Source organism: Hordeum vulgare, chromosome 5H (assembly GCF_904849725.1).
Source record: "Hordeum vulgare subsp. vulgare chromosome 5H, MorexV3_pseudomolecules_assembly, whole genome shotgun sequence".
NCBI classification, from domain to species: domain Eukaryota; kingdom Viridiplantae; phylum Streptophyta; class Magnoliopsida; order Poales; family Poaceae; genus Hordeum; species Hordeum vulgare.
Window position 1 is genome coordinate 793011 of NC_058522.1, and position 72089 is coordinate 865099.

Genomic DNA, 72089 nt, shown 5'->3' on the forward strand with positions numbered 1-72089 from the left:
ATGAAGTTATAAAGGGTCGAAATTTAGGATGTGGTTTTGAATGGTTTATATTGAATGCACAAAATGCATACAATGTCTAAAGTTGAAATAAGTAAAAAATAATATATCTTTCTAGCAGATGGGTTTTCGTCCGAAACCGTGATACTTCGAAGGAGATGGTCCAGTTTGTACACGAAGTGCATCCAGTTTTTGTCGTAACCCTCTCAACTTTTTAACACAAGCTATGTGGATGAAATGATGATACCATGCCAAGTTTCAACATTTTCAGAGTTCATTATAGTTCTTTTCAATTTCAGGGTCATTTGGCTCAACATAGCAAATAAAGTTAGAAAGGGTTAAATCTGGCTTGGTTAACCTTAGTTCTGATTCTGGCGGGGACGGTGCTAGCAAATGTAGTCGACGGGTATGATTGGACTCTTGGCTGAAGGGGATTCTGAAATTTTCAAACTCTACCCTCCCTGGACCGTCTTTTTTAGTTTTGTAGAAAATAAACAAAAATGCTAAAATCTTCAAAAAATAAAATCCTTTGAGATGTAGTTAGGTTTTAGTGCCTAGTTGGTATACAAATTTTGAGATATGAATTTTGACCGTTTTTCAAAAAAGGGAAAAATGTAAAACGGCCATAACTTTTGCATACGACGTAAAAAAAGTTTAATATATAAAAAAAACTAGAGAAAATTGGGAATCGATTTCACCGGGGCTTGCCCGGTGAAGTTTTCTCAGATGCTCAAAATTCCAAATGTAAAAAAAGTTATGGCAAAAAGAAGTTTTTTCCATAAAAATAAGAAAAAATAATTTTATTTAAAATCTTTAGGTTGTTCTCATTGAAATTCACTATTATTATTACTTATTTTGTTTATTTTAATAATTGTTTGAATTCAAAAAATTAAATCATGTGACATGACATCAAACCTAGGTTGTTTAGGATTGATAGCTTACTATTGTCAGGAGAACAACAAGTGCAAACTTGGCAACTAGGGGCGATAGAACTAGGAAGTTAAGCGTGCTCGGGCTGAAGCACTGAAAGGAGGGGTGACCGGCCGAGAAGTTAGACGATTTGAAATGAGTAATCTACGCTAGAGCAGTGAGGATGGGTGATTAGAGATTAAATTGTCAAATAAATCAAAGATTTAAAAATTGAAATAAAACTTAAAAACAAATCAAAGAATATTCAAAAATAAAATTTGAAAAATAAATAAATAAGGTACCTTTTGGGGTCAAACAAACAAAATAAATAGACGGATCCTTTAGTCCCGGTCCGTGTTAAGACCCGGGACACCAACCGGGACTAAAGCCCCTTACGGGCCGGGTCTATAGGCCCTGTCCCCACTAGTGATGTAAGCATTGGGCATGAATGGATTCTTCAAGTACGACGATGGGCTGGCCCACTACGAGAATTTGGGTATGTCCTTAATGTAAAACTGCAGTTGTGTCATTCTTATCTGAATAGTAGCGGTTTTTGTTTTGAATTTTTTATTTATTGAGGGAAAGTATATGAAAAAGGAACCCTTTCTCACAAAACAAACAACTTTTTGTTATTTCCTTTCCCCTATAAAAAAACAATTGCTCTTTGAACCTATAAAACTGAGTTCATATTTGACTATTTATCCAAGTGCATCTGCACTTTTATGATATTGAACTTATGTACTGCTATGGTGAACCTATGGATCTTCTCCTTATGATCTTGAAATTATGTTGAACTTATGGATATTCTCCTTATGCTCTTGAAATTATGTTGAACCTATGGATCTTCTCCATATAATTACTGATACATATAAAATACTGATACTAAGTAAATGCAAAACCTTCGCATTGTGTCATTATATGTGACAAAGTTATCAGGTAAAATAATAAACTTGTAATATAGCAATTATTTTTAAAAAGTGTTCTTAGAAATGACCTATCATGTGTGAAGATTCATTGCTTTCAAACCAAATGATCAATCTTATCGCTAATTTCATGGCATAGTTTGTTCAAATGATCTCATATTGTGCACAGGGGTGCGTATTGGAATGGAAAACAATGTTTGCTAAGGAAGTTCTCATTTTCTTTGGACGCAAAATTCATTTTTCATTTTTCGAGTACCCAAAATGAGTTTTTTGTGAAGAAACTACCATATATTTGTTGCGAAATTGGACCAAATCATTTTTCTAAAATACTAGGACATATTTAATATACAATTGACCAAATGGTTGGGTGTCAAAAGCTTTTATCCACCTCTTGTAAAAAAGACAAATTTTCGCCGGTTCATGTGGAAGCGGATCAAATTTGAACTGCAGCTATCTTATAGTTTGCTCTTTATGTTTTCCAAAATGAATTTTTAGGTATAGAAGTATCTATTTAATCAGAGAAACACCGAAAGTTTTCCATAATTCAACCACTAGGTAGGAACGGTTATACCCGCCGTTTTTACCGCATATTGAAATGGGCATGAAAAATTCAAAACAAATCAAAAAAATGGAAAACTTTCACATTGTGTCATTATATGTGACAATGTTATCAGGTAAAATAATAAACTTGTAATATGACAATTATTTTAAAAAAATATTCTTAGAAATGAGTTATCATGTGTGAAGATTCATGGCTTTCAAGCCAAATGATCAATCTTATGACCACATTCATTGCATAGTTTGTTCAAATAATCTCATATTATGCACAATGGTGCATATTGGAATGGAAAACAATGTTGCCTAAGGAAGTTTTCATTTTCTTTGGACGAAAAATGCATTTTCCATTTTTCTAATGCCCAATTTTTTTGTGAAGGATCTACCATATTTTGTTGCAAAATTGTACAAAATCAGTTTTCTAAAATACTAGTCCATATTTAATGCACAATTGACCTAATTGTTGGGTCTCAAAATCTTTTATCCACCGCTCCTGAAAAAGACAAATTTCCACCGATTGAGATGGAAGCACGTCAAATTTGAACTGCAGCTGCATTATACTTTACTCTTTATTTTTCCCAAAATTCATGTTTAGGTACATAAGTATCCATTTAATCATAGATACATGGTGTGGTGGCAAGACATCGAGGTTTGGATGGTGTCTGAGGGCCCCAACTCTAGAGCGTGTAAACGAGCATGCCAACCGCGTGGTCACCGCGTGACTGTGACATTGTCGCGCGTTCTGGGAAGTCTAGGCATGTCTGGTGGGTTTATCACTCCCCCGTTAGGTGTTAGTAAGTTAGTAAGAATAATACAATAGAAAAATCTCACGAGAAGACTGAAATAAGCTCAAACATGAATTAACAGCCAAGTGTTTGATTAGCGGTGGGGGAAATTCACAAGGCCAATGGGCCTGATTTTTGAGTGAGGATGATCGTCTACTAAGGAGACTGTCTTGGCAAATTTTTAGCTCAAATGAAGGAGTCTAGGTGGCACTTGGTTTGCAAAGTACCACACTTGGCAAAAATACGGATGTTGAATCTGGGCTCAAATGAATGCTTGGATTGATCTACAATTTGGTGGAGGATGGTGATTTGGGCATAGGAAAGTATTGTACGTTTTTATACCATTTGGACATGCCAAAGTGGCACTTCCTTCACAATGCTCTTCTATGGACAGAAACTTGTAAAAATTATTGAGAGGAATTGGATAAATGAAATGAGCTCACATTTGATGTAGATAAGTTACACATATAAGAACATGCCCTAGTAAATTATCAGTAGTATTCTCTGGATGGTGTGTGCATGGAAGGTTCCCATGCCCCCAATGCAAGGCAGCTCTTCAGTTTCATTGGTTGCAGGAGGGTCGGAAGTATTCTTGCTTTGACTTGCATAGACAATTCCTGAATCCTGACCATCAGTTTAGAAAAGACAAGAAGAACTTTACCAAAGGTAAAGTTGTCAAAAACTTGGCACCACCTCCGTTCACAGGCCAACTGATCCTGGATCAGTTAAACGCCCTCGAGCTTGATCCAGAGCGTCCAGGGTATTTCAAGGGGTATAATTCAAAACACGCCTGGACTCACAAGCCATGCTTCTGGGATCTGCCTTACTTTAAACACCTCCTTCTTCCACACAATATCGACATGATGCACACTGAAAAGAATATCGGAGAGGCTATTTTTGGTACATTGTTCGACATAGATGGGAAGACATTAGGTAATTTAGCTCCAACAAGAGGAGAAGAGGAGAAGAAATAGGCAAAATGAAAAGAAACAAGAAGAAGAAGAAGAAGAAGAAGAAGAGAAGAAGGATAAGGAGGAGGAGGAGGAGGAGAAGGCCAAGGACCTTCTTGTCCTTCTCCTCCTCCTCCTTCTCCTTGATTTCTTCTTCTTCTCCTCCTCCTCCTCTTTCTTCTCCTCTTTCATATTATCCTTGCTTTAATTAACCCATTTAGCTCCAAAATGCCATAATAAGCTAAAAATGGCATAAGAACCTTGGTTAGCTCATGAATATTATATTCTTAGCTTGTTTTCCGCTAAAAATGACATAATTAGCTGAAAAACATCATATTTTGTTCTTCTTCTGACTTTCTTATTCACATTTTTGCAGATTGGATATACTACATGCATGGAAGCTGGCATTCATGGAGTTGAACAATGTCGATGGATGAACTTTATATGTATATTATCTTGTTTTTATTTGAGTTGATGAACAATGTCGAACTATATGTATATGTATATATGGATAAACAGTGCAATACTTTGTATGTTGGTTCTTCCGATATATGGGGATGTACATTGATTTATATGTATATCATATATGTGTGGTGAATTATATATATGTGTTGGCAAGTATATGTGTGGTGAACTATATATCATATATGTGTGGTGAATTATATAAATGTGTTGCCAAATATATATATATATATATATATATATATATATATATATATATATATATATATATATATATGTGCTGTGAAATAATATAAAACAAAAAAAACAGGTACTATATGGGCTCTTTGCCGTCTGCCAGCTGATGGCAAAGACTTGTGCCATCAGCTTGCAGATGGCAAAGTTGCCACATGGCACCCAGATGTGCATCCTGGGGTGTGTATATAGGATCTTTGCCGTCAGCCTCCAGGGTGGGCAGACGGCAAAGAAGAGGGCGCAGAGGGGGGGGAGGAGGCAGACGGCAAAGAGTGGAGGGGTGGAGAGGCAGACGGCAAAGAGTGGAGGGGGGAAGAGGCAGACGACAAAGAGTGGAGGGGGGAGGGGAGGAGCAGGCAGACGACAAAGATGGAGGGGAAGGAATACGACAAAGAGTGGAGGGGGGGGGAGGAGGAGGCAGACGGCAAAGATAAAGGGGGAGGCAGACGGCAAAGATAAAGGAAGAGGCAGACGGCAAAGCCTCCGTTAACCCCTAACGGAGGCAACGCCTGTCGGCTGCCGTCTCGAGCACTTTGCCGACTGCTCCTAAGGAAAGCTGACGACAAAGAGCTTTGTCGTCCGCTTTGGGGGGGGGGGGGCAGACGGCAAAGAAGGTCCTATGCCGTCGTAGGCTGACGCAGAAATTTTGCCGGCCGTGAGAATCTTTGTCGTCTGCTGTTTTGTCTTTGCCGTCCAGGATTTTGTCTTTGCCGTCTGTGATGGCAGACGACAAAGAAGCTGATTCCTGTAGTGCCACCCAAAAATTATTATCTCTGTTTTCAAAGCTTGAGCTCTGGCACCTCTGCAAATCAATGCTTCCCTCTGCGAAGGGCCTGTCTATTTATTTTCTTGTTGAGTCATCCTCTTCTTATACAAGCACCAATTAGAGAGCACCTCTGTCATTTCTATGCCTTGCTTTTGATTGATATTGAGTATGACTATGACTGGATCTTCGTTGCTATGAATTACAATGTTTAGTCAGCCCTTGATATTTGAAAGTGCTCTGCATTTATGTTTTGCGGTCTCAGAAAGAGCTAGCGAGGTACCACCTATTCATATTGCTTCATGCTTGTTTTATTGAATTGTTGGTATCTGAAACTCATTATTATTTGCTCGCTAGCTGTTTATGCCATTGATATTAGTTTACCGTGAGACCTTTGTGTCACTTGCTTATGTGGTTAACTTGTGATCTTGCTGAAATTCTGGTTATGAGTTAGACATAGTTGCAACAACAAGATCAAACAGAGTTTGTCAAAGTTTTTCTTTCTCTTTCAGTTTGTCAACTGAGTTGCTTGAGGACAAGCAAGGTTTTAAGCTTGGGGGAGTTGATACGTCTCCATCGTATCTACTTTTCCAAACTCTTTTGCCCTTGTTTTGGACTCTAATTTGCATGATTTGAATGAAACTAACCCGGACTAACGTTGTTTTCAGCAGAATTGTCATGGTGTTGTTTTTGTGCAGAAATGAAAGTTCTCGGAACGTCTTGAAAATTTACGGAGAATATTTCTAGAAAATATGAAAAATACCTGCGCAAAGATTGTTGGAAATATGCCCTAGAGGCAATAATAAATTAGTTATTATTATATTTCTTAGTTCATGATAATGGTTTATTATCCATGCTATAATTCTATTGATTGGAAACACAATACTTGTGTGGATACGTAGACAAAACACTGTCCCTAGTAAGCCTCTAGTTGACTAGCTCGTTGATCAAAGATGGTCAAGGTTTCCTGGCCATAGGCAAGTGTTGTCACTTGATAACGGGATCACATCATTAGGAGAATCATGTGATGGACTAGACCCAAACTAATAGACGTAGCATGTTGATCGTGTCATTTTGTTGCTACTGTTTTCTGCGTGTCAAGTATTTGTTCCTATGACCATGAGATAATATAACTCACGAACACCGGAGGAATGCTTTGTGTGTATCAAACGTCGCAACGTAACTGGGTGACTATAAAGATGCTCTACAGGTATCTCCGAAGGTGTTCGTTGAGTTAGTATGGATCGAGACTGCGATTTGTCACTCCGTGTGACGGAGAGGTATCTCGGGGCCCACTCGGTAATACAACATCACACACAAGCCTTGCAAGCAATGTGACTTAGTGTAAGTTACGGGATCTTGTATTACGAAACGAGTAAAGAGACTTGCCGGTAAACGAGATTGAAATAGGTATGCGGATACTGACGATCGAATCTCGGGCAAGTAACATACCGAAGGACAAAGGGAATGACATACGGGATTATATGAATCCTTGGCACTGAGGTTCAAACGATAAGATCTTCGTAGAATATGTAGGATCCAATATGGGCATCCAGGTCCCGCTATTGGATATTGACCGAGGAGTCTCTCGGCTCAAGTCTACATAGTTCTCGAACCCGCAGGGTCTGCACACTTAAGGTTCGACGTTATTTTATGCGTATTTGAGTTATATGGTTGGTTACCGAATGTTGTTCGGAGTCCCGGATGAGATCACGGACGTCACGAGGGTTTCCGGAATGGTCCGGAAACGAAGATTGATATATAGGATGACCTCATTTGATTACCGGAAGATTTTCGGAGTTACCGGGAATGTACCGGGAATGACGAATGTTTCCCATGCGACGTTCCCCAACAAAGATCCACCAGAGGGGACGGGCCAGTGGGCCACAAGCCCTGTGGCCGCGGCCTCCCCCTGGCCGCGGCGACCAGGCTTGTGGGGCCCACGTGGCTCTGCCGCCCCCAATTCCAGCGCTATTTATTCAATTTCGTCCCGGAAAAAATCAAGAGAGAAGATTTCATCGCGTTTTACGATCCAGAGGCGCCGCCACATCCCGTTCTTGCCCTGGAGGGCAGATCTGGAGTCCGTTTTGGGCTCCAGATCAAGGAGATCGTGGCCATCGTCATCATCAACCTTCTTCCCTCTCCAATTCCATGAAGCTCTTCATCGTTCGTGAGTAATCTATTCGTAGGCTCGCTGGGTGGTGATGAGTAGGATGAGATCTATCATGTAATCGAGTTAGTTTTGACGGGGATTGATCCCTAGTATCCACTATGTTCTGAGATTGATGTTGCTACTACTTTGCCATGCTTAATGCTTGTCACTAGGGCCCGAGTGCCATGATTTCAGATCTGAAATTATTATGTTGTCACCAATATATGTGTGTTTTAGATCCGATCTTGCAAGTTGTAGTTACCTACTATGTGTTATGAACCGGCAACCCCGGAGTGACAATAACCGGAACCACTCCCGGTGATGACCATAGTTTGAGGAGTTCATGTGTTCACCAAGTGCTAATGCGTTGGTCCGGTTCTTTATTAAAAGGAGAACCTTAATGTGTTATCCCGTAGTATCCCTTTGGACCCCGCTGCCACGGGAGGGATGGACAATAGATGTCATGCAAGTTCTTTTCCCTAAGCACGTATGACTACACACGGAATGCATGCCTACATCACATCGACGAACGGGAGCTAGCCACATATCTCTCCGTGTTATAACTGTTGCATGATGAATGTCATCCAGCAAATCACCGATCCATTGCCTACGAGTTTGTCCCACTGCCACTGTTACTTGCTTTGTCCTGCTGCTGCTGCCACTACTGTTGCTTCTTGCTACTGCTGTTAGTCGCTACTGCTGCTACTTGCTACTGCTGTCACTACTGTTGTTCCTTGCCACTGCTGTTACTCATTACACTGCTGCTACCTGCTACAATACTTTTCTGGCGCCATTGATACTTCAGTTAGGAATAGTCTGCCTTGTCAACAGATCGTTTCTGGCACCGTTGCTATCATACTACCTTTGCTGCTTATATCCTGCTTGCAGATACTAATCTTTCAGGTGTGGTTGAGCTGACACCTCAACTGCTAATACTGAAGAATATCCTTTCACTCCCATCGTGTCGAACCAACAAATTTGGGTTGAATACTCTACCCTCGAAAACTGCCGCGATCCCACACGCTGGTGGGCCATTGCAAGACAATTGCTAATTGTTGAGCAACTGGAAGCAGTTCTTTTCTGGTGTCATTGCCGGGGACTGCCAGCACCGCACACAAACTCCATGTCTTTGGTGTGACAATCTTGGTGCCACTTATGTGTTAGCAAATCCTGTTTTTCATGTTAGGACTAAGCATATAGAGATCGACTATCATTTTGTGAGAGAGAGAGTTGCAAGCAAATAATCGGCGATCAAGTCACCGATGGGTTTACAAAGGCTTTTCTACAAAGTTATTTGAAGTGTTTAAACGTAATCTCAACTTAGGAAAGTTTTGATTATGGGAGGGTGTTGAAACACATCTTATCTCTAGAGTCTTATCTCTAGATAGTTATACCCGAAGGCTTGCCTTGCAAGACAAGGTTGTATTCAGGAGGTAGTTTAAACTAGTTGTTATCTTGTTTATCTCGATCTCCCTCCTGTAGTATCTCCAACGGTCTCAAGTAGATCGATCTGTGTAACCTACCGAGAGTTGGCTCTCCTGATCAATATATAACATCGTCGCTCCCATGTATGGGGGTAGAGACGATTCATATACTTTTCACATACCCAACACCATTGTTCCACCCAATGTTGAACAGTACGGTCTGATCTCACTCTGTGCATTTTAAAATTGAACAAAAAAAACGAAACCAAACGAATTTTATATTTTTTTTATGGTTTATGACTTTCGGCATGAAATTTCCTGACTGTTTTGAAGTTCCACTTTTGTTTTTTGCATATACCTAAAACCCGAATGTTTAACCGAATTAACCAAGATATATCAGTGACGTACTAGAGCTACGGAAAGACCACAACATATATGAGATTCCAATGGATACGTAAAGTGAGAAGTAAGGCCGAAATATATAAAAGAGATGGAGCAACACAGAAGCTATATCAAAAGGAGATTCCGAGCTTAATTAATCGCCAAAGAGCATCGAATCAAAGAGCGGCCAAAGTGCCAATGGCAAGACCGTATTGTATTGTACACACTTGGAAACACATGCATGATTCTCATACTGTCTAAAGCAAAGCTATTTCCTATCTTGCATATGCATGTTGCGTTGGAATAAGCCGCGGCGGCGAGCTAGCGCGTCTCGTGCGTGTGTGGGCGCGCACCGGGTAAGTCTGGTGCGTCGGGTCCGCGGAAGTGGCATGCGTGTGTGCGTGCGTCGTGTGCGCGGGCCGCCAGGGTAGGGTGGCGCCGTGTGCGTGCGTGTCTGTTACAGACTAGGTCTAGGGGAGCGTAGCGACCGGGAGGGTTCGGTGCGTCGCGGGAGTTGCGGGCGCGCGCGGAGGACGCGGCCAGAGCGTGCTAGGTCGTGGGCGCGAGCAGGCAGGAGTGCGGAGAGCATGTCCGTCGTGTGCCTGGGTATAAAATCCTAGTGTTGGACATTGTAACAGGTGGGGGTGGAGTACGAGCTCGCCGGAATACACAGGTAGCCGTTCGGGAGGCAAGATGTTCGTGCACCGGGAAAACTTGTGTGTTGTCTCTTCCTCTCTGCCTTCTTGTCTCCGGTGATCGCCGGCGGTAGGGGGTTCCAATTTTTGCACTAACATCTCGTATCAGAGCGAGGTCACATCACGCGCCGGCGGCCATGTCGATAGTCCCGTACGGGGGCGGCGGGGCGGCGGTGCGTCGGGTTCGATGCATCTCCTGCCGCTGGTACCAACGGGCTACACCTCCTGGTCAATCAAGGTGGAGGCTATCCTTGATGTCGGGGGGCTGTGTGGCGTGGTGCAGCAGGCGGATGGAGCAGCAGTGGACACCAGGAAGTGCAAGACGGCGCGGGCGATGTTGCTCACGGCACTGCCGGAAGACTTGCTGATGCAGTTTGCGGCGAACGCGAGGGAGGTATGGGACTCTCTCAAGGTGCGGTTAGTCGGAGCCGATCGCGTGCGGGTGGAGCGGCTGGCCACGCTCCGAGGCGACTTCGAGCGGCTGCGCATGGACGACGGCGAGTCCCTGGACGCATTTGCGGGGAAGATCAGCGGGATGGCGGCGCGTTACGCGGGGCTCGGATCGACCCTGGACGACGCCGCGATGGTAAACAAATTGCTCAACGCCGTGCCGGATCGCATGTACGTGGCGGTGGCCGGAATCGAGCAATTCTGCGATGTCTCGCCCATGGTGTTCGAGGATGCCCTTGGTCGCTTGAAAGCCTTCGACGAGCGGCTGCGTCGGCGCGGGCAGGACGGTGCCGACCATGGCGTGGAGCAGCTGATGCTCACCGCGGAGCGGTGGTGTGCGCGGGAGCGCCGGCGAGGCAGTGTGCGGGACGACGACGACGACGGCAAGAGCGTGGCGTCAAGCGTCCGGTAGAACCGACGCGGGCGCTGCTACCACTACGACGAGCGGGGTCATTTCAAGAAGGATTCTCATCGGAGGAAGGGGCCGACGGCGGAGGAATATGCGTTGATGGGAGACGTCGACGTCGAGAACGCCGCGCTACTCTAAGCCACGGCTTAGGGGGTGAGTGTTGCGTTGGAATAAGCCGCGGCGGCGAGCTAGCGCGCCTCGTGCGTGTGTGGGCGCCCACCAGGTGCGTCTGGTGCGTCGGGTCCGCGGCAGTGGCGTGCGTGTGTGCGTGCACAGTGTGCGCGGGCCGCCAGGGTAGGGTGGCGCCGTGTGCGTGCGTGTCTGTTAGATACTACGTCTAGGGGAGCGTAGCGATCGGGAGGGTTCGGTGCGTCGTGGGCGTTGCAGGCGCGCGCGGAGGACGCCGCCAGAGCGTGCTAGGTCATGGGCGCGAGCAGGCAGGAGCGCGGAGAGCATGTCCTTCGTGTGCGTGGTATAAAATCCTAGTGTTGGACATTGTAACAAGTGGGGGTGAGTACGAGCTCGCCGGAATACACAAATAGCCGTTCGGGCGACAAGGTGTTCGTGCACCGGGAAATCTTGTGTGTTGTCTCTTCCTCTCTCCTTTCTTGTCTCCGATGATCTGTAGCAGGGGGTTCCATTTTTACACTAACAATGCACAGGACGCCACCTGATCCAGGCTAGGTAGGCAAAGGAGGAGACACATGCGCTAACCAGCCCTACAAGCCGTACGTCAGGAATCTGGAATTCCTTTTAAAGATGCTCACATCACATCACAGATACTATGTAACTTCAAATGCAAAGTTGATTTACACCAGCTAGGAGGGACAACATAAATGAAAAAACATGCTGTAAATGTATAGTGGGTGGTTCAAATCCGATCGTGAAATAGACATGTACTCCCCTTGCTTCGAAGCAATCGTTCTTGCTCATAGGTGAAACTTGTCTAATATAAGTTCGTTCTTGCTCCTAGAGAATTAATATGAGCCGGAGAGATCGAGCACCGACGTTTATACAGCACTGAATCAGCTACTACATTAGATGTGTATATGAGACAAAAGAGTGTATATTGTACAAGAGCTTTCCTTTTCAGCAAAGAACAAAGGAATAAAGAACCTGCCTAATAACAAAGTACGTAGTGGAAGACATGAAAGAGGGAAAATGACATGATTTATTAATTACGTCTGGCATGGTAAGGCTGCATCAGCAAATGTCTCCATGACCACTTAGTAGCACGCATGCTTGTACTCCAGCAGTCCGGATTGACGTCTCTAGCAGTCCGAATTGACGTCTCCAGCAGTCCGATTGCTACCCTTGTGTGAGGTAATTTCCTTTACTCCTAAATCTAATCTTGTTAGCACAACAACCAATCTATTTTTTTTGTTTGAGCTGCTAGTACAGCAATTTAGTATGAGCTGATTGTTCTCGTATTGGTGGTCGATTATTAATTTAAATACGTATGATTGCAGTATACTAGTATCATACGTAGCACTGTACATATTATTTTTTTGCATGCATATTTAATTATTTATCAACAAATTCAATATGTGTTGACGTTGGATTTGGCATGTGTGTTAAGCAGATCATGGGCACCGGAAACTGCTCTGATGAAGCAATCCGTGACTTCTCTAATCACATAGATGGGCAATTGGTGCGAGTGAATGCTCTTCTGGTGGCGAGCACCATCGTGATAGGAGTTATGGTCGGGATCGGTGCCTATGGTCAGCGCTTCCGTCACCATCCCCTGACCGGCTTCCTCTTCGTTGGTGCCAACACCTTGTTCCTGCCCATCCTCTCGTATGTTAACTCTACCATTGGTAATCAAGATGTCATCGCCATTTTCTCTGGTCCACACATCATATCAGGGAGTTGTCACACACAGGACCACATCATCTCTGTCTTCGTATGGGCTAGTCTTATTCAGATTGCTGGCCTCAACACCACTGCAATAGTTGCTGGTGATGATAAGGAAGGTCGCAACATCACCCCTCCTGCCACAGTACTGCTTGTTCAAGCAATATGGACTTCCTACCTTGCCGTTAATTTGCTAGGAAAGGATTTTTATTCACCGAGACAATGGTCGCTAAAGAATGTGGAGCCCGGAGAGGTATTGGTCCTTCTTCCATCCTTTGCTCTTATCGTTGCTAAACTCCTTCTCAAATATTATGCATGGTACAGTGCAAGAAGTTCGTTAGCATTTGGGCGCAATCCACATCTCATTGTTGTATACATGGAGCAGCTAAAAGATGAAAAGCAGCATGTCGGGCCAGCAACTGAGCATTCCCTTCCTCCACTCATAGTTGCAGGAGAGGACATAAGATTGATAAATTATAAAAGGGTGCCTTGTGGTTGTTGGAAATATGCCCTAGAGGCAATAATAAATTAGTTATTATTATATTTCTTAGTTCATGATAATCGTTTATTATCCATGCTATAATTGTATTGATTGGAAACACAATACTTGTGTGGATACATAGACAAAACACTGTCCCTAGTAAGCCTCTAGTTGACTAGCTCGTTGATCAAAGATGGTCAAGGTTTCCTGGCCATAGGCAAGTGTTGTCACTTGATAACGGGATCACATCATTAGGAAAATCATGTGATGGACTAGACCCAAACTAATAGACGTATCATGTTGATCGTGTCATTTTGTTGCTACTGTTTTCTGCGTGTCAAGTATTTATTCCTATGACCATGAGATCATATAACTCACGGACACCGGAGGAATGCTTTGTGTGTATCAAACGTCGCAACGTAATTGGGTGACTAGAAAGATGCTCTACAGGTATCTCCGAAGGTGTTCGTTGAGTTAGTATGGATCGAGACTGGGATTTGTCACTCCGTGTGACGGAGAGGTATCTCGGGGCCCACTCGGTAATACAACATCACACACAAGCCTTGCAAGCAATGTAACTTAATGTAAGTTGCGGGATCTTGTATTACGGAACGAGTAAAGAGACTTGCCGGTAAACGAGATTGAAATAGGTACGCGGATACTAACGATCGAATCTCGGGCAAGTAACATACCGAAGGACAAAGGGAATGACATACGGGATTATATGAATCCTTGGCACTGAGGTTCAAACGATAAGATCTTCGTAGAATATGTAGGATCCAATATGGGCATCCAGGTCCCGCTATTGGATATTGACCAAGGAGTCTCTCAGGTCATGTCTACATAGTTCTCGAACCCGCAGGGTCTGCACACTTAAGGTTCGACGTTGTTTTATGCGTATTTGAGTTATATGGTTGGTTACCGAATGTTGTTCGGAGTCCCGGATGAGATCACGGACGTCACGAGGGTTTCCGGAATGGTCCGGAAACGAAGATTGATATATAGGATGACCTCATTTGGTTACCGGAAGGTTTTCGTGCATTACCGGAAAAGTTTCGGGCTCATCGGTAGTGTACCGGGAGTGCCGGCAGGGTTGCCGGGGACCATCGGGAGGGGTGTCACACCCCAAGGGGTCTCATGGGCTATGGGAAGAGATAAACCAGCCCCTCGTGGGCTGGAATAAGTTCCCACTAAGGCCCATAAGGTTTGAGAAGGAAAAAACACAAGGTGGAAAGAGTTTCCAAGTGGGAAGGTGGAATCCTACTCCAAGTAGGATTGGAGTAGGACTCCTCCACCTCCAATTTCGGCCAAACCTTTAGGTTTTGAGGCTGCCTCCTCCCCTCCCTCCCACCTATATATACGGAGGTTTTAGGGCTGATTTGAGACGACTTTTCCACGACAGCCCGACCACATACCTCCACGGTTTTTCCTCTAGATCTCGTTTCTGCGGAGCTCGGGCGGAGCCCTGCTGAGACAAGGTCATCACCAACCTCCGGAGTGCCGTCACGCTGCCGGAGAACTCTTCTACCTCTCCGTCTCTCTTGCTGGATCAAGAAGGCCGAGATCATCGTCGAGCCGTACGTGTGCTGAACGCGGAGGTGCCGTCCGTTCGGTACTAGATCGTGGGACTGATCGCGGGATTGTTCGCGGGGCGGATCGAGGGACGTGAGGACGTTCCACTACATCAACCGCGTTCACTAACGCTTCTGCTGTACGATCTACAAGGGTACGTAGATCACTCATGCCCTCTCGTAGATGGACATCACCATGATAGGTCTTCGTGCGCGTAGGAAATTTTTTGTTTCCCATGCGACGTTCCCCAACAGTGGTATCAGAGCTAGGTTCATGCGTAGATGTCTTCTCGAGTAGAACACAAAAGTTTTTGTGGGCGGTGATGTGCGCTTTGCTGCCCTCCTTAGTCTTTTCTTGATTCCGCGGTATTGTTGGATTGAAGCGGCTTGGACCGACATTACTCGTACGCTTACGAGAGACTGGTTTCATCGCTACGAGTAACCCCGTTGCTCAAAGATGACTGGCAAGTGTCGGTTTCTCCAAGTTTAGTTGAATCGGATTTGACCGAGGAGGTCCTTGGATGAGGTTAAATAGCAACTCATATATCTCCGTTGTGGTGTTTGCATAAGTAAGATGCGATCCTACTAGATACCCATGGTCACCACGTAAAACATGCAACAACAAAATTAGAGGACGTCTAACTTGTTTTTGCAGGGTATGCTTGTGATGTGATATGGCCAACGATGTGATGTGATATACTGGATGTATGAGATGATCATGTTGTAATAGATAATATCGACTTGCACGTCGATGGTACGGCAACCGGCAGGAGCCATAGGGTTGTCTTTATAACTAACGTTTGTGCTTGCAGATGCGTTTACTATTTTGCTAGGACGTAGCTTTAGTAGTAATAGCATGAGTAGCACGACAACCCCGATGGCGACACGTTGATGGAGATCATGATGATGGAGATCATGGTGTGACGCCGGTGACAAGAAGATCGTCCCGGTGCTTTGGTGATGGAGATCAAGAAGCACGTGATGATGGCCATATCATGTCACTTATAAATTGCATGTGATGTTAATCCTTTTATGCACCTTATTTTGCTTAGAACGACGGTAGCATTATGAGGTGATCTCTCACTAAAATTTCAAGATGAAATTGTGTTCTCCCCGACTGTGCACCGTTGCTACAGTTCGTCGTTTCGAGACACCACGTGATGATCGGGTGTGATAGACTCAACGTTCACATACAACGGGTGCAAAACAGTTGCGCACGCGGAACACTCGGGTTAAGCTTGACGAGCCTAGCATGTGCAGACATGGCCTCGGAACACATGAGACCGAAAGGTCGAGCATGAATCATATAGTTGATATGATTAGCATAGAGATGCTTACCACTGAAACTATTCTCGACTCACGTGATGATCGGACTTGAGATAGTGGATTTGGATCATGTACCACTCAAATGACTAGAGAGATGTACTTTTTGAGTGGGAGTTCTTAAGTAATATGATTAATTGAACTAATTGTCATGAACATAGTCTAATGGTCTTTGCGAATTACGATGTAGCTTGCGCTACAGCTCTACTATTTTATATGTTCCTAGAGAAAATTTAGTTGAAAGTTGATAGTAGCAAACTTTGCAGACTGAGTGTGTAAAACCGAGGATTGTCCTCGTTGCTGCACAGAAGGCTTATGTCCTTAATACACCACTCGGTGTGCTGCACCTCGAGCGTCGTCTGTGGATGCTATGAACATTCGACATACACGTTTCTGATGACTACACGATAGTTCAGTGCAAATACTTAATGGCTTAGAAGCAAGGCGCCGAAAACGTTGTAAAACGTCACGGAACATAAGTGATGTTCTAAAGAGATGAAATTGTGATTTCATGCTTGTGCCCTTGTTAAGAGGTACGAGACCTCCGACAAGATTCTTTGTCCACAAAGTAAAGGAGAAAGGCTCAATCGTTGAGCGTGTGCTCAGATTGTCTGAGTACGACAATCGCTTGAATCAAGTGGGAGTTAATCTGCCAGATGAGATAGTGATAGTTCTCCAAAGTCACTGCCACCAAGCTGTGAGAGCTTCGTGATGAACTATAACATATCAAGGATACATACAATGATCCTTGAGTGATTCGTGATGTTTGACACTACGAAAGTAGAAATCAAGAAGGAGCATCAATAGTTGATGGTTTGTAAAACCACTAAGTTTCAAGAAAGGCAAGGGATAGAAGGGATACTTCATGAAACAGCAAAACAGTTGCTGCACTAATGAAGAGACCCAAGATTAAACCCAAACCCGAGACTAAGTGCTTCTGTAATGAGGGGAACAGTCACTGAGGCGGAGCAACTCTAGATACTTGGTAGATAAGAACGCTGGCAAAAGTCAAGAGAAGTATATTAGATATACATGATGTTGATGTGTACTTTACTAGTACTCCTAGTAGCATGAGGGTATTGGATACCGGTTCGGTTGCTAAGTGATTAGTAACACGAAATGAAAGCTACGGCATAAACGGAGACTACCTAAAGGTGAGGTGACGATACGTGTTGGAAGTGTTTCCAAGGTTGATATGATCAAACGTCGCACGCTCCCTCTACCATCGGGATTGGTGTTAAACCTAAATAATTGTTATTTGGTGCTTGCGTTAAGCATGAACATGATTGGATCGTGTTTATTGCAATACGATTATTCATTTAAAGAGAATAATGGTTACTCTATTTTCTTGAATAATCACCTTCAATGGTTTATTGAATCTCGATTGTAGTGTTACACATGTTCATAATATTGGTGCCAAAAAGATACGAGTTAATGATGATAGTACCACTTACTTGTGGCACTGCCGCTTGAGTCATGTTAGTATAAATTGCATGAAGAGGCTCCATGCTGATGGATCTTTGTACTCACCTGATTTCGAATCACTAGTGACATGCAAACCATACCACATGAGAAAGGCCTTGTTTTCATTGAGATGAAATAAGATAGTAACTTGTTGGAAGTGATACATTTTGATGTATGCAGTCCAATGGGTACTGAGGCACGCAGTGGATATCATTATGTTCTTACTTCACTTACGATTTGAGTAGATACAGGAGTATTTACTTAATGAATCACAAGTCTGAAATATTGAAAAGTTCAAATCCGTTTCAGAGTGAAGTTCGTCGTAACAAGAGGATAAACTGTCTACGATATGATCATAGAAATGAATATCTGAGTTACGAGTTTTGGTACGCAGTTAAGACAATGTGGAAATTGTTTCGCAGTTCATGCCACCTGGAACATCATAGTGTGATGATGTGTCTGAACGTCATAGCCACGCACTATTTGGTATGGTGCATACTATGATGTCTCTTATCGAATTACCACTATCGTTTATGGGTTATGCATTAGAGACAACCGCACTCACTTTAAATAGGGCACCGCGTATTTCCGTTGAGATGACACAATATAGACCGAGGTTTAGAGAAATCTAAACTGTCGTTTCTTGAAAGTTTGGGGTTTCGACACTTATGTGAAAAAGTTTCAGTCTGATAAGCTCGAACCCAAAGCGGATAAATGCTTCTTCATAGGGTATCCAAAACAGTTGGGTACATCTCCTATCTCAGATCCGAAAGCAAAGTGTTTGTTTCTAGAAACGGATCCTTTCTTGAGGAAAGGTTTCTCTCGAAAGAATTGAGTGGGAGGGTAGTAGAACTTGATGAGGTTACTGAACCATCACTTCAACCAGTGTGTAGCAGGGCGCAGGAAGTTGTTCCTGTGGCGCCTACACCAATTGAAGTGGAAGCTGATGATGGTGATCATTGAGCTTCGAATCAAGTTACTACAAACCTTGTAGGTCGACAAGGTCGCGTACTGCTGCAGAGTAGTACAGTAACCCTGTCTTGGAGGTCATGTTGTTGAGCAACAGTGAACCTACGAGTTATGGAGAAAGCAATGGTGGGCGCAGATTCCGACGAATGGCTGGAAGCCATGAAATTCGAGAGAGGATCCATGGATGAAAACAAAGTGTACACTTTGGAAGAATTACTTGATGGTCATAGGACTATTGAGTAAAGATGGATCTTTAAAGGAAAACAGACGATGATGGTGATAGGTCACTATTAAGAAAAGCTCGACTTGTCGCAAAGATGTTTTCGACGAGATCAAACAGTTGACTATGATGAGACTTTCTCACTCGTAGCGATGCTAAAGGTATGTTAGAATTATGTTAGTTGTTGATGCATTATTTATGAAATATTGCACGTAGGATGTCAAAACATTGTTTGCTCGACGGTTTCCTTGAGCAAACATTGTATGTGATACAACCAGGAGGTTTTGTCGATCCTAAAGATACTAGCAAGTATGCAAGCTCCAGCGATCCTTCAATGGACTGGTGCAAGCATCTCGGAGTTGGAATATATATACTTTGATGAGATGATCAAAGATTTTGGGTTTGTACAAGGTTTATGAGAAACTTGTATTTCCAAAGAAGTGAGTGGGAGCACTATAGAATTTCTGATAAGTATATGTGGTTGACATATTGTGGATCAGAAGTAATGTAGAATTTCTGTAAAGCATACAAGGTTGTTTGAAAGGAGTTTTTCAAAGGAATACCTAGATTGCGCTACTTGAACGTTGAGCATCAAAGATCTATGGAGATAGATCGAAAGCGCTTAATAGAAGTTTCAACAAGATGCATGCCTTGACAAGTTTTTGAAGGAGTTCAAAAAAGATCAGTAAAGAAGGAGTTCTTGGTTGCGTTGTAAGGTGTGAATTTGAGTAAGACTCAAAACCCGACCACGGCAGAATAAAGAGAATAGACAAAGGTCGTCTTCTATGCCTTAGCCGTAGAATCTAAAGTATGCCATGCTGTGTACCACACCTGATGTGTGCCTTGACTCAAAGTCTATTGAGAGGTACAAAGAGTGATCCATGATTGAATCACTAGCAGCGGTCAAAATTTATCCTTAGTAACAAATGGACTAAGGAATTTTTCTCGATTATGGAGGTGGTTAAAGAGTTCGTCGTAAAGGGTTACGTCGAAGCAAGCTTTGACACTAATCCGAATAACTATGAGTAGTGAAACGGATTCATATAGTAGAGTAGATATTTGGAGCATTTCCGAATAGCACGTAGTAGCAGCATCTATAAGATGACATAAAGATTTGTAAAGAACGCACGGATCTGAAAGTTGCAGAACCGTTGACTAAAACCTCTCTCACGAGCAAGACGTGATCAGACCCCATAACTATATGGGTGTTGGATTCGTTGGAATCACATGGTGATGTGAACTAGATTATTGACTCTAGTGCAAGTGGGAGACTGTTGGAAATATGCCCTAGAGGCAATAATAAATTAGTTATTATTATATTTCTTAGTTCATGATAATCGTTTATTATCCATGCTATAATTGTATTGATTGGAAACACAATACTTGTGTGGATACATAGACAAAACACTGTCCCTAGTAAGCCTCTAGTTGACTAGCTCGTTGATCAAAGATGGTCAAGGTTTCCTGGCCATAGGCAAGTGTTGTCACTTGATAACGGGATCACATCATTAGGAGAATCATGTGATGGACTAGACCCAAACTAATAGACGTAGCATGTTGATCGTGTCATTTTGTTGCTACTGTTTTCTGCGTGTCAAGTATTTATTCCTATGACCATGAGATCATATAACTCACGGACACCGGAGGAATGCTTTGTGTGTATCAAACGTCGCAACGTAATTGGGTGACTATAAAGATGCTCTACAGGTATTTGTCACTCCGTGTGACGGAGAGGTATCTCGGGGCCCACTCGGTAATACAACATCACACACAAGCCTTGCAAGCAATGTAACTTAATGTAAGTTGCGGGATCTTGTATTACGGAACGAGAAAAAAGACTTGCCGGTAAACGAGATTGAAATAGGTACGCGAATACTAACGATCGAATCTCGGGCAAGTAACATACCGAAGGACAAAGGGAATGACATACGGGATTATATGAATCCTTGGCACTGAGGTTCAAACGATAAGATCTTCGTAGAATATGTAGGATCCAATATGGGCATCCAGGTCCCGTTATTGGATATTGACCAAGGAGTCTCTCAGGTCATGTCTACATAGTTCTCGAACCCGCAGGGTCTGCACACTTAAGGTTCGACGTTGTTTTATGCGTATTTGAGTTATATGGTTGGTTACCGAATGTTGTTCGGAGTCCCGGATGAGATCACAGACGTCACGAGGGTTTCCGGAATGGTCCGGAAACAAAGATTGATATATAGGATGACCTCATTTGGTTACCGGAAGGTTTTCGTGCATTACCGGAAAAGTTTCGGGCTCATCGGTAGTGTACCGGGAGTGCCGGGAGGGGTGCCGGGGACCATCGGGAGGGGTGTCACGCCCCAAGGGGTCTCATGGGCTGTGGGAAGAGATAAACTAGCCCCTAGTGGGCTGGAATAAGTTCCCACTAAGGCCCATAAGGTTTGAGAAGGAAAAAACACAAGGTGGAAAGAGTTTCCAAGTGGGAAGGTGGAATCCTACTCCAAGTAGGATTGGAGTAGGACTCCTCCACCTCCAATTTCGGCCAAACCTTTAGGTTTTGAGGCTGCCTCCTCCCCTCCCTCCCACCTATATATACGGAGGTTTTAGGGCTGATTTGAGACGACTTTTCCACGGCAGCCCGACCACATACCTCCACGGTTTTTCCTCTAGATCGCGTTTCTGCGGAGCTCGGGCGGAGCCCTGCTGAGACAAGGTCATCACCAACCTCCGGAGCACCGTCACGCTGCCGGAGAACTCTTCTACCTCTCCGTCTCTCTTGCTGGATCAAGAAGGCCGAGATCATCGTCGAGCCGTACGTGTGCTGAACGCGGAGGTGCCGTCCGTTCGGTACTAGATCGTGGGACTGATCGCGGGATTGTTCGCGGGGCGGATCGAGGGACGTGAGGACGTTCCACTACATCAACCGCGTTCACTAACGCTTCTGCTGTACGATCTACAAGGATACGTAGATCACTCATCCCCTCTCGTAGATGGACATCACCATGATAGATCTTCGTGCGCGTAGGAATTTTTTTGTTTCCCATGCGACGTTCCCCAACAGTGGTTACAGTCTCAAATTGTTATCCAACCAAGCTGATGGGGCAAGGATTGAAAACAACAGCTTAGTGATCATTGAAAAAGTTTGGCAGTTGCAGGATGACATGTTTCCGATGTCTTCAAGGGAACAGTTTAAAGATTTATGCTTTTCATTCGCGTTGTTCAAGCTGCTAAGATGCCGATTTGCAAGGCATACAATTGTTGAGACTTGTTTCATGAAGGCCTATAACTTATTTCCACACATGTTGCTCCAGGATAGTGATGATGAAAGAGCATTTGGTGTGATTACACTTGAGCTTTCTTTCCTTCACGATTATTATTGTTCATCTTTCACAACCTCATATTCGAGGAGTTGCTGCCCATTTTGAGCATATTTATATCTCTTATAAGCATGGGTTGGAGCTTGTTCTATATGTTGGATGAAACTCTTCATATGCCGGGGGAAGCTTCATGGAATGATTCACAGATTGAATGTAGCATTGAATGTGATACATTGACCTGGAAACATTATGGAAAGTGGTACTTGGATGATGTACCCGTATTTTTACTTGCGTCACTAGTTGTGCTTTCCGAGCTACGGGAGATTGCTTCTTACATCTGCTCTAACTGGACTAAAGTATCCCTCATCCACCACTATGTTAGGCATGCTTCTTCTTGGCAGCAATCACCTTGGAAGAACAAGTTACTAGGCCTTGTGCTACGCAGAAAATGCAAGCTGCTAAATCATTGGGTGGACAAAATGAACCAGTGCTCAGTATTGACCCTCAACCCAAGAACAACTCCACTGGCTCTTCTTCATCGCCTCATCCCTGTGCTTGACCGGAAGAAGGTACCGACAGTTGTGAAGACTGCCGTCCTCAAGCCACTGAGGAACCGAAGCAATGGCGTGGCATCCCTATGCACAGGGCTACAACTACAGGCCGACAACAACCCTTTTCTCACAGTCCAATGGCGTCAAAGGTATTGCTAATACAATGCTGGTGGCTCACATTGCTACGAGCATCCTGGAAGTGAGTAGATCGGGGAAGGCTGACTTTGATCATAAGATCGCCGCCACACACTTGTCACGCTACTGCGCCTACTTTGATCATAAGAATGGCGCAGAGCTCGGCAAGAAGCTGATTGAGCTGTTGGAGGATAAAGGAGAAGAGGAGGCATGGGAGGTCCTCATGGACTTCTGGTCCGAGATGATCCTCTATGCCGCCCCGTCGGACGCTCACGCCGATGCCATTGCGCGAGGCGGCGAGCTGATAACACTCCTGTGGGCCTTGCTCACCCACGTCTGGATCATCAGCCGGCCAGAGCCCGCCACGCCTAAGAACACCCTGGTGATGTCTAATTAGTACTCAAGTACTACTAGTCATGTGTTTCGATTCACTACTTTTCTGTTCTGTCGTTCATCTTGATTGGTGCTGTGTGGTTTGGTGTGGTGTGCTACTAAAAAACTGCCCGTGTCATGTGTTTCGATTCACTACTTTTTTGTTCTTTCGATTCATCTTGATTGGTGTGGTGTGGTGTGGTGTGCTACTAAAAGAACTGTTTTTGTCATGTGTTTCGCTTCATTACAATTTCTGATTGTTTGATTTGATCTTGATTGGTGTTGTGTTGCTGCTTAAGGGCATATAATTAACTTACTGCTTCCCAACATTTGGTTACATATATATGGATTTGTACGTCGTAAATGGACGCTCTTCAATCTCTAAACACCAAAGTCGTGGTATATTATTTACCAGGATCATCACAGCAGTAGTAGATTAATTTGTCGAGTCGTTCAATTCCTGCTACGCATCAACATTAATACACATAATTAACTAGGTTTTCCCGAAACTAATTAATAACTAACTCTATGATAAACATCCTCTAGCTAACGACCACACTAGGGATATATATCTAGCCAAAGGAGATCTATCATCAAAACTATGATGGACTGAGGCAGTCCATCGATGTTGGTCATACGGCGTTGGATGACGTCAAGTGGACATTTCAAGTCTGCCATTGCCCTTAACAAAGCGCTTCACTATCTCTAGTACCAATGCGTGGCCCAGATCCGGTCCATCTCCTTGATGGGGATGCCCTTGGTCTCCGGCAGGAAGAACTAGATGAAGGCGGTCATGAGGAGCTCGCGGACGCCAAAGAAGTAGAAGGGGCCGAACTTGAAGTGGTAGAGCATCATGATGAAGATCTGGGCGATGATGAAGGTGAAGGCCATGTTGAAGACCACCACCATGCTCTGTGCCGCCGACCGGATCTCTAGCGGGATTACATATATTTACTAGTATTTAAAGTCTGTTGCAAGATTACATATATTTACTAGTAGTATAGATGGTGTTTCTAAAGCTACCACAAATTAAATTACAGTAGCTTAATTATCTTGTTAAAAGCGGTCGGAAGGCCTATATCACAAGTCACATCACACGCCCTTGAGTCGATTCTCTCTTTGTTTCACAAGGGCAAGGAAGATTATCTTGGAGTTATATTGGTTATGTTCTAAAGCCCATGGCTGTTAAACATGTCATGTACGAAAGAGGAGCCGGTTCGGTTCAAAAACGCGTGTAGGCGCAACTACTTCGGACCACACTCCAAACAAGTATTATTCATTCCCATCCCCGCGTGTGGCACGGAGCATATCTTCTCACATACATGACGCAGCTAAGTTAGTTACCCGCGAGATGAAACTTTAGTTACCCCTCGGGAATGAAAATTTTAGTAACCCGAGATGGCAAATGTAGTTGAGAAAACATGACAACTCTCTCTGTTTTAGTTAACTATAGTGACCTGCGGGATGACACTTTAGTTATCCGGAGATAGTTGTCATATGTGTTTAACTAGTTGTCACATGTGGTCCAACCATAATTGCTATGTATGTTAATCATAGTTGTCACGTATGCTTATCCGGTTGGCACGTACGCGCAATTGCACTTGCCATCTAGCAATGAATCATAGTTGCCCATCATAGTTGCGACGTACGCACAACTACAGTTGCCATCTAGCAACAGACGAGCATCAAGTGGGCGAAGCACAGTTCGCCCACACACGCGTGGACTAGGTGGTGACTGTGTGGACAGAAACTGGTTTGCCCACACATCGTAGATGTCTACCACGCGCTGCCGGGTCGTGTGGTCGAACTCTCCAACGCCCACAAACACGATGATGCCTACGTTGCACTGAAATTTCAACAAATTCCTTTAGGATTCGTGCAAAACAGAATCAACGTGGATCGACGCGTGTGGGCAAAGTACAAACATGTCACACGTGTGGACATTATCATTTGGGTTAAATATATGTAATCTTGGTAGTAATACCAGGGTGGTGAAGATTCCCCTCCCCCCCCTCGCGTCGTCTCACGTAGGCGACTCGGGGGCGATTAGAGCATGTCTAGTAGAACCCTCAAACCCTTAAAACAAAAACCAGTTTTAAGGGTTGAGAATTGCACATTTTTGACACTTTTAAGGGTTGAAAAACAGGGGCAAAGACTAGAACCCTCAAAATTGGAATACAGCCAGGACCGCGCGCGCCGGCTGCTGGCGCTCGCGCGCTGCTGCTGCGGCGCCGCCGCGGCGAGCTCCTTCTGCGGCAGGAGAGGGAAGGGGAGGGGCGGCTAACGCGGTGGCCGGGGCGGGCGCGGCGGGCGCGGCGGCGGCCGGGGCGGGCGGGGCGGCTGGCGCGGCGGACGGGGCGGGCGTGGGGGCGGGGCGCGACGGCGGCCTGGGCGGGCGGGGCGCGATGGCGGCCGGGGCGGGAGGGGCGCGACGGCGGCCGGGGTGCGGAGGGAGCGCGGGGGCGGGGCGCGACGGCGGCCTGGGCGGGCGGGGCGCGACGGCGGCCTGGGCGGGCGCGGAGGGAGCGCGGGGCACAAGGGAGTACGTCAGGGACCGAAGACAGCATCGATCAAAGGGAGGCCAAAGTGCCAAATACCGTATTGTTCACACTTTGGAGTTTGGAACACATGATTCTCCTACTGTCTAAAGCTTCTACTCCCTCCATTCCATAATATAGTGCGTCCTCGGTTTTTAATTTTTAAGTTAAACAATGAATTTAATCAATGTGGATGATTGCAACGGAAGGAAAAACTGTACCATCAAAAACTTTATTCATATACGGATTCAATAATATAACTTTTGCTTCCATCACAATCGGCCTCATTGGTTAAATTTATGGTGAAATTTAGATCTCGCAAAACGCATGCGCACTACATTGTGGAATGGAGGGAGTATCACAAATTTAGCTCACTTGACAGTCACACTCACACAGCCGGACATAAAGCTAGGTGTGAGTATATTAGCAGTACACGAAAGAGAAAGCTAGGTGCTCGCTGCAATAACTTTAATCAAGGCTTATATATCACAAACGAGAGAGGCATCTTGCCCACGCGCGGAATCATTGCAATTGAAATTGATGTGCTAACAAATGAGAGACGATGTGCGTCAAGTACCAACATTTATAACATCGAATTCAGATCAATCATGAAACATATGTTCACAATCTCTTCATTTCATCTTGTACACGTTGATGCATTGTTCTGAGAACTTGGTCAAACCCTTTTTTCCTTTTTCTATTTGCGGGTCAAAACTTGGTCTAACTCAAAAAGGTAATACATTTGGACAATCATAACTAGAACCATATTTATCTGGAAACAGCAGAAAAATAGTTTATTTATTGTACATTTTGATTTTATTTTATCTTCACATGCATGAGGAAAAAGGAAGATCAGGGAGGATTCATATATCAATTGAGGCTACACTAAAAAATTTCACTTCTTAAATTAGGCGTCGATCTCCTTAGCCATGTTGAATTGCATGCTTAAATGCTCAGCTGTTTTCAGCTCAAAAAAATCCGGGCTGGTCACTCCGTGCCGTTTTGATTAAATTGCATTAACCGACCAACACATTTATTTATAAGCGTAAGCGAATGAGAAAGATGTGCAGCGTATTTCAACAAGGGCTGACTCTTATGGAGCTCCTGTGCATAGCAACATGTAGTCCAAGCCACCGGGTGAAGGTAATCTTGAGTACATGAAAAAGTGTGAGTGAGACGAACAGATACGTACCAAAGCTATTTTGCTCTTTTGTTTTTACAAAGAACCATGGAATAAAGAACATGTCTAGCATCCAGATCCAAGGAATAAAGGGAACAAAGGAAAAGTGGAAAAAATGAAAAAGACAAAAAGGAAAAAAAGGCATATATTAGTTATATCAGGAGAATGGTGCATTTGCAAATGTCAGGATGGACTGCTAGTAGCAATAGATAACACACATATTTCCATGACCTCGTAGCACGCATGGTTGAAAACCGACGCTCAAGGAAACAATACTCTGGTACTCCAGCAGTCCGATTGCCACCCTTGTGTAAGCTTATCATTTCCTTTAGTACAAGAATCTATGAGCTAGTTTGGTCTTAATGTTGTTCTATCAGTGAATCAATTGAATGCTTACATTGCAGCATAGCATCATTGGACGAATGGTTGTATTCTTTTTGCGTGTTTGTCAACATCTTCAACTTGTACTGATGTTTGAATTTGATATGTGTGTTAAGCAGATTATGGGCGTCGGAAACTGCTCCGACCAAGCAATCACTGACTTCTCTAAGCACATAGATGGGCAGTTGATGAGAGTGAACGCTCTGCTGGTGGCCAGCACCATCGTGATAGGAGTTATTGTTGGGATCGGTGCCTATGGTCAGCGCTACCGTCACCATCCACTTACCAGCTTCCTCTTCCTTGGTGCCACCACCTTGTTCGTGCCCATCCTCTCCTATGTTGTCTCTACCGTCGATAGTAATCTAGGTGTTGTCACTATTTCCTCCGATGCACACATAATACCAGGGTGGTGCAGTACACGTAGCCACATTTACACTGTGTTCGTATGGGCTAGTCTTGTTCAGATTGCTGGCGCCAACACCACTACAATAGTTGCTGGTGATGACAACAAAGGACGAAACATTACCCTTCCTGGCACTGTACTGCTTGTTCAAGCAATATGGACCTCGTACATTGTCGTGTACTACCTAGGAGGGGGATATTATTCAACGAGACAATGGTCCATAAAGCATATGGATCTTGCAAATGGATTACCGGTTCTTCCATTGTTTTCTCTTCTCATTGCCAAGCTACTTCTCAAATATTATGCTTGGTATGGGGCAAGCAGGTCATTAGCATTTGGGCGCAATCCTCATTTCATTGTTGGATACATGGAGCAACTAAAAGCCAAGCTAACAAGTGAGCATTCCCTTCCTCCACTCATAGTTACGGGAGAGGACACAACATTGGTACAAAAGGAGCCTCATGGTTATAGTATCAAATGGTTATTTAACCAAGCTGATGGGACAGGGATAGACAACAACAATTTAGTGACCACTGATAAAGTTTGGAGGTTAGAGGATGATATATTTCCGAGGTATTCAACCAAGCAGCTAAAAGATATATGCTTTTCGTTTGCATTGTTCAAGTTGTTAAGATGTCGATTTACAAGGCATACAATTGCTGAGTTTGGTTTCATCAAGGCCCATAACTTATTGTCACACGTGTTGCTCCAGGATGTTGATGATGAAAGACCACTTGGGATGATTGCACATGAGCTTTCTTTCCTTCATGATTATTATTATTCATCTCTCCCAACCTCATATTCAAGCAGTTGGCTACCCATTTTGAGCATATCTATTTCACTTCTAACCATGGGTTTGAGCTTATTATATCTATTGCTCATAACAGTTGTGATTTTGCTGTATGCTTTTATGGGATGGCCACATCATGGACAGATGCAGTGTTTTCTGAATTGCCATCCTTCGTTCCAGAATGAACATGAAGATTTTTTCTATAGTTCTTCGAACCAGATACAATATGGAAATATTTTCTTCGATCTTGCCCCAGTGGGTTTGCTTGCGGCACTAGTTGTGCTTTCGGAGGTGCGGGAGATTGCTTGTTACATCTGCTCTAACTGGACTAAAGTATTCCTGATCTGCTCCTATGTTAGGCATGCTTCTTCGTGGCAGAAATCACATTGGAAGAAGAAGATGCTTAGCCTTGTGCTGCGTAGAAAATGCAAGCTGCTAAATCATTGGGTGGACAAAATGAACCAATGCTCAGTCTTGGCACTCCACCCAAGCACAACCCCAGTGCCTCTTCTCGGACGCCTCATCCCACTGCTTCACAGGAAGAAGGTACCAAGAGCAGTGAAGGCTGCTCTCCTCAAGCCACTTAGAAGCCCCAATTGGAAGAACAGAAGCAATGGCGTGGCATCCCTTTGTACAAGGCTACAACTGCAGGCCGACAACAATCCGCTCTCAACATCGAATGGCGTCAAAGGTGTAGCTGATACCATGCTTGTGGCCCACATTGCCACGAGCATCCTTGAAGTGAGAACATCGGAGCCACTCCGCCAGGCTGACTCTGCTAATGAGATTGCCGCCACACACTTGTCACGCTATTGTGCCTACTTGGTAGCCTATGTCCCAGATCTACTCCCCGACAACAACGAGTGGTGCAAAAGCTTGTACAAGGGCATCAAGAAAAAAGCCAAGCGCGCACTCGCGGCATCCGGCAACACCGGGCAGGCGTCATTGAGTCCTGAAGCGCTGGTCCAGGCGCTGAGTGCCGGGTCTGAAGAGGCACACGACCTGCTCAAGAATGGTGCGGAGCTCGGGAAGAAGCTGGTGGAGCTGGCGGGAAATGAAGGAGAAGAGGTGGCATGGGAGCTCCTCGCAGAATTCTGGTCTGAGATGATACTCTATGCCGCCCCGTCGGACAATGTCGCCGCCCATGCCGAGGCCATTGCGCGGGGTGGCGAGCTGATAACACTTCTGTGGGCGTTACTCACCCACCTCGGGTTCATCAGCCGGCCAGAGGCTGCCATGCCTAACACCCCTGGTGATGTTTAAGTCGTATGAGTCCTAGCTAGTTATGTGTTTCAATTCACTACCTTTTGTGTTGTTTCATGTTGATTGGTGTGGTGTGGTGTGGTGTGCTACTAAGAAGTTTGTCATGTGTTTCATTTCAGTACATACACTTTCAATTCCTTGATTTGAAAATGACATACAATAATATATATATATATATATATATATATATATATATATATATATATATATATATATATATATATATATATATATATATATTCCAATGTCGTGTGCTTCATTAACAATTTATTAACTCGGTTCTCACGAGCATGCCAATGTGTTCCTTCTTTCCTTCTTCTTTCTTGTACCAGTCAGGGTACGAAAAAGATTAGACTTTTATAGATCTCGGTTCTTCTCGCAAAGTGACTAAATTAAGAAAAAATACCGACTTACTAGGTGGGATATTATTTGCAGGCCTAAAGATCAGGGAGGGTTGGGAATTGAAAATTTAGAGGTAAAGAATAGATGTCTGCTAAGCAAATGGCTGTTCAGACTTTCTATGGAGACGGAGGTTATGTGGGTATAAATTTTGCGTAATAAGTACCTACAAACTAAAACTCTAGCTCAGGTGCTACTAAATCCCAATGATTCAGCATTTTGGAAAGGCTTGATGTCAGTGAGAACAACCTTCTTTCAAAAATCAAGATTTGTTGTAGGTGATGGGAAGTCAACTAGATTCTGGGAGGATACATGGATGGGGGACTTGCCTCTAGCCATACACTATCCATCTATCTATAATATTGTTCAACGTAAGGACCCATACGTTGCCACAATATTACAGTCTAATCCTCTGAATATTCAGTTCCGGAGAGCATTGATAGGACATAGATGGGATGCATGGCTGCATTTAGTTACAAGACTCATGGATGTCTGCTTATCGGAGGAGGCGGACAAGTTTCATTGGAAGCTAACGCCCAATGGAGTGTTTTCTGTGAAGTCCATGTATTTAAGCATCATAAATACATCTACTATTCCCAAGTCCAATAATATCTGGAAAGTTAAAGTCCCTTTACGGATCAAAATTTTCATGTGGTTTGTCCATAAGAAGGTGATTCTAACCAGAGATAATTTGGCTAAGAGAAATTGGGGGGCGGGGATAAACGTTGTTCCTTCTCTGATCATGAGAAGACTATCAAACACCTTTTTCTTCATTGCCCACTTGCTAAAATTCTATGGCAAACAGTCCATATAGCTTTCAACATTACACCACCGGATAGCATTGATACGTTGTTTGGGACGTGGCTAAATGGGGTAAACATGTATATTGCCACACATATTCGTATAGGAGCATGTGCATTGATCTGGGCTATTTGGAATTGCAGAAATGATGTGAACTTTAACAGATTATCAAATGTCAATTTCTTGCAGGTACTCCACACGGCATCGGCGTGGATCCGTATATGGTCGTTACTCACACCTGTGAAAATCAGGGAGCCTTTGGTTACCTGGTCTATCCGATGAGAGATGGTAGCACGAGATATATACAACCGGTTTGGATGGCGGTCCACTAATAGGATAGATGATTAGGCATCTAGGCCTATATTTGTAGCCGGTTGTGGCTTTTTATTATCCATTTATGTAATTTTCTGTTATTTTGGACCTGGTTCGGAACCGCTGAATGTTTGCTTCGTTTGATTAAATAAAATGGTTGGATGCATCGCCCTGATGCAGAGGCCGGAGGGAAACCTCCTTTTCTAAAAAAAATATATTCATGGGTTTAAAAAATATGTTCATGAGATGTTTGAAAAATTCTTACACAATTTAATATACTACTTCGTACCATTGAGAAAAATGTTCATGGCGTTTTAAAAAATGTCTAAACATTAAAAAAATGCTTTTCACATTAATAAATAAAAGTTTTGTGTTACATATTTTCATCAATGTGAATTGATAAATGTTCAACACGTATTTTAGAAAAGTATTCAACATGTTTTAAGAAAATATTCAACATGTATAAAAAACATTAACATGTATTTGAAAAATGAAGAACAAAGAGAAAAGACATACAGAGAAAAAGAAACCAATTTGAGAAAAAGATGAGATCGTTACGGAAATCACATTGAAACATGGAAGAAGAATAAACCGCAGAGAAGGTTTTAAAACCGATCAAAACCTGTCCATGCAACCTTTCCAAAACTGCTCTAAGGAGCTACAATGTTGGGCCAGGCCATTAGCGGAGAGCTAGAGGCGAGACGAGGGCATGCCAAGCAATGTAGTACAATAGTTACTTCACCATACACCAAAAAAAAGTATGCACTAGTAGAAAAAAGGGCTTCCGTCCCAGCTCAATTTACACATTAGTCCCGGTTCCATTACGAACCGGGACTAATGTTAGCATTTGTCCCGGTTCGAACGACAAGGGCCCCGGTCGGTCTTTATTCCCGGTTCAAAAGGGACCTTTAGTCCCGGTTCGTGTCTCGAACCGGGACTAAAGGGTTTGGAGGCTTTAGTACCGGGACTAAAGGGTAGACCTTTAGTCCCGGTTCGAGACACGAACCGGGACTAAAGGGGTTTTGTATTTTTATTTTTTCCTGTTTTTAAATTTTATTTCTGTTTGTAGTTTCTGTTTTAAATTGCTTATATCTTTTAGGATATTTAATTTTTTTGAGTGATTCTTTTTGCATTAGATTCAAAATTTTGTCTAGTTTTTGTTTGTGCAATTAGTTTTTAAATTTGAATGGTTTACATTTGAATTTGTTCAAATTTTCTTCAAACCCAAATTGTGAATAACTTGAGTTTACAAATAGTTTTTAATTTAATTCTTTTTTCTCCTAGTCATCTGTTAGATTGTTATCACAGTAAGATTTATTTGGTTATTTTTAGAATAATTTAAATTTAGATTTTAATTAAAACAATATTGTTTTGCTTATATAGTTGTTTTAGCCATTTAATTGTTGTTCTTTATTATTTTTTGTTAGTACTTTCTGTAGATTTTAACATGTTATAGTATGGTGCATATTGAATGCATAAAAAGTATGGAATTAAAATCATTTTAATAAAATGCCTTTGTAGCAGATGGGTTTTCGTCTCAAACCTTGATACTTCGAAGGATGATCCAGTTTGTACACGAAGTGCATCTAGTTTTTATCGTAACTCTCTCAACTTTTTAGCACATGCCATGTGGGTGAAACTATGATACCATGCTAACTTTCAACCTTTTCAGAGTTCACTTGTAGTGCTTTTCAATTTCAGGGTCAATTAGCTCAAAAAAGTAAGTAAATGCATGAAAAATACCAAATGAAGTCAGAAAATATTGAAAATTTATGATGTGGCTTTAAATGGTGTATTTTAAACACAAAAAAAGTATGGAGTTCAAATAAGTTCGAAAAAATGAAATCCCTTTGCAATAGATGAGTTTTCGTTCGAAACCCTGATACTTCGAAAGAGATTGTTCATTTTGTACACGAAGTGCATCCAGTTTTTGACGTAACCCTCTCAACTTTTTAGCACATGCTATGTGGGAGAGATGATGATACGATGCCAAGTTTCAACCTTTTCAGAGTTCATTTGTCGGGCTTTTCAATTTCAAGGTCATTTAGGTCAAAAAATCATTAAATGCATGAAAAATAGCAAATGAAGTTATAAAGGGTCAAAATTTAGGATGTGGTTTTGAATGGTTTATATTGAATGCACAAAATGCATACAATGTCTAAAGTTGAAATAAGTAAAAAATAATATATCTTTCTAGCAGATGGGTTTTCGTCCGAAACCGTGATACTTCGAAGGAGATGGTCCAGTTTGTACACGAAGTGCATCCAGTTTTTGTCGTAACCCTCTCAACTTTTTAACACAAGCTATGTTGATGAAATGATGATACCATGCCAAGTTTCAACATTTTCAGAGTTCATTATAGTTCTTTTCAATTTCAGGGTCATTTGGCTCAACATAGCAAATAAAGTTAGAAAGGGTTAAATCTGGCTTGGTTAACCTTAGTTGTGATTCTGGCGGGGACGGTGCTAGCAAATGTAGTCGACGGGTATGATTGGACTCTTGGCTGAAGGGGATTCTGAAATTTTCAAACTCTACCCTCCCTGGACCGTCTTTTTTAGTTTTGTAGAAAATAAACAAAAATGCTAAAATCTTCAAAAAATAAAATCCTTTGAGATGTAGTTAGGTTTTAGTGCCTAGTTGGTATACAAATTTTGAGATATGAATTTTGACCGTTTTTTCAAAAAAGGGAAAAATGTAAAACGGCCATAACTTTTGCATACGACATAAAAAAAGTTTAATATATAAAAAAAACTAGAGAAAATTGGGAATCGATTTCACCGGGGCTTGCCCGGTGAAGTTTTCTCAGATGCTCAAAATTCCAAATGTAAAAAAAGTTATGGCAAAAAGAAGTTTTTTCCATAAAAATAAGAAAAAATAATTTTATTTAAAATCTTTAGGTTGTTCTCATTGAAATTCACTATTATTATTACTTATTTTGTTTATTTTAATAATTGTTTGAATTCAAAAAATTAAATCATGTGACATGACATCAAACCTAGGTTGTTTAGGATTGATAGCTTACTATTGTCAGGAGAACAACAAGTGCAAACTTGGCAACTAGGGGCGATAGAACTAGGAAGTTAAGCGTGCTCGGGCTGAAGCACTGAAAGGAGGGGTGACCGGCCGAGAAGTTAGACGATTTGAAATGAGTAATCTACGCTAGAGCAGTGAGGATGGGTGATTAGAGATTAAATTGTCAAATAAATCAAAGATTTAAAAATTGAAATAAAACTTAAAAACAAATCAAAGAATATTCAAAAATAAAATTTGAAATATAAATAAATAAGGTACCTTTTGGGGTCAAACAAACAAAATAAATAGACGGATCCTTTAGTCCCGGTCCGTGTTAAGACCCGGGACACCAACCGGGACTAAAGCCCCTTACGGGCCGGGTCTATAGGCCCTGTCCCCACTAGTGATGTAAGCATTGGGCATGAATGGATTCTTCAAGTACGACGATGGGCTGGCCCACTACGAGAATTTGGGTACGTCCTTAATGTAAAACTGCAGTTGTGTCATTCTTATCTGAATAGTAGCGGTTTTTGTTTTGAATTTTTTATTTATTGAGGGAAAGTATATGAAAAAGGAACCCTTTCTCACAAAACAAACAACTTTTTGTTATTTCCTTTCCCCTATAAAAAAACAATTGCTCTTTGAACCTATAAAACTGAGTTCATATTTGACTATTTATCCAAGTGCATCTGCACTTTTATGATATTGAACTTATGTACTGCTATGGTGAACCTATGGATCTTCTCCTTATGATCTTGAAATTATGTTGAACTTATGGATATTCTCCTTATGCTCTTGAAATTATGTTGAACCTATGGATCTTCTCCATATAATTACTGATACATATAAAATACTGATACCAAGTAAATGCAAAACCTTCGCATTGTGTCATTATATGTGACAAAGTTATCAGGTAAAATAATAAACTTGTAATATAGCAATTATTTTTAAAAAGTGTTCTTAGAAATGACCTATCATGTGTGAAGATTCATTGCTTTCAAACCAAATGATCAATCTTATCGCTAATTTCATGGCATAGTTTGTTCAAATGATCTCATATTGTGCACACGGGTGCGTATTGGAATGGAAAACAATGTTTGCTAAGGAAGTTCTCATTTTCTTTGGACGCAAAATTCATTTTTCATTTTTCGAGTACCCAAAATGAGTTTTTTGTGAAGAAACTACCATATATTTGTTGCGAAATTGGACCAAATCATTTTTCTAAAATACTAGGACATATTTAATATACAATTGACCAAATGGTTGGGTGTCAAAAGCTTTTATCCACCTCTTGTAAAAAAGACAAATTTTCGCCGGTTCATGTGGAAGCGGATCAAATTTGAACTGCAGCTATCTTATAGTTTGCTCTTTATGTTTTCCAAAATGAATTTTTAGGTATAGAAGTATCTATTTAATCAGAGAAACACCGAAAGTTTTCCATAATTCAACCACTAGGTAGGAACGGTTATACCCGCCGTTTTTACCGCATATTGAAATGGGCATGAAAAATTCAAAACAAATCAAAAAAATGGAAAACTTTCACATTGTGTCATTATATGTGACAAAGTTATCAGGTAAAATAATAAACTTGTAATATGACAAGACATCGAGGTTTGGATGGTGTCTGAGGGCCCCAACTCCAGAGCGTGTAAACGAGCATGCCAACCGCGTGGTCACCGCGTGACTGTGACATTGTCGCGCGTTCTGGGAAGTCTAGGCATGTCTGGTGGGTTTATCACTCCCCCGTTAGGTGTTAGTAAGAATAATACAATAGAAAAATCTCACGAGAAGACTGAAATAAGCTCAAACATGAATTAACAGCCAAGTGTTTGATTAGCGGTGGGGGAAATTCACAAGGCCAATGGGCCTGATTTTTGAGTGAGGATGATCGTCTACTAAGGAGACTGTCTTGGCAAATTTTTAGCTCAAATGAAGGAGTCTAGGTGGCACTTGGTTTGCAAAGTACCACACTTGGCAAAAATACGGATGTTGAATCTGGGCTCAAATGAATGCTTGGATTGATCTACAATTTGGTGGAGGATGGTGATTTGGGCATAGGAAAGTACTGTACGTTTTTATACCATTTGGACATGCCAAAGTGGCACTTCCTTCACAATGCTCTTCTATGGACAGAAACTTGTAAAAATTATTGAGAGGAATTGGATAAATGAAATGAGCTCACATTTGATGTAGATAAGTTACACATATAAGAACATGCCCTAGTAAATTATCAGTAGTATTCTCTGGATGGTGTGTGCATGGAAGGTTCCCATGCCCCCAATGCAAGGCAGCTCTTCAGTTTCATTGGTTGCAGGAGGGTCGGAAGTATTCTTGCTTTGACTTGCATAGACAATTCCTGAATCCTGACCATCAGTTCAGAAAAGACAAGAAGAACTTTACCAAAGGTAAAGTTGTCAAAAACTTGGCACCACCTCCGTTCACAGGCCAACTGATCCTGGATCAGTTAAACGCCCTCGAGCCTGATCCAGAGCGTCCAGGGTATTTCAAGGGGTATAATTCAAAACACGCCTGGACTCACAAGCCATGCTTCTGGGATCTGCCTTACTTTAAACACCTCCTTCTTCCACACAATATCGACATGATGCACACTGAAAAGAATATCGGAGAGGCTATTTTTGGTACATTGTTCGACATAGATGGGAAGACATTAGGTAATTTAGCTCCAACAAGAGGAGAAGAGGAGAAGAAATAGGCAAAATGAAAAGAAACAAGAAGAAGAAGAAGAAGAAGAAGAAGAGAAGAAGGATAAGGAGGAGGAGGAGGAGGAGAAGGCCAAGGACCTTCTTGTCCTTCTCCTCCTCCTCCTTCTCCTCCTTCTGCTTGATTTCTTCTTCTTCTCCTCCTCCTCCTCTTTCTTCTCCTCTTTCATATTATCCTTGCTTTAATTAACCCATTTAGCTCCAAAATGCCATAATAAGCTAAAAATGGCATAAGAACCTTGGTTAGCTCATGAATATTATATTCTTAGCTTGTTTTCCGCTAAAAATGACATAATTAGCTGAAATACATCATATTTTGTTCTTCTTCTGACTTTCTTATTCACATTTTTGCAGATTGGATATACTACATGCATGGAAGCTGGCATTCATGGAGTTGAACAATGTCGATGGATGAACTTTATATGTATATTATCTTGTTTTTATTTGAGTTGATGAACAATGTCGAACTATATGTATATGTATATATGGATAAACAGTGCAATACTTTGTATGTTGGTTCTTCCGATATATGGGGATGTACATTGATTTATATGTATATCATATATGTGTGGTGAATTATATATATGTGTTGGCAAGTATATGTGTGGTGAACTATATATCATATATGTGTGGTGAATTATATAAATGTGTTGCCAAATATATATATATATATATATGTGCTGTGAAATAATATAAAACAAAAAAAACAGGTACTATATGGGCTCTTTGCCGTCTGCCAGCTGATGGCAAAGACTTATGCCATCAGCTTGCAGATGGCAAAGTTGCCACATGGCACCCAGATGTGCATCCTGGGGTGTGTATATAGGATCTTTGCCGTCAGCCTCCAGGGTGGGCAGACGGCAAAGAAGAGGGCGCAGAGGGGGGGGAGGAGGCAGACGGCAAAGAGTGGAGGGGTGGAGAGGCAGACGGCAAAGAGTGGAGGGGGGAGAGGCAGACGACAAAGAGTGGAGGGGGGAGGGGAGGAGTAGGCAGACGACAAAGATGGAGGGGAAGGAATACGACAAAGAGTGGAGGGGGGGGGAGGAGGAGGCAGACGGCAAAGATAAAGGGGGAGGCAGACGGCAAAGATAAAGGAAGAGGCAGACGGCTTTGTCGTCCGCTTTGGGGGGGGGGGGGGGCAGACGGCAAAGAAGGTCCTATGCCGTCGTAGGCTGACGCAGAAATTTTGCCGGCCGTGAGAATCTTTGTCGTCTGCTGTTTTGTCTTTGCCGTCCAGGATTTTGTCTTTGCCGTCTGTGATGGCAGACGGCAAAGAAGCTGATTCCTGTAGTGCCACCCAAAAATTATTATCTCTGTTTTCAAAGCTTGAGCTCTGGCACCTCTGCAAATCAATGCTTCCCTCTGCGAAGGGCCTGTCTATTTATTTTCTTGTTGAGTCATCCTCTTCTTATATAAGCACCAATTAGAGAGCACCTCTGTCATTTCTATGCCTTGCTTTTGATTGATATTGAGTATGACTATGACTGGATCTTCGTTGCTATGAATTACAATGTTTAGTCAGCCCTTGATATTTGAAAGTGCTCTGCATTTATGTTTTGCGGTCTCAGAAAGAGCTAGCGAGGTACCACCTATTCATATTGCTTCATGCTTGTTTTATTGAATTGTTGGTATCTGAAACTCATTATTATTTGCTCGCTAGCTGTTTATGCCATTGATATTAGTTTACCGTGAGACCTTTGTGTCACTTGCTTATGTGGTTAACTTGTGATCTTGCTGAAATTCTGGTTATGAGTTAGACATAGTTGCAACAACAAGATCAAACAGAGTTTGTCAAAGTTTTTCTTTCTCTTTCAGTTTGTCAACTGAGTTGCTTGAGGACAAGCAAGGTTTTAAGCTTGGGGGAGTTGATACGTCTCCATCGTATCTACTTTTCCAAACTCTTTTGCCCTTGTTTTGGACTCTAATTTGCATGATTTGAATGGAACTAACCCGGACTAACGTTGTTTTCAGCAGAATTGTCATGGTGTTGTTTTTGTGCAGAAATGAAAGTTCTCGGAACGTCTTGAAAATTTACGGAGAATATTTCTAGAAAATATGAAAAATACCTGCGCAAAGATTGTTGGAAATATGCCCTAGAGACAATAATAAATTAGTTATTATTATATTTCTTAGTTCATGATAATGGTTTATTATCCATGCTATAATTCTATTGATTGGAAACACAATACTTGTGTGGATACGTAGACAAAACACTGTCCCTAGTAAGCCTCTAGTTGACTAGCTCGTTGATCAAAGATGGTCAAGGTTTCCTGGCCATAGGCAAGTGTTGTCACTTGATAACGGGATCACATCATTAGGAGAATCATGTGATGGACTAGACCCAAACTAATAGACGTAGCATGTTGATCGTGTCATTTTGTTGCTACTGTTTTCTGCGTGTCAAGTATTTGTTCCTATGACCATGAGATAATATAACTCACGAACACCGGAGGAATGCTTTGTGTGTATCAAACGTCGCAACGTAACTGGGTGACTATAAAGATGCTCTACAGGTATCTCCGAAGGTGTTCGTTGAGTTAGTATGGATCGAGACTGGGATTTGTCACTCCGTGTGACGGAGAGGTATCTCGGGGCCCACTCGGTAATACAACATCACACACAAGCCTTGCAAGCAATGTGACTTAGTGTAAGTTACGGGATCTTGTATTACGGAACGAGTAAAGAGACTTGCCGGTAAACGAGATTGAAATAGGTATGCGGATACTGACGATCGAATCTCGGGCAAGTAACATACCGAAGGACAAAGGGAATGACATACGGGATTATATGAATCCTTGGCACTGAGGTTCAAACGATAAGATCTTCGTAGAATATGTAGGATCCAATATGGGCATCCAGGTCCCGCTATTGGATATTGACCGAGGAGTCTCTCGGCTCAAGTCTACATAGTTCTTGAACCCGCAGGGTCTGCACACTTAAGGTTCGACGTTATTTTATGCGTATTTGAGTTATATGGTTGGTTACCGAATGTTGTTCGGAGTCCCGGATGAGATCACGGACGTCACGAGGGTTTCCGGAATGGTCCGGAAACGAAGATTGATATATAGGATGACCTCATTTGATTACCGGAAGATTTTTAGAGTTACCGGGAATGTACCGGGAATGACGAATGTTTCCCATGCGACGTTCCCCAACAAAGATCCACCAGAGGGTACGGGCCAGTGGGCCACAAGCCCTGTGGCCGCGGCCTCCCCCTGGCCGCGGCGACCAGGCTTGTGTGGCCCACGTGGCTCTGCCGCCCCCAATTCCAGCGCTATTTATTCCATTTCGTCCCGGAAAAAATCAAGAGAGAAGATTTCATCGCGTTTTACGATCCAGAGGCGCCGCCACATCCCGTTCTTGCCCTGGAGGGCAGATCTGGAGTCCGTTTTGGGCTCCAGATCAAGGAGATCGTGGCCATCGTCATCATCAACCTTCTTCCCTCTCCAATTCCATGAAGCTCTTCATCGTTCGTGAGTAATCTATTCGTAGGCTCGCTGGGTGGTGATGAGTAGGATGAGATCTATCATGTAATCGAGTTAGTTTTGACGGGGATTGATCCCTAGTATCCACTATGTTCTGAGATTGATGTTGCTACTACTTTGCCATGCTTAATGCTTGTCACTAGGGCCCGAGTGCCATGATTTCAGATCTGAAATTATTATGTTGTCACCAATATATGTGTGTTTTAGATCCGATCTTGCAAGTTGTAGTTACCTACTATGTGTTATGAACCGGCAACCCCGGAGTGACAATAACCGGAACCACTCCCGGTGATGACCATAGTTTGAGGAGTTCATGTGTTCACCAAGTGCTAATGCGTTGGTCCGGTTCTTTATTAAAAGGAGAACCTTAATGTGTTATCCCGTAGTATCCCTTTGGACCCCGCTGCCACGGGAGGGATGGACAATAAATGTCATGCAAGTTCTTTTCCCTAAGCACGTATGACTACACACGGAATGCATGCCTACATCACATCGACGAACGGGAGCTAGCCACATATCTCTCCGTGTTATAACTGTTGCATGATGAATGTCATCCAGCAAATCACCGATCCATTGCCTACGAGTTTGTCCCACTGCCACTGTTACTTGCTTTGTCCTGCTGCTGCTGCCACTACTGTTGCTTCTTGCTACTGCTGTTAGTCGCTACTGCTGCTACTTGCTACTGCTGTCACTACTGTTGCTCCTTGCCACTGCTGTTACTCATTACACTGCTGCTACCTGCTACAATACTTTTCTGGCGCCATTGATACTTCAGTTAGGAATAGTCTGCCTTGTCAACAGATCGTTTCTGGCACCGTTGCTATCATACTATCTTTGCTGCTTATATCCTGCTTGCAGATACTAATCTTTCAGGTGTGGTTGAGCTGACACCTCAACTGCTAATACTGAAGAATATCCTTTCACTCCCATCGTGTCGAACCAACAAATTTGGGTTGAATACTCTACCCTCGAAAACTGCCGCGATCCCACACGCTGGTGGGCCATTGCAAGACAATTGCTAATTGTTGAGCAACTGGAAGCAGTTCTTTTCTGGTGTCATTGCCGGGGACTGCCAGCACCGCACACAAACTCCATGTCTTTGGTGTGACAATCTTGGTGCCACTTATGTGTTAGCAAATCCTGTTTTTCATGTTAGGACTAAGCATATAGAGATCGACTATCATTTTGTGAGAGAGAGAGTTGCAAGCAAATAATCGGCGATCAAGTCACCGATGGGTTTACAAAGGCTTTTCTACAAAGTTATTTGAAGTGTTTAAACGTAATCTCAACTTAGGAAAGTTTTGATTATGGGAGGGTGTTGAAACACATCTTATCTCTAGAGTCTTATCTCTAGATAGTTATACCCGAAGGCTTGCCTTGCAAGACAAGGTTGTATTCAGGAGGTAGTTTAAACTAGTTGTTATCTTGTTTATCTCGATCTCCCTCCTGTAGTATCTCCAACGGTCTCAAGTAGATCGATCTGTGTAACCTACCGAGAGTTGGCTCTCCTGATCAATATATAACATCGTCGCTCCCATGTATGGGGGTAGGGACGATTCATATACTTTTCACATACCCAACACCATTGTTCCACCCAATGTTGAACAGTACGGTCTGATCTCACTCTGTGCATTTTAAAATTGAACAAAAAAAACGAAACCAAACGAATTTTATATTTTTTTTATGGTTTATGACTTTCGGCATGAAATTTCCCGACTGTTTTGAAGTTCCACTTTTGTTTTTTGCATATACCTAAAACCCCAATGTTTAACCGAATTAACCAAGATATATCAGTGACGTACTAGAGCTACGGAAAGACCACAACATATATGAGATTCCAATGGATACGTAAAGTGAGAAGTAAGGCCGAAATATATAAAAGAGATGGAGCAACACAGAAGCTATATCAAAAGGAGATTCCGAGCTTAATTAATCGCCAAAGAGCATCGAATCAAAGAGCGGCCAAAGTGCCAATGGCAAGACCGTATTGTATTGTACACACTTGGAAACACATGCATGATTCTCATACTGTCTAAAGCAAAGCTATTTCCTATCTTGCATATGCATGTTGCGTTGGAATAAGCCGCGGCGGCGAGCTAGCGCGCCTCGTGCGTGTGTGGGCGCGCACCGGGTATGTCTGGTTTGTCGGGTCCGCGGAAGTGGCATGCCTGTGTGTGCGTGCGTGGTGTGCGCGGGCCGCCAGGGTAGGGTGGCGCCGTGTGCGTGCGTGTCTGTTACAGACTAGGTCTAGGGGAGCGTAGCGACCGGGAGGGTTCGGTGCGTCGCGGGAGTTGCGGGCGCGCGCGGAGGACGCGGCCAGAGCGTGCTAGGTCGTGGGCGCGAGCAGGCAGGAGTGCGGAGAGCATGTCCGTCGTGTGCCTGGGTATAAAACCCTAGTGTTGGACATTGTAACAGGTGGGGGTGGAGTACGAGCTCGCCGGAATACACAGGTAGCCGTTCGGGAGGCAAGATGTTCGTGCACCGGGAAAACTTGTGTGTTGTCTCTTCCTCTCTGCCTTCTTGTCTCCGGTGATCGCCGGCGGTAGGGGGTTCCATTTTTGCACTAACATCTCGTATCAGAGCGAGGTCACATCACGCGCCGGCGGCCATGTCGATAGTCCCGTACGGGGGCGGCGGGGCGGCGGTGCGTCGGGTTCGATGCATCTCCTGCCGCTGGTACCAACGGGCTACACCTCCTGGTCAATCAAGGTGGAGGCTATCCTTGATGTCGGGGGGCTGTGTGGCGTGGTGCAGCAGGCGGATGGAGCAGCAGTGGACACCAGGAAGTGCAAGACGGCGCGGGCGATGTTGCTCACGGCACTGCCGGAAGACTTGCTGATGCAGTTTGCAGCGAACGCGAGGGAGGTATGGGACTCTCTCAAGGTGCGGTTAGTCGGAGCCGATCGCGTGCGGGTGGAGCGGCTGGCCACGCTCCGAGGCGACTTCGAGCGGCTGCGCATGGACGACGGCGAGTCCCTGGACGCATTTGCGGGGAAGATCAGCGGGATGGCGGCGCGTTACGCGGGGCTCGGATCGACCCTGGACGACGCCGCGATGGTAAACAAATTGCTCAACGCCGTGCCGGATCGCATGTACGTGGCGGTGGCCGGAATCGAGCAATTCTGCGATGTCTCGCCCATGGTGTTCGAGGACGCCCTTGGTCGCTTGAAAGCCTTCGACGAGCGGCTGCGTCGGCGCGGGCAGGACGGTGCCGACCATGGCGTGGAGCAGCTGATGCTCACCGCGGAGCGGTGGCGTGCGCGGGAGCGCCGGCGAGGCAGTGTGCGGGACGACGACGACGACGGCAAGAGCGTGGCGTCAAGCGTCCGGTAGAACCGACGCGGGCGCTACTACCACTACGACGAGCGGGGTCATTTCAAGAAGGATTCTCATCGGAGGAAGGGGCCGACGGCGGAGGAACATGCGTTGATGGGAGACGTCGACGTCGAGAACGCCACGCTACTCTAAGCCACGGCTTAGGGGGTGAGTGTTGCGTTGGAATAAGCCGCGGCGGCGAGCTAGCGCGCCTCGTGCGTGTGTGGGCGCCCACCAGGTGCGTCTGATGCGTCGGGTCCGCGGCAGTGGCGTGCGTGTGTGCGTGCACAGTGTGCGCGGGCCGCCAGGGTAGGGTGGCGCCGTGTGCGTGCGTGTCTGTTAGATACTACGTCTAGGGGAGCGTAGCGATCGGGAGGGTTCGGTGCGTCGTGGGCGTTGCAGGCGCGCGCGGAGGACGCCGCCAGAGCGTGCTAGGTCGTGGGCGCGAGCAGGCAGGAGCGCGGAGAGCATGTCCTTCGTGTGCGTGGTATAAAATCCTAGTGTTGGACATTGTAACAAGTGGGGGTGAGTACGAGCTCGCCGGAATACACAAATAGCCGTTCGGGCGACAAGGTGTTCGTGCACCGGGAAATCTTGTGTGTTGTCTCTTCCTCTCTCCTTTCTTGTCTCCGATGATCTGTAGCAGGGGGTTCCATTTTTACACTAACAATGCACAGGACGCCACCTGATCCAGGCTAGGTAGGCAAAGGAGGAGACACATGCGCTAACCAGCCCTACAAGCCGTACGTCAGGAATCTGGAATTCCTTTTAAAGATGCTCACATCACATCACAGATACTATGTAACTTCAAATGCAAAGTTGATTTACACCAGCTAGGAGGGACAACATAAATGAAAAAACATGCTGTAAATGTATAGTGGGTGGTTCAAATCCGATCGTGAAATAGACATGTACTCCCCTTGCTTCGAAGCAATCGTTCTTGCTCATAGGTGAAACTTGTCTAATATAAGTTCGTTCTTGCTCCTAGAGAATTAATATGAGCCGGAGAGATCGAGCACCGACGTTTATACAGCACTGAATCAGCTACTACATTAGATGTGTATATGAGACAAAAGAGTGTATATTGTACAAGAGCTTTCCTTTTCAGCAAAGAACAAAGGAATAAAGAACCTGCCTAATAACAAAGTACGTAGTGGAAGACATGAAAGAGGGAAAATCACATGATTTATTAATTACGTCTGGCATGGTAAGGCTGCATCAGCAAATGTCTCCATGACCACTTAGTAGCACGCATGCTTGTACTCCAGCAGTCCGGATTGACGTCTCCAGCAGTCCGATTGCTACCCTTGTGTGAGGTAATTTCCTTTACTCCTAAATCTAATCTTGTTAGCACAACAACCAATCTATTTTTTTTTGTTTGAGCTGCTAGTACAGCAATTTAGTATGAGCTGATTGTTCTCGTATTGGTGGTTGATTATTAATTTAAATACGTATGATTGCAGTATACTAGTATCATACGTAGCACTGTACATATTATTTTTTGCATGCATATTTAATTATTTATCAACAAATTCAATATGTGTTGACGTTGGATTTGGCATGTGTGTTAAGCAGATCATGGGCACCGGAAACTGCTCTGATGAAGCAATCCGTGACTTCTCTAATCACATAGATGGGCAATTGGTGCGAGTGAATGCTCTTCTGGTGGCGAGCACCATCGTGATAGGAGTTATGGTCGGGATCGGTGCCTATGGTCAGCGCTTCCGTCACCATCCCCTGACCGGCTTCCTCTTCGTTGGTGCCAACACTGGTGGAAAAAAGGCCTTTGGTCGCGGTTCGCAACTGCCATTAGTCGCGGTTGCGCAACCGCGACCAACTAAGCGCGACTAAAGCCCCCCACCTTTAGTCGCGGTTTCTTAAGAACCGCGACTAAAGGCCCGTCCACGTGGGCGCCAGGCGGCCGTCGGGGCGGAGGACCTTTAGTCGCGGTTCTTCTGGCCAACCGCGACTAAAGGCCGCCACAGGTTTAGGGTTTTAGCGCGCGCGCCCCCCCCCCCCCTAAACCTGTTTTCTTTTTAATTTGTATTGTTTTATTTCTTTTGTGCTTTATTTTAATTTTGAAGGAATTTCATATATTCTACGGTACTACATACATGCATATGAATGTACAATTTCAAACAAATTTGAAATTAGAACCAAAAAGAATTCAAGAGGAATATACAATATATATTCAATATCATCGGATGACCATATACAATTTTGAACAAGTTTCCATACATAATTTAATGCATATAAAGTTCTACGTCCTCGTAATGGTGTTCTCCTTTAGGATGGAGGACTTCCCTGCTGAACCATCCAGCTAGTTCCTCTTGAAGTGGTCGGAAGCGAGCTTCTGGACTAAGCATCATCCGGAGGTTATTCCTCCCCGCATTGGTATCACTCGGAACCCGCTCAGAGGTGTATCTCCGGATCATCTCACAGACATAGTATCCACATAGATTGGTCCCCGCTGGCTGAATATCCCCAGCATTCTTAGGCTTTGACCTTTTGAATTCTAGCTCTTTTTTGAATTCACCGACCTTTGTATCTACGAACCGTCTCCAAACCCTACGAGGCAAAGAAAATTAAATGAACAAGAGAGTTATTAGTTACTTGATATTAGGAAATGAACGAAATAGGCCGATCGATATAGAGCGCAAATGAATGAAAATAATTACTTCTGCAGCATTCTTCTCATGCCGCCCCAAAGCTTTGGATCCATATTCAGAGAGTCGTGGACGAGACATTCTGAGGTGTTAACTTTAATTACTAGCAGAATCCAGTGGAACCTGCGGACACGATACATGCACAGTACGTCATGCATAACTCATCGATTAGCCGGCCACATACCATGCATGGAGTAAACAAAAGAGAATGTGCTCAAGACAGAAACACTCACCCAAAATGGTAAGGAAATAGAATATCACTTTTGAGTTCCTGCTTTGTAAGAAACTGCCACAGGTCTGCCTCCATGTCGGCGGGGTGATGCTCCAACACATGTCCATTAACGATGTGTGGGTCAATGAACCCAACATCATGGATGTTCCTTACTCTGCATTCCTTAATCTTCATTCTGCATGTATAATAGCGGACACAACAATATAGTTAGGACATATATATAGTGCAGGCAATATGAACGAGATGGGGTAGAAATAAAACACTTACAGAACGTAGCAACTGATGATAGATTTGTCGAGATCGCGCAGATTGAAAAGCTGGAACAATTCACTCAGTTCAATTTGTACATAGTAATGTTTGAAGTGATGCTCATGTCTAACTTCCGCATAAATATAATCTTTGGCGTTTTTATTTTTTATGTAACCCTTGTACCATTTCAGCAGACCTTTCATTTGTGGAGGTAGATCCTTTTCCTGCGCAGGCTCGACGAGAGGCCCATTCTTGACATATGTAATTACTACCTCCTTCACTGGCGCCTCATCAAGGCCTAACAGTTCACGAAGAGTAATACCTAAGTTGGCCGCTTGTTCTCTGGCACTCGTTGCAGTCAATCCCTATGCTGCCGCAGCTTGTATGATCTCGGGGGCATCCGGACCGGCGGCTTCCACTATAAGCGGGGCAATCGATTGTTTACTTTGTTCCCCGAGCTGGGCAACTTGTTTCCCGCTTTTTTTACTTTCGGCCTTCTCCCGCTCTTTGTTCTCCTTGAACATGAGTGCCTGCCTGCGAAGTTCACGTGCATAGTCGTCAGGCAGATTCTTCGCGGCTTGGGACGGTGTGCTCAAAAATGACTTAGCCCACTTCTTTTGCTCATCAGAAAATACTGGCTTGGGCTCGGGCTCTCTTTTCTTCTTGCAGTCCGCCTTCCATTTCTCCAAATCAGCAGCCGCGGCCGCGTCGACTTCCTCGGCACTACGTTCCCAAGGCCTTGTGGGGAGAGGCTTCAGTGATGGCTCCGGTACCTTTGTGGTCTTAGGTACATAAGGGTCCGGGTTAATAATCCAGGACTGCTTCTGCTTCTGCTTCTTTGCCGGAGGTGGATTGGGGGGCGGCGTCTGATCACCCGCCGGACGAGGACTGGGGGGCGGCGTCTGATCACCCGCCGGACGTTGTGGACTGGGGGGCGTCGGCTGACGTGACGGAGGTGTAGGTGAACCGCCACCACCACCACCACCACCACCACCGCCACCGCCACCACCACCACCGTAGGGGGGTGGACTTGTTGTCCTTGGCGCCTCGCCTGGAAACTTGATAAACTTCTTTTGCCATAGAATGAAATGGCGCTTGACATCTCCAAGTCTTTTCTCCCCTTCAGGTGTAGCAATGTCAATCTCCAGGTCCTCAAACCCTTGGACTATGTCCTCCACCGTGACACGAGCATAGCCATCTTGAATGGGGTTGTTGTGGTGGAGTGCTCCAGGTAAACATGGTAAAGCACTGCCGATGGCTACCTTCATGGACATGTTCCCGATAGGATAATACAGATGACATTCTTTCATCTCCTTTATATCGTCCACGGGGTAGCGAGGAGGCTCCGGTGCAGTAATTTCGACCACCAGAGGCTCCGGTGCAGTAATTTCGACCACCAGAGGCTCCGGTGCATTAATTTCGATCGTCGGTGCATCTGCACCAGCCGGTGGGGCCTCCGTGGAAGCCACGCTGCTTCTCCGCTGCTGGCTTCCGAGATCCGCTGGATGATCTTCATGCTGCACCCGAGCTGCATCTCTTTCGGCTACTAGTACACTCATGGTTTTCTTCATCACATCCATTTCCGATGCCAACCGCGCCACAACATCTGCTTCCCGATCCATCTTTCTCTTACGGCTTCTGTAACCGTACGGGTCATCGTTCTGGGGGAACCCTATTTTCCACGGAATGTGCCCCATGCCTTGTACACGTCCTCCGTGTTCAGGATTCCCGAGGGCTTTTGTCAGCGCGTCGTTCTCTCTGTTGAACTTGATCTTCCCCTCTTGAGCATCCCTCATTGCGTCAATAAGGGCTTGGGTGGGTTTAATTAATTTGCCCCGGTAAACACACTCCCCTGTCTCCGGGTTCAGCGTTCCCCCATGCCCGTACCACCAGCTTTTGGCCCTTGGGTCCCATCCCTCCGTACCTGGACGGATTCCTCGCGCCCTCAGCTCGTTCTCCATCTTCTCCAACCTAGGCAACAAAATGCGATACCCTCCTGGCCCCATAATATGATTGTACTCCTTCTTAGCCGCATTTTCCTTATTTTTTTCGATATTTGAATGAACTGCTCCGATTTCTTTTGCTTCACAAATTCTGGCCAATCATGTTTCAGTTTCTCATATTGTCCTTTGAAATCCGGAGTCTTGTTCTGCTTGACAAAGTCATGGGCTAGATTTTGCTTGAATTTCCGGAATGCGTCGGCCATCTTATGAAGAGCGAACTGTTTGACTAGCCTCCTCCTCTCCTTGTTTTCCTCAATCTTGTTACCCTCCTCATCGAATTTGTTGTATTCCGGAGGTAGAACGAAATGTTCCATAAGCTTCTTGAAGCAATCTTTTTTTGTTCTCTTATCGACAAAAGTGAAACCTGCAGCAATTCGTGCCTTCTTTGGCTCATTCCACTCCTGGACGGTGATCGAGACGTTGTCTCTAACAACGGCTCCGCATTGGCTGACAAACTTGGTGGCGTTCTTGCGGGGCTCCAGCGGCCTGCCGGTTGCACTGTCGACAACCTCGATGGTGCATGTTTCTCCTTGTTTCATCGTCTTGGTTGCGCCACGCTTTGACGACGTACTCGATTGTTTCGACGATCCGGCCGAGGGCTAAAATAAGAAAGAGAGTCGCGCGCGTTAGTACACACATATTTATTCAAATCAGTTAGTTTGTATCACCAGAGGCTCAATGTATATATATACCTCGGCGCCGGAGGTGGTTGCTACTTCCATTTGAAGATCGTCGTTTATCGACGTTTGTTCGGCATCATCTTGCTGACGGCGCCCTTCATCTTCACCGTCAAGGTTCAGATAAGAAGAGATATCATCTTCTTCTTCTCCGGTCGGCACATATAGAATATCGCCGTTTATGATGCCGAACATATGTGCTTCACCGTCCGGATCATAGTTGTCCATAATCGGGTCAGCTCTATCGTCCGCCATTATGTCAGTCCTGAAAACACGTAGTAAAAACAAATTAATTAAGTGAAGAAGGGGGGCGGTGGCGGTGGCGGTGGCGAAAGGGCGGTGGCAAAAGGAGGGGGCGAGGAAGGGGTGGGAGAGGGTGTCGCGGTAGAGCGCGAGACGGGGCGGCAGACGACGGCGTCACGGAGAGGGAGACCCGGGACCATACTTTTTTTCTCATCACTGCCGTGTGTACTAACCACACGAGTATGAGACCCGGGACTGTGCAGGTGCATCGAGAAAATACTTTCTTTGTTCCTAAATAATTGTAGTTAAAAAAACTAGACTATCTTTTTTTGACTATAATTATTTAAAAACGGAGGGAGTAAATATTATGTAAGTATCTCATTATTAAAAGAGGAGTTGGTTCCGTTGCCTCTCCTACTCCCTTTGTTTTTTCGTCCCATGACTCCCTCTCTTCTTGGTTTTCTGTTGATTTTTTGATACTCACAATTGATCCCACACATAATTTAAACTACACAAATAAAGTAACTTGAAATAATCTAAAAGATAATTGATACATTCCCAAAATCATGTCCTGCAATAACTCAACCAAAATAGATAGTCTTAAACTCAACCAAAAATGGTGAACTTTTCCAAATTCGCTAATTTTTTTCAATTTAGATTGATTAATTATTTAAATTGATGATTTTTTAACTCGATGATCTTTTTATATTCGATGAAACTTTTTCATATTTGATAGTCTCTGTTCTTTTTCATATTCGATGAAACTTTTTATATTCGATGAAACTTTTAAATAGATAGTCTCTGTTCTTTTTCTTCCAAGACGTTCTTCCAAGACGTTCTTTTTCTTCCAAGACGTTCTTCCAAGACGTTCTTTTTCTTCCAAGACGTTCTTCCAAGACGTTCTTTTTCTTCCAAGACGTTCTTCCAAGACGTTCTTCCAAGACGTTCTTTTTCTTCCAAGACGTTCTTCCAAGACGTTCTTCCAAGACGTTCTTCCAAGACGTTCTTTTTCTGCGAGCCCTGTCGGCATCGATGGGCGCGGGGACGAGGGCGGCTATGAGCGCAGCGACGAGCGCAATGCTTCGAGCGGAGGAAGCGAGGAAGGCGGCGACAGGAAGCGAGGAAGGCGGGCGCGGCGCGGGAAAGATGAAAGGATAGGGGTGAACCCTTTAGTCGCGGGCGAGGGCGACGGCGGGCGGCGACGACGGCGAGGGCGACGGCGGGCGGCGTCGACGAGGGCGAGGGCGACGGCGGCGGCAGGCCTTCGGCGCGCGCGGCAGAGAATCGGAGAAGACGAGAGAGATGGAGAAGACGGCGGCAGGGGAGGCGACCCGCACTTGTATTTATAGCCCCCCCCCTTTAGTCGCGGTTGGGGACGAGACCCGCGACTAAAGGTACCCTTTAGTCGCGGGTCGCCTCCCCAACCGCGACTAAAGGGTTTTTGGCGGGTTTTTTGCGTTCCCGCGCCCCCCCCCCCCTTTAGTCGCGGTTGGGGAGGCGACCCGCGACTAAAGGGTAACCTTTAGTCGCGGTTTGCCAGACCAACCGCGACTAAAGGCCCCCCCCCCCAAATCTTCTTTTATTTTCAGAACCTTTTATCTTTTTCTTTTCAGAAAAATCATCATTGCTTTTATAGAAACTTCAAACATTTTATTTTCTGTTTTCTAAGCATATTTTCGTAGGAAAAATATGCATAGAGACAATACATTGAATCTGCCTAAAACGGGACAGAAAAAAGAGAATCCATTTAAAGGGAACATTGGCCACAGCCTCTCTCCCCCCCGGCCTGGGCCGGCCTTCGGCCTCGACCCATCTTGCTCACGCCTGCCTGGTGCGGTGGCTGTGATGCCCCGCTGAGAGGCCTCTCGCCCGAGCCGTGAGCGCGCCGCCCCTTTCTTCTCCTATCCGCCCGCTGAGAGGTCGTTTTTGCGTTCCCCGCGCGCAACGACCTTTAGTCGCGGTTGGTCTGGCCTTTAGTCCCGGTTGCACCAACCAGCCGGGACTAAAGGTTAGATGACCAGCTCTGGATTCCTCTTCTTCCCGCCATTTCTTCCCTGTCTTCCCGCCTCTTTCTTCCCGCCACTTTCTTCCCGCCTCCTGTCTTCCCGCCTCCTGTCTTCCCGCTCCCATTTTTCCCGCCATTTCTCACTACATATATGTAGCCCGGCTTGGCCAGCATTATCACATCTCTACAATCTCTCATCACTCTCTCATGGCTTCCACCGCACCCACTCTAACCTACCAGCAGGTGGAGGAGCTTTGCGCCTCGAACTACCCTTGTCCACCGGGCTACCGCGTCCCCACCGGCTGGAGCCTAAGCGCCGGCGGCGTGCCGGTCCCTCCCGTCCCTCAGGGTACTGCGCGCCGGGCGGCCATCACGAACCACTACTACCTCGACCTCACGCCGGAGCAGCGGATGAATCCCCGCTGGCATCCCGATAACCAGCATACTTGGGACGCCTTCTTCATCAATCGGCGTGAGAGGGCGCTCGCCAGGTATGAGGAGGACGGTCTGCCTCCTGGGAACTTCCACGAGGCCGGCCGTCGGCTATGGTGGTACGGCCGGACTCTGCAGAGCGTCATGGACTACATCACGGCCGGCGATATCCCCCGCCTGCGCTACCCTCAGTTCGAGCCACGAGCGCCGCCCGACGACAGCGACGACAGCAGCGACGACGACGGCGGCAACTTAGAAGGCGACGACTACCACTACAACGACGACGGCGGCTATGAAGACTACGAGTATGCATATTATACGCCTAGGAAGGAGTATGACTAAATCACTCCAAATTTCATGTATCATCAGTGGTATCTCGAATCATTCGAAAATGGACACCAAACACATCACGGGTAATATAATTCACATGATCCATTCAACAAAGTTTGGTACAATAAATTATTACACATCATTTCTTCCCTTGTGTCCCTGCTTGCTTACGATTGTGCCGTATCCATGGAGCATCCTCATCATTTAACTTAATGCTTGGGTCGGTGTTCACTTTGAAGGGCGGAATTTCAGCAAACATATTATAATCTTCTGACATGTCTGTCTTGTCCTCCACTCCCACGATGTTTCTTTTCCCTGAAAGAACAATGTGGCGCTTTGGATCATCGCATGATGTACTGATCGTTTTCTTATCTTTCCGTTTCCTCGGTTTGCTACTCATGTCCTTCACATAGAAAACCTGAGCGACATCTTTCGCTAGGACGAATGGTTCGTCAAGGTAACCAAGATTGTTGAAATCCACCATTGTCATTCCGTATTGCTGGTCCACCTTTACCCCACCTCCTGTTAGCTTGAACCATTTGCACCGGAACAAAGGGACCTTAAAGGAGGGTCCATAGTCAAGTTCCCATATCTCCTCTATGTAACCATAATATGTGACCTCTTGCCCATTCTCGGTTGCTGCATCAAAGCGGACACCACTGTTTTGGTTGGTGCTCTTTTTATCTTGGGCGATCGTGTAAAATGTATTCCCATTTATCTCGTACCCTTGGAAAGTCGTTATAGTCGAAGATGGTGTCTTGGCCAACATGTACAGCTGATCTACAACATCATTGTCATTCATTAAATGTTTTCTCAACCAACTGCCGAAAGTCTCCATGTGGGCCTTCCTAATCCAGGATTCAGGCTTCCCCGGGTTGTCAGAGCGTAAAATATTCTTGTGTTTCTCAAAGTACGGAGCCACCAAGCTGGAATTGGTCAGTACAGTGTGGTGTGCTTCAGTCAGAGAATGGCCGTCCATACATATCGTTGATTTCCTTCCGATCGTGCCTTTTCCACTTAGTCTCCCCTCGTGCCGCGATCGAGGAAGACCAATCGGCTTAAGGTCAGGAACAAAGTCAACACAAAACTCAATTACCTCCTCATTTCCATAGCCCTTGGCGATGCTTCCTTCTGGCCTAGCACGGTTACGAACATATTTCTTTAATACTCCCATGAACCTCTCGAAGGGGAACATATTGTGTAGAAATACAGGACCGAGAACGAAAATCTCTTCGACTAGGTGAACCAGGAGGTGCGTCATAATATTGAAGAAGGATGGCGGGAACACCAACTCGAAACTGACAAGACATTGGATCACATCGTTCTGTAACCGTGGTAGAACTTCTGGATTGATTACCTTCTGAGAGATTGCATTGAGGAATGCACATAGCTTCACAATGGCTACTCGAACATTTTCCGGCAGGAGCCCCCTCAAAGCAATCGGAAGCAATTGCGTCATAATCACGTGGCAGTCGTGAGACTTCAGGTTTTGGAACTTTTTCTCCGCCATGTTTATTATTCCCTTTATATTGGACGAGAATCCAGACGGGACCTTCATACTGCTCAGGCATTCAAAAAAGATGACCTTCTCTTCTTTGGTCAGAGCGTAGCTGGCACGACCTTGAAACCATTCCGGATGCCGGTCATCAGGGTCTTTCAAACGTTGCTGGTCCTGCCGTGCTTCCTTTGTATCATTTGTCTTCCCATACACGCCCAAGAAGCTTAGGAGGTTCACGCAAATATTCTTCGTAACGTGCATCACGTCGATTGCAGAGCGGACATCTAGGACTTTCCAATATTCTAGCTCCCAGAATATAGATTTCTTCTTCCACATGGCTGCGTGCCCGTCAGCTCCCTTCGGAACTGATTGTCCGCCAGGACCCTTTCCAAAGATGACTTTCAAATCCTTGACCATATCAAATACCTCAGCACCAGTGCGTTCCGCAGGCTTCGGCCGGTGATCTTCCTTGCCGTTGTAATGCTTGCCTTTCTTTCTTACTGGATGAATTTTCGAAAGAAATCGACGATGCCCAAGGTACACGTTCTTCTTACAATTTGGCAAATGTACACTTTCAGTCTCATGTAAGCAGTGCGTGCATGCATTGTATCCCTTATTTGACAGTCCCGAAAGGTTACTAAGAGCAGGCCAATCGTTGATGGTTATGAAAAGCAACGCTCGTAGGTCAAATTCCTCTTGTTTGTGCTCATCCCACACATGGACACCACCCCACAGCTGTAAAAGTTCATCAACTAATGGCCTTAGGTACACATCGATGTCGTTGCCGGGTTGCTTCGGACCTTGGATGAGCACTGGCATCATAATGAACTTTCGCTTCATGCACAACCAAGGAGGAAGGTTGTAGATGCATAGAGTCACGGGCCAGGTGCTATGGCTGGAGCTCTGCTCGCCAAAAGGATTCATGCCATCCGTACTTAGAGCAAATCTTATGTTCCTTGCGTCAGCTGCAAAATCTTTGAACCATCTGTCGATCTTTCTCCATTGCGTTCCATCTGCGGTGTGTCTCAACTCCCCGTCCGACTAACGGTCCTCTTTGTGCCATCGCAACAACTTGGCATGCTCTTTGTTCCTGAATAGACGTTTCAACCGTGGTATTATAGGAGCATACCACATCACCTTGGCGGGAACCCTCTTCCTGGGTTTCTGGCCCTCAACATCGTCACCAGGGTCATCGCCTCTGATCTTATAACGCAATGCAGTGCATACCGGGCATTCATTCAAATTCTCGTATTCACCGCGGTAGAGGATGCAGTCGTTGATGCATGCATGTATCTTCAGAACCTCTAAACCTAGAGGGCAGACAACCTTCTTTGCTTCGTACGTACTGGTGGGCAACTCGTTATCCTTTGGAAACATATTCTTCAACATTTTCAGCAAGTTTTCAAATGCCGAGTCAGCTACACCTGCCTCTGCCTTCCATTTCAGCAAATCCAGTGTGCAGCCCAGCTTTTTCAGACCATCATCGCATCCGGGGTACAGCGCCTTTCTGTGATCCTCTAACATGCGATCCAAATTCTCCCTCTCCTTTTCAGTTTCGCAGCATCTCCGTGCATCAGCAATGGTCCGACCAAGATCATCAACGGGATCATCACGTGCCTCTTCTTCACCTTCCCCTTCACCTTCAGCATCCTCCATGAAAGTATCACCGAAATGAGCAAGATAGCTTTCATCGATGAAATCATCCCCTTCTTCATCTTCTTCCATTATAACCCCTCTTTCTCCATGCTTGGTCCAACAATTATAGCTTGGCATGAAACCGTGCCGAAGCAGATGCATGTGAACATCTCTTGAGGAAGAGTAACCCTTCTGATTCTTACAGTTAACACATGGACAGATAACAAAACCCCCCCGCTTGTTCGCATTAGCCACTACGAGGAAATCTTTCAAACCCGTAGTGAACTCGCCGGAGAGTCGGTTAACGTACATCCATTGCCGATTCATCTGCATTATTATAATATAAAATATATAATTAACCATCATGCATTTGTTAAACTAACTAGCTACAAACAATATAAATTAAACAATGAACTACACACATGCATATTTTATCAATGACACATCAAAGGTTCATCAAGTTGCTAACCGCGATCGAGGAGTGTGGCTCCAACACTTCATGTCATGTTTGTTTCATGCTCTTGGGGCATTTCATCAAACACCTTATGTGCATAAGAGGAACCAAAAGCAAACCTAAACCCTAAGTGTGAAGAGAATGGCTCTAAATGGCTAAGTGTTGGCTGCTGGATGGGTATATATAGGGGAGGGGCTTTAGTTGCGGTTGGCCTGGCAAACCGTGACTAAAGGTGCCCGAAGGCCTTTAGTCGCGGTTGTCCTGGCCAACCGCGACTAAAGCCCCTCACGTGCACCAGCTGGCCACCGAGCGCCCTGGGCCCAGGCCTTTGGTCGCGGTTCACCTCCAGAACCGCGACTAAAGGTCCCATTAGTCGCGGTTCCTACAGCTTCGCGACTTATGGGGCTGGACGGAAGCCTGTTTTTCCACCAGTGCAACACCTTGTTCCTGCCCATCCTCTCGTATGTTAACTCTACCATTGGTAATCAAGATGTCATCGCCATTTTCTCTGGTCCACACATCATATCAGGGAGTTGTCACACACAGGACCACATCATCTCTGTCTTCGTGGCTAGTCTTATTCAGATTGCTGGCCTCAACACCACTGCAATAGTTGCTGGTGATGATAAGGAAGGTCGCAACATCACCCCTCCTGCCACAGTACTGCTTGTTCAAGCAATATGGACTTCCTACCTTGCCGTTAATTTGCTAGGAAAGGATTTTTATTCACCGAGACAATGGTCGCTAAAGAATGTGGAGCCCGGAGACGTATTGGTCCTTCTTCCATCCTTTGCTCTTATCGTTGCTAAACTCCTTCTCAAATATTATGCATGGTACAGTGCAAGAAGTTCGTTAGCATTTGGGCGCAATCCACATCTCATTGTTGGATACATGGAGCAGCTAAAAGATGAAAAGCAGCATGTCGGGCCAACAACTGAGCATTCCCTTCCTCCACTCATAGTTGCAGGAGAGGACATAAGATTGATAAATCTTAAAAGGGTGCCTTGTGGTTACAGTCTCAAATTGTTATCCAACCAAGCTGATGGGGCAAGGATTGAAAACAACAGCTTAGTGACCATTGACAAAGTTTGGCAGTTGCAGGATGACATGCTTCCGAGGTCTTCAAGGGAACAGTTTAAAGATTTATGCTTTTCATTCGCGTTGTTCAAGCTGCTAAGATGCCGATTTGCAAGGCATACAATTGTTGAGACTTGTTTCATGAAGGCCTATAACTTATTGCCACACATGTTGCTCCAGGATAGTGATGATGAAAGAGCATTTGATGTGATTACACTTGAGCTTTCTTTCCTTCACGATTATTATTGTTCATCTCTCACAACCTCATATTCGAGGAGTTGGCTGCCCATTTTGAGCATATTTATATCTCTCTTAAGCATGGGTTAGAGCTTGTTCTATATGTTGGATGAAACTCTTTATATGCCGGGGGAAGCTTCATGGAATGATTCACAGATTGAATGTATCATGGAATGTGATACATTGACCTGGAAACATTATGGAAAGTGGTACTTGGATGATGTACCCGTATTTTTACTTGCGTCACTAGTTGTGCTTTCCGAGCTGCGGGAGATTGCTTCTTACATCTGCTCTAAGTGGACTAAAGTATCCCTCATCTGCCACTATGTTAGGCATGCTTCTTCTTGGCAGCAATCACCTTGGAAGAACAAGTTACTAGGCCTTGTGCTACGCAGAAAATGCAAGCTGCTAAATCATTGGGTGGACAAAATGAACCAGTGCTCAGTATTGACCCTCAACCCAAGAACAACTCCACTGGCTCTTCTTCATCGCCTCATCCTTGTGCTTGACCGGAAGAAGGTACCGACAGCTGTGAAGACTGCCGTCCTCAAGCCACTGAGGAACCGAAGCAATGGCGTGGCATCCCTATGCACAAGGCTACAACTGCAGGCCGACAACAACCCTTTCTCACAGTCCAATGGCGTCAAAGGTATTGCTAATACAATGCTGGTGGCTCACATTGCCACGAGCATCCTGGAAGTGAGTAGATCGGGGAAGGCTGACTTTGATCATAAGATCGCCGCCACACACTTGTCACGCTACTGCGCCTACTTTGATCATAAGAATGGCGCAGAGCTCGGCAAGAAGCTGATTGAGCTGTTGGAGGATAAAGGAGAAGAGGAGGCATGGGAGGTCCTCATGGACTTCTGGTCCGAGATGATCCTCTATGCCGCCCCCTCGGACGCTCACGCCGAGGCCATTGCGCGGGGCGGGGAGCTGATAACGCTCCTGTGGGCCTTGCTCACCCACGTCGGGATCATCAGCCGGCCAGAGCCCGCCACGCCTAACAACGCTCGTTGTGATGTTTAAGTCGTACACAAGTACTACTAGTCATGTGTTTCGATTCACTACTTTTCTGTTCTGTCGTTCATCTTGATTGGTGCTGTGTGGTCTGGTGTGATGTGCTACTAAAAAACTGCCCGTGTCATGTGTTTCGATTCACTACTTTTTTGTTCTTTCGATTCATCTTGATTGGTGTGGTGTGGTGTGGTGTGCTACTAAAAGAACTGTTGTTGTCATGTGTTTCGCTTCATTACAATTTCTGATTGTTTGATTTGATCTTGATTGGTGTTGTGTTGCTGCTTAAGGGCATATAATTATAACTTACTGCTTCCCAACATTTGGTTACATATATATGGATTTGTACGTCGTAAATGGACGCTCTTCAATCTCTAAACACCAAAGTCGTGGTATATTATTTACCAGGATCGGCACAGTAGTAGTAGATTAATTTGTCGAGTCGTTCAATTCCTGCTACGCATCAACATTAATCCACATAATTAACTAGGTTTTCCCCAAACTAATTAATAACTAACTCTATGATAAACATCCTCTAGCTAACGACCACACTAGGGATATATATCTAGCCAAAGGAGATCAATCATCAAAACTATGATGGACTGAGCCAGTCCATCGATGTTGGTCATACGGCGTTGGATGACGTCAAGTGGACATTTCGGAGTCTGCCATTGCCCTCAACAAAGCACGGAAGCGCTTCTAGTACCAATGCGTGGCCTAGATCCGGCCCATCTCCTCGATGGGGATGCCCTTGGTCTCCGGCAGGAAGAACTAGATGAAGGCGGTCATGAGGAGCTCGCAGACGCCAAAGAAGTAGAAGGGGCCGAACTTGAAGTGGTAGAGCATCATGATGAAGATATGGGCGATGATGAAGGTGAAGGCCATGTTGAAGACCACCACCATGCTTTGTGCCGCTGACCGGATCTCTAGCGGGATTACATATATTTACTAGTATTTACAGTCTGTTGCAAGATTACATATATTTACTAGTAGTATAGATGGTGTTTCTAAAGCTACCACAAATTAAATTACAGTAGCTTAATTATCTTGTTAAAAGCGGTTGGAAGGCCTATATCACAAGTCACATCATATGCCCTTGAGCCGATTCTCTCTTTGTTTGCCAAGGGCAAGGAAGATTGTCTTGGAGTTATATTGGTTATGTTCTAAGCCGATGGCTGTTAAACATGTCATGTAAGAAAGAGGAACCTGTTCGGTTCTAAAACGCGTGTAGGCGCAACTACTTTGGACCACACTCCCAACAAGTATTATTCATTCCCATCCCTGCGTGTGGTGCAACTACGTTTGTTACCCGCGGGATGACACTTTAGTTATCCCTCAAGAATGACAACTTTAGTAATCCGAGGTGGCAAATGTAGTTGAGAAAACATGACAACTCGCTCTGTTTTGGTTAACTATAGTGACCTCCGGGATGACACTTTAGTTATCCGGAGATAGTTTTCATATGTGTTTAACTAGTTGTCACATGTGGTCCAACCATAATTGTTATGTATGTTAATCATAGTTGCCACATATGTTTATCAGGTTGGCACGTACGCGCAACTGCAGTTGTCATCTAGCAATCAATCATAGTTGCCATGTGAGTTTACCTAGTTGCCACATACGCACAAACACAGTTGCCATCTAGCAACAGACGAGCGTTGTGTGGGCGAAAAACAGTTCGCCCACACACGCGTGGACTAGGTGGTGACTATGTGGACAGAAACTGGTTTGCCCACAGATCGTAGCTGTCTACCACACGATGCGGGTCGTGTGGGCGAACTCTCAAACGCCCACAAACACGATGATGCCTACGTTGCACTGAAATTTCAACAGATTCCTTGAAGATTCATGCAAAACAGAATGGATATTATCATTTGGGTAAAATAAGAGTTGGCATGAGGGCAAAGTAGAAACATGTCACACGTGTGGGCATTATCATTTGGGTTAAATATATGTAATATTGGTAGTAATACCAGGGTGGTGAAGATTCCCCACCCCCCCTCGCGTCGTCTCACGTAGGCGACTCGGGGGCGACTCGGGGGCGATTAGGCCTCTCCTTGCCGCCGTTGACGGCGGCCTTCAGCCGGCCTGTGGCAACGGCGGGACTTCTTCTACCTCCTCTCCAGCCTTCCCGTGTTTTTTTTGAACTCAAACCGCATAACAATCATTCTACGGTATTTCACCCTTCCCGTGTTAGCTCTTCTCCCTGCTCGCCCGCTTCGTCTTCGATGGCGCGGCGCGGGAGCTGCATCTAGGTTGCAGCCGCGGGATCCCATCGCGGTGGCCTCCCCGCGAGTTTTGGCATTGCTTGATGTGAGGCTGCACCATATCATGCTATAAGTGAGACAAGTCGCACCCACTAGTCATCATCACATATATATAGGTCTAATTGTTTATTTTATTTTATCAAGGGAGAATGCCCGTTCATATTGTCCAAATGGACGGTTATGTATAAATGAGCTCAGTTTTCAGAAAAGATACCATCAAAAACTTTTTCAACAAGCAAGCAAAAGCCAGCCTGAACTGGTTTTCATTTTCTAGAAGTCAATAAATAGATAAGAAATGCATTTTGTCGATGCTTGTTCTTATTGAAAAAGTCAACCAGATATTTTGAAGTTTTTAAAAAATCTGAAAAAAGGCACACAATGCCATGCAAATGTATACTGTACATGGGTGCAAATTTTCATGAGAAAATACATTGACATCGTGAGCTAGACAAAGATGAAAAATTGCTAATTTTGAAAATAGTGAACAGCATGGTGCACTGTGCACCGTTCCCTATATAAAACCAATGATTTTCATTTTTTTGTGTATCTTACGAATCAATGTATTTTATCCTCAAAATTTACATGCATATAGTATACACCCATATGTTAATGTATGGTTTATTTTTTATTTTTCAAAGCTTCAGAATGTGATTTTTGAACGTTTCTAATAAAGGGCTCCATGAAGCCCGGCAACTAGATACAAGGGAGTACGTCAGGGATCGAAGACAACATCGATCAAAGGGAGGCCAAAGTGCCAAATACCGTATTGTTCACACTTTGGAGTTTGGAACACATGATTCTCCTACTGTCTAAAGCTTCTACTCCCTCCATTCCATAATATAGTGCGTCCTCGGTTTTTAAGTTTTAAGTTTAACAATGGATTTAATCAATGTGGATGATTGCAACGGAAGGAAAAACTGTACCATCAAAAACTTCATTCATATACGAATTCAATAATATAACTTTTGCTCCCATCGCAATCTGTCTCATTGGTTAAATTTATGGTGAAATTTAGACCTCGCAAAGCGCATGCGCACTACATTGTGGAATGGAGGAAGTATCACAAATTTAGCTCAGTTGACAGTCAGACTCACACAGCCGGACATAAAGCGATAGGACATCTTGCCAGCGCGCGGAATCATCGCAATTGAATTTGATGTGCTAACAAACGAGAGACGGTGTGCATATGATTCAACTACCAAAATTTATAACATCCAATCAGTTCCATCAGATTCAGATCAATCATGAAATATATGTTCACAATCTCTTCATTTGATCTTGTACATGTTGATGCATTCTTCTGAGAACTTGGTCTATTTTCTATTAATTTGTGAAACCTTTTTTTTCCTTTTTCTATTTACGGTGAAAACTTGGTCTAACTCAAAAAGGTATACATTTGGACAATCATAACTAGAACCATATTTATCTGGAAACAGCAGAAAAATAGTTTATTTATTGTACATTTCGATTTTATTTTATCTTCACATGCATGAGGAAAAAGGAAGATCAGGGAGGATTCATATATCAATTGAGGCTACACTAAAAAATTTCACTTCTTAAATTAGGCGCCGATCTCCTTAGCCATGTTGAATTGCATGCTTAAATGCTCAGCTGTTTTCAGCTCAAAAAATCCGGGGCTGGTCACTCCGTGCCGTTTTGATTGAATTGCATTAACCGACCAACACATTTATTTATAAGCGTAAGCGAATGAGAAAGATGTGCAGCGTATTTCAACAAGGGCTGAATCTTATGGAGCTCCTGTGCATAGCAACATGTAGTCCAAGCCACCGGGTGAAGGTAATCTTGAGTACATGAAAAAGTGTGAGTGAGACGAACAGATACGTACCAAAGCTATTTTGCTCTTTTGTTTTTACAAAGAACCATGGAATAAAGAACATGTCTAGCATCCAGATCCAAGGAATAAAGGGAACAAAGGAAAAGTGGAAAAAATGAAAAAGACAAAAAGGAAAAAAAAGGCATATATTAGTTATATCAGGAGAATGGTGCATTTGCAAATGTCAGGATGGACTGCTAGTAGCAATAGATAACACACATATTTCCATGACCTCGTAGCACGCATGGTTGAAAACCGACGCTCAAGGAAACAATACTCTGGTACTCCAGCAGTCCGATTGCCACCCTTGTGTAAGCTTATCATTTCCTTTAGTACAAGAATCTATGAGCTAGTTTGGTCTTAATGTTGTTCTATCAGTGAATCAATTGAATGCTTACATTGCAGCATAGCATCATTGGACGAATGGTTGTATTCTTTTTGCGTGTTTGTCAACATCTTCAACTTGTACTGATGTTTGAATTTGATATGTGTGTTAAGCAGATTATGGGCGTCGGAAACTGCTCCGACCAAGCAACCACTGACTTCTCTAAGCACATAGATGGGCAGTTGATGAGAGTGAACGCTCTGCTGGTGGCCAGCACCATCGTGATAGGAGTTATTGTTGGGATCGGTGCCTATGGTCAGCGCTACCGTCACCATCCACTTACCAGCTTCCTCTTCCTTGGTGCCACCACCTTGTTCGTGCCCATCCTCTCCTATGTTGTCTCTACCGTCGATAGTAATCTAGGTGTTGTCACTATTTCCTCCGATGCACACATAATACCAGGGTGGTGCAGTACACGTAGCCACATTTACACTGTGTTCGTATGGGCTAGTCTTGTTCAGATTGCTGGCGCCAACACCACTACAATAGTTGCTGGTGATGACAACAAAGGACGAAACATTACCCTTCCTGGCACTGTACTGCTTGTTCAAGCAATATGGACCTCGTACATTGTCGTGTACTACCTAGGAGGGGGATATTATTCAACGAGACAATGGTCCATAAAGCATATGGATCTTGCAAATGGATTACCGGTTCTTCCATTGTTTTCTCTTCTCATTGCCAAGCTACTTCTCAAATATTATGCTTGGTATGGGGCAAGCAGGTCATTAGCATTTGGGCGCAATCCTCATTTCATTGTTGGATACATGGAGCAACTAAAAGCCAAGCTAACAAGTGAGCATTCCCTTCCTCCACTCATAGTTACGGGAGAGGACACAACATTGGTACAGAAGGAGCCTCATGGTTATAGTATCAAATGGTTATTTAACCAAGCTGATGGGACAGGGATAGACAACAACAATTTAGTGACCACTGATAAAGTTTGGAGGTTAGAGGATGATATATTTCCGAGGTATTCAACCAAGCAGCTAAAAGATATATGCTTTTCGTTTGCATTGTTCAAGTTGTTAAGATGTCGATTTACAAGGCATACAATTGCTGAGTTTGGTTTCATCAAGGCCCATAACTTATTGTCACACGTGTTGCTCCAGGATGTTGATGATGAAAGATCACTTGGGATGATTGCACATGAGCTTTCTTTCCTTCATGATTATTATTATTCATCTCTCCCAACCTCATATTCAAGCAGTTGGCTACCCATTTTGAGCATATCTATTTCACTTCTAACCATGGGTTTGAGCTTATTATATCTATTGCTCATAACAGTTGTGATTTTGCTGTATGCTTTTATGGGATGGCCACATCATGGACAGATGCAGTGTTTTCTGAATTTCCATCCTTCGTTCCAGAATGAACATGAAGATTTTTTCTATAGTTCTTCGAACCAGATACAATATGGAAATATTTTCTTCGATCTTGCCCCAGTGGGTTTGCTTGCGGCACTAGTTGTGCTTTCGGAGGTGCGGGAGATTGCTTGTTACATCTGCTCTAACTGGACTAAAGTATTCCTGATCTGCTCCTATGTTAGGCATGCTTCTTCGTGGCAGAAATCACATTGGAAGAAGAAGATGCTTAGCCTTGTGCTGCGTAGAAAATGCAAGCTGCTAAATCATTGGGTGGACAAAATGAACCAATGCTCAGTCTTGGCACTCCACCCAAGCACAACCCCAGTGCCTCTTCTCGGACGCCTCATCCCACTGCTTCACAGGAAGAAGGTACCAAGAGCAGTGAAGGCAGCTCTCCTCAAGCCACTTAGAAGCCCCAATTGGAAGAACAGAAGCAATGGCGTGGCATCCCTTTGTACAAGGCTACAACTGCAGGCCGACAACAATCCGCTCTCAACATCGAATGGCGTCAAAGGTGTAGCTGATACCATGCTTGTGGCCCACATTGCCACGAGCATCCTTGAAGTGAGAACATCGGAGCCACTCCGCCAGGCTGACTCTGCTAATGAGATTGCCGCCACACACTTGTCATGCTATTGTGCCTACTTGGTAGCCTATGTCCCAGATCTACTCCCCGACAACAACGAGTGGTGCAAAAGCTTGTACAAGGGCATCAAGAAAAAAGCCAAGCGCGCACTCGCGGCATCCGGCAACACCGGGCAGGCGTCATTGAGTCCTGAAGCGCTGGTCCAGGCGCTGAGTGCCGGGTCTGAAGAGGCACACGACCTGCTCAAGAATGGTGCGGAGCTCGGGAAGAAGCTGGTGGAGCTGGCGGGAAATGAAGGAGAAGAGGTGGCATGGGAGCTCCTCGCAGAATTCTGGTCTGAGATGATACTCTATGCCGCCCCGTCGGACAATGTCGCCGCCCATGCCGAGGCCATTGCGCGGGGTGGCGAGCTGATAACACTTCTGTGGGCGTTACTCACCCACCTCGGGTTCATCAGCCGGCCAGAGGCTGCCATGCCTAACACCCCTGGTGATGTTTAAGTCGTATGAGTCCTAGCTAGTTATGTGTTTCAATTCACTACCTTTTGTGTTGTTTCATGTTGATTGGTGTGGTGTGGTGTGGTGTGCTACTAAGAAGTTTGTCATGTGTTTCATTTCAGTACATACACTTTCAATTCCTTGATTTGAAAATGACATACAATAATATATATATATATATATATATATATATATATATATATATATATATATATATATTCCAATGCCGTGTGCTTCATTAACAATTTATTAACTCGGTTCTCACGAGCATGCCAATGTGTTCCTTCTTTCCTTCTTCTTTCTTGTACCAGTCAGGGTACGAAAAAGATTAGACTTTTATAGATCTCGGTTCTTCTCGCAAAGTGACTAAATTAAGAAAAAATACCGACTTACTAGGTGGGATATTATTTGCAGGCCTAAAGATCAGGGAGGGTTGGGAATTGAAAATTTAGAGGTAAAGAATATATGTCTGCTAAGCAAATGGCTGTTCAGACTTTCTATGGAGACGGAGGTTATGTGGGTATAAATTTTGCGTAATAAGTACCTACAAACTAAAACTCTAGCTCAGGTGCTACTAAATCCCAATGATTCAGCATTTTGGAAAGGCTTGATGTCAGTGAGAACAACCTTCTTTCAAAAATCAAGATTTGTTGTAGGTGATGGGAAGTCAACTAGATTCTGGGAGGATACATGGATGGGGGACTTGCCTCTAGCCATACACTATCCATCTATCTATAATATTGTTCAACGTAAGGACCCATACGTTGCCACAATATTACAGTCTAATCCTTTGAATATTCAGTTCCGGAGAGCATTGATAGGACATAGATGGGATGCATGGCTGCATTTAGTTACAAGACTCATGGATGTCTGCTTATCGGAGGAGGCGGACAAGTTTCATTGGAAGCTAACGCCCAATGGAGTGTTTTCTGTGAAGTCCATGTATTTAAGCATCATAAATACATCTACTATTCCCAAGTCCAATAATATCTGGAAAGTTAAAGTCCCTTTACGGATCAAAATTTTCATGTGGTTTGTCCATAAGAAGGTGATTCTAACCAGAGATAATTTGGCTAAGAGAAATTGGGGGGCGGGGATAAACGTTGTTCCTTCTCTGATCATGAGAAGACTATCAAACACCTTTTTCTTCATTGCCCACTTGCTAAAATTCTATGGCAAACAGTCCATATAGCTTTCAACATTACACCACCGGATAGCATTGATACGTTGTTTGGGACGTGGCTAAATGGGGTAAACATGTATATTGCCACACATATTCGTATAGGAGCATGTGCATTGATCTGGGCTATTTGGAATTGCAGAAATGATGTGAACTTTAACAGATTATCAAATGTCAATTTCTTGCAGGTACTCCACACGGCATCGGCGTGGATCCGTATATGGTCGTTACTCACACCTGTGAAAATCAGGGAGCCTTTGGTTACCTGGTCTATCCGATGAGAGATGGTAGCACGAGATATATACAACCGGTTTGGATGGCGGTCCACTAATAGGATAGATGATTAGGCATCTAGGCCTATATTTGTAGCCGGTTGTGGCTTTTTATTATCCATTTATGTAATTTTCTGTTATTTTGGACCTGGTTCGGAACCGCTGAATGTTTGCTTCGTTTCATTAAATAAAATGGTTGGATGCATCGCCCTGATGCAGAGGCCGGAGGCAAACCTCCTTTTCTAAAAAAAATATATTCATGGGTTTAAAAAATATGTTCATGAGATGTTTGAAAAATTCTTACACAATTTAATATACTACTTCGTACCATTGAGAAAAATGTTCATGGCGTTTTAAAAAATGTCTAAACATTAAAAAAATGCTTTTCACATTAATAAATAAAAGTTTTGTGTTACATATTTTCATCAATGTGAATTGATAAATGTTCAACACGTATTTTAGAAAAGTATTCAACATGTTTTAAGAAAATATTCAACATGTATAAAAAACATTAACATGTATTTGAAAAATGAAGAACAAAGAGAAAAGACATACAGAGAAAAAGAAACCAATTTGAGAAAAAGATGAGATCGTTACGGAAATCACATTGAAACATGGAAGAAGAATAAACCGCAGAGAAGGTTTTAAAACCGATCAAAACCTGTCCATGCAACCTTTCCAAAACTGCTCTAAGGAGCTACAATGTTGGGCCAGGCCATTAGCGGAGAGCTAGAGGCGAGACGAGGGCATGCCAAGCAATGTAGTACAATAGTTACTTCACCATACACCAAAAAAAAAGTATGCACTAGTAGAAAAAAGGGCTTCCGTCCCAGCTCAATTTACACATTAGTCCCGGTTCCATTACGAACCGGGACTAATGTTAGCATTTGTCCCGGTTCGAACGACAAGGGCGCCGGTCGGTCTTTATTCCCGGTTCAAAAGGGACCTTTAGTCCCGGTTCGTGTCTCGAACCGGGACTAAAGGGTTTGGAGGCTTTAGTACCGGGACTAAAGGGTAGACCTTTAGTCCCGGTTCGAGACACGAACCGGGACTAAAGGGGTTTTGTATTTTTATTTTTTCCTGTTTTTAAATTTTATTTCTGTTTGTAGTTTCTGTTTTAAATTGCTTATATCTTTTAGGATATTTAATTTTTTTGAGTGATTCTTTTTTCATTAGATTCAAAATTTTGTCTAGTTTTTGTTTGTGCAATTAGTTTTTAAATTTGAATGGTTTAAATTTGAATTTGTTCAAATTTGCTTCAAACCCAAATTGTGAATAACTTGAGTTTACAAATAGTTTTTAATTTAATTCTTTTTTCTCCTAGTCATCTGTTAGATTGTTATCACAGTAAGATTTATTTGGTTATTTTTAGAATAATTTAAATTTAGATTTTAATTAAAACAATATTGTTTTGCTTATATAGTTGTTTTAGCCATTTAATTGTTGTTCTTTATTATTTTTTGTTAGTACTTTCTGTAGATTTTAACATGTTATAGTATGGTGCATATTGAATGCATGAAAAGTATGGAATTAAAATCATTTTAATAAAATGCCTTTGTAGCAGATGGGTTTTCGTCTCAAACCTTGATACTTCGAAGGATGATCCAGTTTGTACACGAAGTGCATCTAGTTTTTATCGTAACTCTCTCAACTTTTAGCACATGCCATGTGGGTGAAACTATGATACCATGCCAACTTTCAACCTTTTCAGAGTTCACTTGTAGTGCTTTTCAATTTCAGGGTCAATTAGCTCAAAAAAGTAAGTAAATGCATGAAAAATACCAAATGAAGTCAGAAAATATTGAAAATTTATGATGTGGCTTTAAATGGTGTATTTTAAACACACAAAAAGTATGGAGTTCAAATAAGTTCGAAAAAATGAAATCCCTTTGCAATAGATGAGTTTTCGTTCGAAACCCTGATACTTCGAAAGAGATTGTTCATTTTGTACACGAAGTGCATCCAGTTTTTGACGTAACCCTCTCAACTTTTTAGCACATGCTATGTGGGAGAGATGATGATACGATGCCAAGTTTCAACCTTTTCAGAGTTCATTTGTCGGGCTTTTCAATTTCAAGGTCATTTAGGTCAAAAAATCATTAAATGCATGAAAAATAGCAAATGAAGTTATAAAGGGTCGAAATTTAGGATGTGGTTTTGAATGGTTTATATTGAATGCACAAAATGCATACAATGTCTAAAGTTGAAATAAGTAAAAAATAATATATCTTTCTAGCAGATGGGTTTTCGTCCGAAACCGTGATACTTCGAAGGAGATGGTCCAGTTTGTACACGAAGTGCATCCAGTTTTTGTCGTAACCCTCTCAACTTTTTAACACAAGCTATGTTGATGAAATGATGATACCATGCCAAGTTTCAACATTTTCAGAGTTCATTATAGTTCTTTTCAATTTCAGGGTCATTTGGCTCAACATAGCAAATAAAGTTAGAAAGGGTTAAATCTGGCTTGGTTAACCTTAGTTGTGATTCTGGCGGGGACGGTGCTAGCAAATGTAGTCGACGGGTATGATTGGACTCTTGGCTGAAGGGGATTCTGAAATTTTCAAACTCTACCCTCCCTGGACCGTCTTTTTTAGTTTTGTAGAAAATAAACAAAAATGCTAAAATCTTCAAAAAATAAAATCCTTTGAGATGTAGTTAGGTTTTAGTGCCTAGTTGGTATACAAATTTTGAGATATGAATTTTGACCGTTTTTTCAAAAAAGGGAAAAATGTAAAACGGCCATAACTTTTGCATACGACATAAAAAAAGTTTAATATATAAAAAAAACTAGAGAAAATTGGGAATCGATTTCACCGGGGCTTGCCCGGTGAAGTTTTCTCAGATGCTCAAAATTCCAAATGTAAAAAAAGTTATGGCAAAAAGAAGTTTTTTCCATAAAAATAAGAAAAAATAATTTTATTTAAAATCTTTAGGTTGTTCTCATTGAAATTCACTATTATTATTACTTATTTTGTTTATTTTAATAATTGTTTGAATTCAAAAAATTAAATCATGTGACATGACATCAAACCTAGGTTGTTTAGGATTGATAGCTTACTATTGTCAGGAGAACAACAAGTGCAAACTTGGCAACTAGGGGCGATAGAACTAGGAAGTTAAGCGTGCTCGGGCTGAAGCACTGAAAGGAGGGGTGACCGGCCGAGAAGTTAGACGATTTGAAATGAGTAATCTACGCTAGAGCAGTGAGGATGGGTGATTAGAGATTAAATTGTCAAATAAATCAAAGATTTAAAAATTGAAATAAAACTTAAAAACAAATCAAAGAATATTCAAAAATAAAATTTGAAAAATAAATAAATAAGGTACCTTTTGGGGTCAAACAAACAAAATAAATAGACGGATCCTTTAGTCCCGGTCCGTGTTAAGACCCGGGACACCAACCGGGACTAAAGCCCCTTACGGGCCGGGTCTATAGGCCCTGTCCCCACTAGTGATGTAAGCATTGGGCATGAATGGATTCTTCAAGTACGACGATGGGCTGGCCCACTACGAGAATTTGGGTACGTCCTTAATGTAAAACTGCAGTTGTGTCATTCTTATCTGAATAGTAGCGGTTTTTGTTTTGAATTTTTTATTTATTGAGGGAAAGTATATGAAAAAGGAACCCTTTCTCACAAAACAAACAACTTTTTGTTATTTCCTTTCCCCTATAAAAAAACAATTGCTCTTTGAACCTATAAAACTGAGTTCATATTTGACTATTTATCCAAGTGCATCTGCACTTTTATGATATTGAACTTATGTACTGCTATGGTGAACCTATGGATCTTCTCCTTATGATCTTGAAATTATGTTGAACTTATGGATATTCTCCTTATGCTCTTGAAATTATGTTGAACCTATGGATCTTCTCCATATAATTACTGATACATATAAAATACTGATACCAAGTAAATGCAAAACCTTCGCATTGTGTCATTATATGTGACAAAGTTATCAGGTAAAATAATAAACTTGTAATATAGCAATTATTTTTAAAAAGTGTTCTTAGAAATGACCTATCATGTGTGAAGATTCATTGCTTTCAAACCAAATGATCAATCTTATCGCTAAATTCATGGCATAGTTTGTTCAAATGATCTCATATTGTGCACAGGGGTGCGTATTGGAATGGAAAACAATGTTTGCTAAGGAAGTTCTCATTTTCTTTGGACGCAAAATTCATTTTTCATTTTTCGAGTACCCAAAATGAGTTTTTTGTGAAGAAACTACCATATATTTGTTGCGAAATTGGACCAAATCATTTTTCTAAAATACTAGGACATATTTAATATACAATTGACCAAATGGTTGGGTGTCAAAAGCTTTTATCCACCTCTTGTAAAAAAGACAAATTTTCGCCGGTTCATGTGGAAGCGGATCAAATTTGAACTGCAGCTATCTTATAGTTTGCTCTTTATGTTTTCCAAAATGAATTTTTAGGTATAGAAGTATCTATTTAATCAGAGAAACACCGAAAGTTTTCCATAATTCAACCACTAGGTAGGAACGGTTATACCCGCCGTTTTTACCGCATATTGAAATGGGCATGAAAAATTCAAAACAAATCAAAAAAATGGAAAACTTTCACATTGTGTCATTATATGTGACAAAGTTATCAGGTAAAATAATAAACTTGTAATATGACAATTATTTTAAAAAAATATTCTTAGAAATGAGTTATCATGTGTGAAGATTCATGGCTTTCAAGCCAAATGATCAATCTTATGACCACATTCATTGCATAGTTTGTTCAAATAATCTCATATTATGCACAATGGTGCATATTGGAATGGAAAACAATGTTGCCTAAGGAAGTTTTCATTTTCTTTGGACGAAAAATGCATTTTCCATTTTTCTAATGCCCAATTTTTTTGTGAAGGATCTACCATATTTTGTTGCAAAATTGTACAAAATCAGTTTTCTAAAATACTAGTCCATATTTAATGCACAATTGACCTAATTGTTGGGTCTCAAAATCTTTTATCCACCGCTCCTGAAAAAGACAAATTTCCACCGA

The 72089-nt window shown here is 43.6% G+C and overlaps 2 protein-coding genes and 1 pseudogene across 2 annotated transcripts; all 3 read left to right on the plus strand.

Annotated features, from left to right (window-relative positions):
* Positions 1–12656: 12656 nt before the first annotated feature.
* On the plus strand, positions 12657–23350 carry LOC123452339 (annotated as a pseudogene).
* A 3883-nt stretch (positions 23351–27233) lies between these two features.
* Positions 27234–30083, plus strand: LOC123398926. The gene has a single exon (XM_045093368.1). The coding sequence runs from the start codon at positions 27432–27434 to the stop codon at positions 29877–29879; it is 2448 nt and encodes an 815-aa protein (XP_044949303.1). The 5' UTR covers positions 27234–27431; the 3' UTR covers positions 29880–30083.
* Positions 30084–63169: 33086 nt separating this feature from the next.
* Positions 63170–65730, plus strand: LOC123399091. Its single transcript, XM_045093512.1, has one exon. The coding sequence runs from the start codon at positions 63170–63172 to the stop codon at positions 65615–65617; it is 2448 nt and encodes an 815-aa protein (XP_044949447.1). The 3' UTR covers positions 65618–65730.
* Positions 65731–72089: the final 6359 nt, after the last annotated feature.

Excerpts from the sequence above, each read along its gene's own strand:
- LOC123399091 (XM_045093512.1), top strand. The coding sequence starts at position 63,170 with ATGCTTACATTGCAGCATAGCATCATTGGACGAATGGTTGTATTCTTT.
- LOC123398926 (XM_045093368.1), top strand. The coding sequence starts at position 27,432 with ATGCTTACATTGCAGCATAGCATCATTGGACGAATGGTTGTATTCTTT.